The sequence below is a fragment of the Melospiza melodia genome, chromosome 1 (assembly GCF_035770615.1).
Source record: "Melospiza melodia melodia isolate bMelMel2 chromosome 1, bMelMel2.pri, whole genome shotgun sequence".
NCBI classification, from domain to species: Eukaryota; Metazoa; Chordata; class Aves; order Passeriformes; family Passerellidae; genus Melospiza; species Melospiza melodia.
The window spans coordinates 43,514,524-43,575,995 of NC_086194.1; the positions used below are offsets into that span (position 1 = coordinate 43,514,524).

General features: G+C 37.6%; 3 protein-coding genes and 2 long non-coding RNA genes across 5 annotated transcripts; all 5 read left to right on the forward strand.

The window, feature by feature from the left end:
* Positions 1-16,027: 16,027 nt before the first annotated feature.
* LOC134429665 (uncharacterized) lies at positions 16,028-18,070 on the forward strand. The gene is made up of 3 exons (XR_010030632.1): positions 16,028-16,120; positions 17,460-17,513; positions 17,998-18,070. It is a non-coding gene; the product is annotated as an uncharacterized LOC134429665 (long non-coding RNA).
* Positions 18,071-18,245: 175 nt separating this feature from the next.
* Positions 18,246-34,783, forward strand: LOC134421075 (collagen alpha-4(VI) chain-like). The gene is made up of 15 exons (XM_063161923.1): positions 18,246-18,415; positions 18,543-18,569; positions 20,333-20,396; positions 20,925-20,969; positions 21,200-21,253; positions 21,485-21,547; positions 22,692-22,757; positions 23,811-23,864; positions 24,866-24,901; positions 29,395-29,457; positions 30,237-30,299; positions 31,004-31,066; positions 32,633-32,695; positions 33,140-33,190; positions 34,742-34,783. Exons 1-15 carry the CDS (start codon positions 18,246-18,248, stop codon positions 34,781-34,783), a joined length of 924 nt encoding a protein of 307 aa, XP_063017993.1.
* A 119-nt stretch (positions 34,784-34,902) lies between these two features.
* Positions 34,903-38,539, forward strand: LOC134429658 (uncharacterized). Its single transcript, XR_010030630.1, has 4 exons — positions 34,903-34,967; positions 35,288-35,350; positions 37,576-37,611; positions 38,503-38,539. It is a non-coding gene; the product is annotated as an uncharacterized LOC134429658 (long non-coding RNA).
* Positions 38,540-39,269: 730 nt separating this feature from the next.
* Positions 39,270-39,731, forward strand: LOC134421606 (collagen alpha-4(VI) chain-like). The gene has a single exon (XM_063163201.1). The coding sequence runs from the start codon at positions 39,270-39,272 to the stop codon at positions 39,729-39,731; it is 462 nt and encodes a 153-aa protein (XP_063019271.1).
* A 1,905-nt stretch (positions 39,732-41,636) lies between these two features.
* On the forward strand, positions 41,637-46,675 carry LOC134429651 (collagen alpha-6(VI) chain-like). The gene is made up of 4 exons (XM_063176909.1): positions 41,637-41,691; positions 44,592-45,263; positions 46,088-46,181; positions 46,371-46,675. The coding sequence occupies exons 2-4, from the start codon at positions 44,645-44,647 to the stop codon at positions 46,672-46,674; spliced, it is 1,017 nt and encodes a 338-aa protein (XP_063032979.1). The 5' UTR covers positions 41,637-41,691; positions 44,592-44,644; the 3' UTR covers position 46,675.
* Positions 46,676-61,472: the final 14,797 nt, after the last annotated feature.

Sequence of the window (61,472 nt, forward strand, 5' to 3'; positions counted from 1 at the left end):
CAAATCTGCTTCATGTCAATGAATAAGAAAAGAGCCTTTGGATAAACAAAATTTATTCCAAATGATTCAAAGTAAAATATGCACCTAGTAATAATATCAGGATGCTTCAGAAATGTGTATATCTCTTTGCTTTGTTCATTTTACAAAGATGTTTCATTTGACAAGACAACATGAGCCTCAAACTAATTATGGGTGATATTGTAGTCTTGTGAAGATATTCACAAGCAAAAATCTTGATTCTACCTAGCTTCATGTTTTCCTGCCATCAAAAGTGGTAGATTCTGCTAAAAATGCATAATTTGCAGTACTAGAAATGAGAGGATAATTAGTTGGGCTTTTAAGCAAGTATGTTGGCAGAAGTTTTACTCCTATTGACTATTGCAAGATAAGATTTTTCTAGCATTAAGTTTTCATAAAGCAAGAATCTGCATCTTGCCATCACCAGGAAGCTCCTATTTTTAGAACCCTATCCCAAAGGTACATCCAGCATATGTTAGTGAATAATTGATGGTTTAAAAATTGTGTAACGCTGCATACAAACTGTTGTCCTCAATTTTAAATTCCCCACTTTGTGGTTGTTTAGCATGAGGGGGCTTATACTATTTTTATTCTAAAACAAGAATTGTTATGAAATTAATTCGTTCCAGATGAATTTGAGTACTTACTCCTGTGGATAGGATGCTTTCCCACTCAATATTCCTGGAAGTAGGAGAGTCACATCTGCTGGTTTTCTTAAGAGCTTTTGGCTTTAAGAAGCTGCTTTCATGAATGAAATGTTTGTGTTTAGTTCACTTAATATCCTCTACTCAATGAGTCAGTGAAGCACATGTGGGTAAGGTTTTGCATTTATGCTGTTGACATTTGTCTACTTTTCAGTCAAAGGGACTAGCAAGGACACGAAAAGTTACTTGTATCGTCCTCCAGGTTTAGCTGACCCATTTTACAAGGTCTGGGAAATGATTTTGGTTTCCTGCTTTAATGCTTTTTATTGATCACTTTCATACTCTTTTCTGCATGTAAACAAACTTGATCTGTGGCGCTGCCATGATATTTCTTTGGCACTGACATGCTACTACAACAAAGTAAGTCTAAGGCCAGAACAGATAGAAAAGAGAGAGAGAAACAATAACAAATGTCTAGTTCCATGAGAACTTTCTGATGTGGGAAAACTGCTCATCCATATGAAGGAGCTCTTTTGGCCTCCTTTACCCCTTTTAACAAATCCCTTAGTAGGAGATACATTACCTTGCTGTGAACTATGTATATACAGGTTATTGGTTCCAGTCCCAAATTGTCATATGAGGCTTCTGCACTTCTTTTATTGAGGCCAAAGAACAGAGTGTTTAGGAGTTTGAAAGTGAACTAGTTCTGGGTCAAAATGAGTCATGGCTAAGTAAGAACTCATTTAACTCAAGATGTAAAGACTCTAAAGTTTCACGGCTCCATTTAATGGGTTTGGTTTTAAAATTCTTTCCCCCATCTGGGATGAAAGGTGAAATGTAACCTTCATCTTGACCTCTTTCTAGAGGAAACTAAAACATGAGTGTTTAAAGCCATAGTAATGTGTATAGTTACGTTCATTGCTGACAACTTGGGATAGTCTAGATGAATTCATACATTTAGAGGCAAGCTTTAATTAATTTCAACTGAATATAGTAGTTTAAATTAAGGTGTGATTAGTAAATAGCTAATTGCAGAGTGTTCAATGTGAGGAAGTGAAAGCTTATCAGGCTCTCAGAATAGCTAACTGTGGTCTTAGATGTTGTAAGTATTCTGGTTAGATTCAATTTTCAACTCACGAGGTTTTCAGCCATTTGTTTTATTTTATTCTGTGTTAAAAATAGCTTTATGAGGAAAAACCACAGACTTTTCAGTGAAGATTTCCCGAAAGCAAAGTCCTGGGAGTTGGGGCAAGCAACGTATTTGTTATCTGAGTCTTACTGAGAAAATTTGTTATCTGAGTCTTACAGAGTTTTTACTTCTGACACCTGGCAGGCAGCAAGGACAGCTCTGCCTGTCTCATTATCATGCATTATGGGAGTTGCAGGTTGCTCATGCTGAGCAAAGGAAAGGTGTAAAATAGAGAAAGATTTTTTAGAGGATGCTCAGAACTTCTCAAGGAATTGTCCTGATCCTAAGGGAATATACATATGTACTTGATACATTCAACACATTTAACTTCAGGAGACACTATGGTTATGGTTATATATATGGTATTTGGTATGGTTACTTCAGATATGGAGATGTCAAAAATAGCTGGGCTCTCTGACAGAAAATTTGTTTTTGAGGGATCTTCTGGACTGACGAGAGAAACCGTAATTTTATTTTTAATTTCATGGTAGGTTAAGAACTGTTTGAGACTGCCAGGATGCCAGGGTCTACTTATAAAATTTTGTTAATGTGTGCTTATTGCAATTTGTTCTGTTTAAACCATCAGGAATATAGAAATATGAATGATAAGGAAATTACTTACAGGATCATAACGTGCTAATTACTAGGCTTTACTCAGATATGGAAAAATATGCAATAGGCTTATAAAAGGTGCACCAAATACTGCAATGGAAAATCATTTTGTCTCTTCATTCTTTAAAATGAAATTGGCAAGTAAACATCCATCCCATTTGCTCACAGACAGGCAGACACTGATTTTGATGGTAAATGAAACTGATTTTTAGTGTCAGTCAGTTTTCCTTGTAAGACTGGGTGTAGACTCCTCATGGGCTGGTTGTGTACTTGTCTGTACTTACGTCTGTCTGTGGGGATGTTCCTGTCCTGGTGGCCACGTCCTTTCCAGCTGCGTCTGCATGTCCTTCTAAGCAAAACCACTCCTTGAACCATATTGATCCTCATGTTGTTCACACTGACTTCTTAACTCAGGTAAGTCACCCAGGGGCTCCTTGCTTGAATCAATGCCTGGCCCTGTGATTATACTTGGAATCATTAGGAAACTCCTTTTTCTCTGGGAAACCTGCAATGAGTAAAGCAGCAACTTTCTTCCTGAGACATTTCAGTGCTAACAAAAAGAGAATGTACTTGTAGGAAAAAATATGTGGCTGTAGAGAAGAGATAACTAAAAAAAAAGATTTCTTCCTTTACATAAAGAGCTGGCACCTAGAAAGTATTTTGCATTATGCTTACAGCAACATTTATCTTTCTTCTGGTTCTATGATTTCTCAGCGTTTAAAGTACAATACGTGGATATATGAGGAGAGTTGTAGGGTGGGATGGACTCCTCCTCTTATACTGTTTGGTGAAACCAGGAAATTCTGCAGTTTAAAACCAGGCTTTAAATTAAATTTGCTTTACTGAGAGAAAAGGAGATGGTGGAGGAAAGAAATAACTAAATGGGGCATGTAACTTGAAGCTTTCTCTCCCCTGTATTCCAGGACTTGATCTTATTTCAAAAACTTCAGAAGGAATGAAATCAGCATGTAGAAGTTGAAGTAATCTAACTGGAGTACTTCAGTAGGTAGGAGAAAACTACGTGATCACATTTATTTGCACTGGTAGAGATGGGAGTTTAAGTTAAAAGAAGGAAAATTGTGTTCCTTCTGTTACTGTATATCAACACAAAAAGGAAAATATTCCCAGTCAGGTGTGCAGGGAGAATCCTGTATGCAAGATGCTTATAAATCATATATGAAAAAGAGATGTTGCTTCAAGATCTCCATGCTTTTGACAGTGTGCTTAAGAAGCATATTATCATTTGAGAGTGCATTTGGCTCTGGCAGCAAAAATCTACAGAAATCCTTTTTTACCTGCCTAAAACATTGAAGCAGCTGAAGATAAGAGTGGGACATTAGTTAGTTAAAAAACAAAAATAAAATATATGGGCAAGTAATCTTTGTGAAGTATTTAAAGGAATCAGGAGTACTGTTGATATTTTTCTTCCTTTGAGATTTATATATATATGTGTATATCTGGGAACAAATAGGTAAAAATGCTGGCAGTAAAATGAGCTTTAAAATATGTATTATTTTATACTGTTTTCTAAGGACTATCAATAACTTTCAACTTTAATCTCCTAATGTAGAATTGAAGTGGAAAGATGTCTTAGATTTTGGAGAATTGCTGCCTTAGCATCTTGCATAATTATGCTTAATATATATATTTATATAAGCAACTACAGATGTGCATGTATAAGTACCTTATGCTAAGACCTTGTATATACTAGTTTACATTCAAATACATTTTAGAATTAAGATATTGCCAGTGTAATGCTCTGTAGCACTGCATGTTTCTGAGAGAGTTTATCTAGGTTTGATCCATAGTATCTATGAGCTGTATGATTTGAATTTTCCTTTAAATTACTTCTCATTTTGCATTAGTAAATAATGAAGAATACACACAGAGGGCCTAAAGCACCTCTGTCTGTGCAGTTTGTAGTACGTGGTTGGAATTTTGTACGTGAAGATAAAGCAAAATAAATAGTACAAGTAGGAAAATCAGTCTACACGTTTCTAAATTGCAGTGCTTCTGTATATTTAAAGAAGCTGCCTGATATCAGTAGGGACTAATTAAGGGAAAACCAAATCAAGTGGTAAATAGGTTCCCATCTGCATGCACTGTTCAGGAAGAGTGGGAGAGATTTTTCAGGTCTTGGGTATCTGACCTGAAGAATTGGGAACATTCTAAAGGAACATTCTTGAGTCGTGGGGCTGGAAGAAGCTAAAGGAGGCAGAGACCACAGCTGTGGGGAGGCATGGAAATAGATGCATGGCTAAACAGTCACAGATTATTTTATATATTATGATGGCAAGAGCTAGATTTTGGTATGATATCTGAATATTTGCATATTTGTGGAAAGTCTAGCCCCTTGCTAAAACACCAACTGTATTTTACTCATCTGAGTATGAGCAGCCACATATACTTCAGAAGCTTGCTGCTATTTGGTGCTCTTGAGTTTTTCACATACTCATAGTCATGGAAATTTCTAGAGCAAAACACTAATTGGAGGCTTTGGAAATACTGGCAGCAACTTACTTATCTGCTTTTGAATATGTACATATCTAGCTGGATCTGTAGATCTGTGTGCAATTTATTCAAACGAGAGTTCAAGGTGTTAATGCTGCTCTGGCATAATAACTGTGCTATCAAAGCAGGAACTGTGTAACACTGTAATGCAAATTAGAAATCGTTATTATTTTTTGGCACTACCATTAAAATATTTAGTTGTCTCTCAGTATAAAGTTTTAGCTTATTAACATCCAAAAAATAGGCTCATATAATTAGGTGTAGTAGTGAAAATAGATAACAGGATTAAATCTCTGTCAAAGTGATCAAGGGGAACTCTTAAGAGATTCATTAACTCTCAGGAATGTATGCAGAAAAATTAATTAAATCCAAGATAAAATTTAATTATGGACATAGCATGCATAATGATTACAAAACAGTTTCCTTTATGTTAATAATGCTTATGGAAGAAAATTGTGGTGTGCAGAGGCATGAAGGAGGTTTTCTCAATGCACCAACCCCAGCATTGCTGTCTGTTCTTGTTGAGGACTACATAATACCTAGAACCTCTTTGGTTGCATAGGGACCTCAGTTGCAGCAGGAATTTCTGTGTTACTGCAGTTGTAATAAAAGTGAAAAGTGTAAATGCCTTGAGATATAGGAAATGTGGTGCTTTTCCCCCTAAGGGTTGCAAAGAACTCTTCAAGAACTTCAGTGCAGCTTGGTGTGGCAATACTTGGAAATGAAATTTTGCTCTTGCCTGAGGTTAGAATATAGATTCAATCAGATAATTTCTATTCATTGCCTTTTGTTATTTTCAAGACCCAGGGTAATATTACATGCTGTTACCCTAAGAACCTGGACTGAGGCCCCTGCTGTAATGTTAGACCAGCTGTAATCTTTCTACTAAGTTGTCTTTGCAGATCTAAGGCACAGAATAAACAGTGCAATGAGTTGTTAAAGTCAGAATCAAGTGTGCTTGTGTCCTAGAATAGAAAGCTATTCAGAGCTGTTTTGTTCTCATTTGTTTAGTGTGCTTAAGCTCAGCATGCCTTAATTTTGTAATTTCTGAGATTTTCATTCCCATTATCCACAGCATTGAGTTTTGGCTTTTGGGAGATTTTTATACTGTATTTCCATTTTTTCTATGACAACTGTCTTTATTACTGGCCCACTGGTGTATTTCATTTGTAAATGAGTGCTTGTTCTTATCTATGTGTATCATATATAGATAACACCACCAAGTTTTCCTTTAAATTGATGTGGGGATGGGAAATTTCAAGGCTAGAAGGGAATCTTAAAGGCATAACTCCCATTACTCTTGCACTGTGAATAGCTTGCTTTTAGTTGAATTTTAGATCATGGTAAATATAGCTGTGTGAATCAGAACAAAGCATGATTGTGAGAGCAAAGCATTTAACAGTTCCTTTTGGTTATATGCTGTACATCAGTGTCAAACTCCTACAGCTCTGTGTTCAAAGCCTGTATGTTAAAAACTAAGGGGAAAAATTATGAATTTAAAGTACTGCTTTGAATTGCATACAGCTAGAAAGCCTGCATGTTGAGAATAAAATGCACTTATCCCATTCCTCCAGAATTAAAAGTCTCTTTTTTAGGAAATTATGCTCTGTATTTCTTATATCTTTTGCTTTGATTTTTTTTTTTCCCTAGGAAGGTTTTCAAAATGGATGCCTGGAAACCACTTCTTCTTCTCTACATTTTCACCTTCTCTACAGAGGCAGAGGAGTCTGGTAATACATAAAGAAATTACTCTTCAAGTTAATAGTAATATTCCTTTTCTACATTTGCACCCAATGTCAACGGGAAATGAAGAATTGAAGAACATTTTTTCTAACTATTAATTATAATTAGGGATAATGTGGTCGGTTTTTATGAAACTTATAACTACAATAGGATGGTTTTCCTAAAAATGCAAAATTTAATGGTACAGTTCATTACATTTTGTTTGTACATGCATGCTAAAGTTTCATATTTGCAAAAGTAATATAAATCTCTTACAGTTGTAAGACTGCCAAAAGCAAGATAAGTCACAGTATTTAGCAGTTCCATTTTGGTAGTCAGGTCTTCTGAAAGATCTGTTTGAGAAGAGTTCTGCCCAGTTGCAGGATATTTTCTGCATGACAGTCGATTTGAGGAAATAATGACTGTTCCTTCCATGCTCTGCCAGTGTTATATGCTTCTGGAATTTGTGGAAACACATGAGTTTCACATCTACTACAAAGAAATGTGCTTAGTACTCCTTAAGTTAATGTGAACTTATTTTTTTTTCCCTCAGAAAATAAATATTGATTAGTAATGTATGCATGCAGAATGGAGCTCAAAGTGCATGACTAACTATTCCTTTGCACCCTTGAGAGCAGGCCAACATATTCCAATGGTTGTGTTTCACATACAGGTGTGTTTAATATGCATTAACTGCAGATAAGTTCTGAGCAGACTGTGAATGAAAATCCTGTTGTGGATTTCAGCACCTCTCCTTTTCCCATGAATGGTGTTGCAGAAGGATGTATCTTCTGACCCTCTGTATGATAATCAGGGGAAAAGGAGCTAGTGGGTGACAACAAATTAGCAGAATAGATGGAAAGGTTTTTCTGCAAAAGGCCAATAAGTCTTGGATTCTGAAAAGCAATTAGGATTCAAAATTACTTTTCTATTAGATTACACAACCTTTAAGGAAAGAGGAAATTTACAACATATTTCTTCAGTCAGCAGGAAAGCTTCCATGACAGACATAATTTTCCTGGTAGATAGATTCTGGAGTACAGGGACAAAGAACTTCATGATCATGCACAATGATCAATGGGAGGACAAAATCTGTGTTGTTACAGATTGGTGTGATTCAGCACAGTGATGTGACATACACTGAATGCTTGTTGAACACTTTTTATAACAAAAATGATTCCTTATAGAAGATACAAAAAATACATTACAAAGAAGAAGGCACCAAAACAGGGCAGAGCCTCCAGTGCTAGAGAATCACTTCATAGCAAGTGCTGGTAGCCAAAAAGAGGCTTGTCCCAAGCCTTTTTCAGTGAGCACTCTGCTTAGAGGGTAGAGGATGCAGCAATGGCTTTAAGGAGCAATGGGATCTATGTCTTTGAAGCTAACATAAGGATGATAAAATCCCCCTTGAGAACTGTTTTTAATAGCTGATTATGCAGGGAGAGTTCACAGTGAAAAATCTTGATGCACTGAGAACCATCATAAATAATGTCAATCAGGTCTGTTAATGCAAACATCTCCCTGGTCAGGGTAAGGAACAAACCTTTTGTTGGGTATATAATGACAAATATCCATACAGTTTTCTGCAGTCCCTGATAAAAGTACCTGAGCTAACTGCACAGCAGTGCAATTGTTTTACCAAAGAGTACTGCCCACATTTAAAATTCGCAGTTAGCGCTTTACTTCAGTCAAGAGCCACCACACTCCTTCCTATGGTAAATAACTTCTGAAGTAAGACAGTGCTTCACATTAAGCCCTCATAGTTCCTCAGTGTCTGAAGGGAGCCAGAGCAGATACCCCCAGCAGGTATCTTAATAAACAAGAGGGAAACAGGCAATTCAGTGATACTTTAAAAAGAACCTCCTAGAAACTGCTTTGCCATCTCCAGCTGACCATACTGCTTCAGTGGGATTGTCAGCAGCCACTGTCTGTCAACAAAACTGAAGTCTCACAGAGCCACTGTGCAGTGAGTGTGTCAGAAAATCCATCCATGGATTTGTAGGAGGTATTGGCAAGATATGAATAAGAAACCCATGCTAACAGTGAAGTGCTACTCAAAAGTTTTTCCTAGATGAGAAAGAGAAAGTGGTATCTCTTACTACATCTTTTAGATGACAACAGTGGATTGGATGCCACACAGCCTGAGAGGCTGCCAACCCCAGAGAAAATAAAGATTCAGTGATGCCTCAGTTAACATAACTTTTATCAAATATCACACACTGGTTTTGGGTCTGAGTTTGTTCTAACTTGGTGCTGCATTACCAGTTGCCTTATCATGTGGGAAGACTGCAGCACAGAACAAACACAGTTGCTCTTTAACATTACATATTCATGCCAGCTATGTAGCTTGATAATTTGATAATAATTGATAATACTGTAGATGTGTTTCTTACGTTGCAAAAAAGGAAAATGCAGCGCATGACAAATCAAAAAACTGATCTCTTCTGACTGGTGCATGACATTGGTTGAGTATGGCAAGATAAGACAGTTCTGGAGCATTTCTTCTCTCTTTGCTTATCCTTATAGGACTGTGACTGTCCTTTCAAGCTCCTTGTTGTTTTCCTGTGTGTTATGTTCACATAGATGTGATATTTTGCATGTTTGTTCTCCTTGTTATGCCATAAAATTGATCCAACCCAGTTCTCCAGGTTTTGTTCCCTTTGTAATCGGAAACTTACTGAGAAAGGAATACTGGGATGACCACACTGCTTGTCCAAGGTGTTTTGTAACAACAGCTGAACATCCCAGGCTAGTGAGACCTTGAACGCCCCAAAACTGGCTGGTGTTTGCCAGGGTGTTGGGGGCCAAAATGAAGAGCTGAACTTTTCTTCCTAAAGGCAGAAGCAACCTTGTGTGAATTATATCTGCTCAGGTAGTTTGCAGAGAGGACAGCCGGGTCTGATTCAGTATGAGCTCTGTACTTCCACCCACTCTTTATCCCATCAAGAGCTGAGCAGACTCCCAGGTGAAAAAGCATTCCCTGGCTCCTGCAAGCAGAGAGAGAAGGCTGCTGAGGAAGGGGAGTGCGCTGCCATGGAACAGTATGACTGTAGCTGACACAGTAGCACCTCCTGGTGTTTCATGGCAGGGAACAGGGAGATTTAATGGGAGATACAGCAGTAAACTTTATATATATACACACAGGTACATGCTTGTTTAGAGAGAGAGAAGTTAAGGAAAGCATATTGGGTTTCATGTCAGTGATGCACATATTTATTGCTAAGATCTGCATAAATTTGTCTCATAAAATGAAGATCAGCTTTCTGTGAAGCCTGTTTTATCTTGTCCTGTCATCTGTTTTAATATATTCACTGACCTTCTTTCCTGTAATAAATGTATTAATTCCCTTGTCTCCAGTCACCTTCTCTTAAACTGACAGATTTTTCAATTTAAAGAATTGCATTTCAGGGACAGCATGTTGGCAGCAGAAAAAAAGATATCTTTACAGCAGTAAGATAGAATATTTAACAATGTGGATGTATGTAGGAGAACAGGTGGTGAGAAAAAGAGTTTGGCTACACAGAGAGGTTTATTCCTGAAAATAGATGAAGATTATCAACAAGGTATAGGATACCCACCAGTAGATGTTTTACACATTCCCATGCACAACATAGTAACACAAAAAGTGAACTATTTACTGCTGTTTTGTTGTTCTTGCTGGTGCAATGAGGACTTGACAGAGAACATTTAAAGAGCTGAGCAGTGTGGATGACCAATTGTCAGGGCAAAACTGTTGAGTTCATGCTTCCCCTTCACACTACCTCCAAACTGTGTGGCTAAAAAGACCCAGGTCTTAGAAGAATCTCATTGTGAACACACACTCCGTGTCCTGTACAACGACACATACTGGAAGACATATCCATTAGATTTGTGTTCACATGTATGTGTAGACTTGTATGCATGTATAGATATATTTAACTGATTGTTTTGTTGTGAGCTGAAAAGATAAGAGACATAGATTTTTGGTGTTGCTCTGAGGTCTGAATGTTAGATTTTTTTAGCCATAAAATCTTGTTCAATGGGACCTTTTACACTCAAAGATTTTCACACTGCTTTCTGGCAGATCGCACCCTCTAGGGGGCAGTTTGTACCACAAGTGAACATATTGAAACATAATGTTGGACCCTCTGAGATGAAATTATTTCTAGAAGTATTTAGTTAAAGAACTGAACACATTTATCTCTTCCATGAGAGAGAGAAAACCCAGAAAAATTATGTGGAATAATAGGAACAAGCCCAAACTAGTGAACACAGAAAGCAATCTTGTGATTGCTAAGGGTTTCAGAGTCAATGAATGAAAAGAGAATAAAATTAAGTAGAGTGCTGTTATAAAGCTAAAATTGCATGCCTCTGACTTCCTTGCAGAGGTACAACAATGAATAATAATGCATCTAGGATCACAGAATAAAATTCAACATGAGAAATTAATAATCAAGATAGAGAAGAAAAAAACCATGTGGTTTAGCTGAGGTTTTAATGAGGGCAAGATGATTGGGACAGGGGGAAGAATTAACCACGTCACACTATTAGCTGTTATTACAAGGAAAAATGCAAGCAATTCTGTAGCTGAGGTAGCCATCACCTTACAGCAGCTGTTTATCACAATGGTTATGACATTTCATGTAGGCAATGCTGCCTCTCTCTCTCATGTTTGTTTCTATGGTCTGTTCTATGTTTGCATGTAACACCTGGTCTTGTGACAAAGTGACAAAGCACAGTCAGTCATTTAGGTTCCCTTCACAAATGGAATTTGTGTGGTACATTCCCAGTTGGTAGCAAAACTCATAGAGACATTTTCAAGATTAATCCCTTTGAGGGCACTGGGCAGCTGGAGAACAGACATGTTTTGAAGTTTGGGAATGTGCAGGTGTCGAGTAGTTTAGTATTTGCAAGTTCATATGGCCACCTGTGGGCTGATGACATTTTACGTGTATGGAAAATCTATCTTACCAATTCTTCTGGCTTTAAATCTACTATATTGAATTTTGTTCCATGATTCTGACAGAAAAGAAGATCACAAAGCATGTATGTTTATAGTCTCCTGTTTCCTTTTTTTTTTCAGACTGCAATATAGATCTTTCTATAGCAATTGATATTTCAAGAAACGTGCAGCCAGCAGCCACAATGCTTCTGAAACAGAGACTGCAAGCATTCCTCCCCAGACTTCTCCTCCAGATGAAGTCACTGCCAAATACCAGCTGTGATGCTCCAGTCGAAATTGGGTTCAAGTTCCAAGTATTGGCACAGAACAAACAATTAATCTTTGACTCTGGTTTTGATGACTATAATGAAGAGATCATCCAGAAGTTCTTAGGTGCACAGACCACTGTGGACACCTACATGAATGCAGACTTTTTGCAGGCACTTGAGGAGAACTTCTTTAACGTGACTTCTGCTAAAGTTAAGGTAACTTAATGGTATGAACATATATCTTGGAAAAATTAGGCAGTGTAATATTTACAGACTCTGATGCTGAGTACTCCAGGAAGACAAAAAGAAGTTCAGGAATAGATGATGCTAATAAACAGAATCACAGAAAGGTAGAGATTAGAAGGAATCCCTGGAAGTCACCTTCTTCAATCCCTCTGCTGAAGTAAGGTCAACTAAAGCAGGCTGTCCAGGGCCATATCCTGATGGCTTTTGTGTATCTCCAAGAATGGAGACTCCTCAATGTCTCCAGACAGCCAATGCTAGTGCTCAGTCGCCCTTGTCTTTTCTTAAGTTTATACAGAACCTCTCATTATTTTGTTGACCTGATATAACCTGATATATTAATTCCAGTTCCCTAGGCACTCCTGTAGTGAGATGGTACCCAGAACTTTTAGCTTAATACATGTGATGAGTATTCCTACAGATAACCTTCTTATATCTACCGTGGAATTATTGTACTTTGGGGAGTGGAAAGTAGTTTTCTTTCAGGAACTCTTATACCTAAAAGGAAACTACTTTCTTATTCCTGATTCTGTATCTTTCTCCAGAATAGTGACAGATCGAAACAGAAGTCACAGAAAAAGGTCATCTGAGAAATTTGCTTACAGAAATTTATTCATGTCATTAACTTGTCAAATAATTTCAAAACACAAAGCTGAGTTCTACTTACAGATAACTGATAATCAGGAAATTCTGCCTAGATGCAGAATTTATCCATCTTGAAGTGAAGTGAAGGGAGAAGCATAAAGCTTCATCTAATCTCTCCTGAAATGAATGGGGATTCTTTCAACTTGAGTTCAAGCAATTCAGATCTCATTGGAGTGTTTCAGGGTCAATGCCTTTACAGTTTATTCTTGATAAGGCACTGACTGTGTAAAGCACTGAGTATGTCCTGTAGTTGCTGCTTGAATATCAGCACTTACTAAGGTCTCCATGAAGGGAGACCTTCCTACTAAAGAAGGACTGGTTAGCTCTTGCTACATACATAAGGGGTTTCCTCTTCCAACTTTATTTTTGCTTTTATGAAATGCCAATTTTAATCTGGCATGGAGTGAGGAAGCCATATTACAAACTCCTCTGCTTTCAGATGAAAGTTGGCATTCTATTTTTTACAGCATTTGCATAGGTGTGTTTGATTTACCAATTTAAGTTGCACCAATATAGTGCACATTTAATGAGTTTTTTTCCAAAGATTTCTTAAAATGTCTGAACAGGGAACATGACCACATAAGGTTTTGCTTGTTTTGAGTCTCAAAGAAAGAACTTGTTTGACATAAAAGTAAAAGCAGTGCCTTTTTTCCTCCTAATTGCCAGTTCTGGAGATCAGCATCAAGAAAGGCTTCTTTCTGCTTAGGCATTATTATTATTATAAATAAATATGCTGCATATCTCAGCACTTTACCAGTGGATTAATATTCTTCTCTGACACTGTTTATGTACGAATTGAAAGTACAAGACTTTAGAATGTACATGAAATCACAATTTAATCTTCCTAGGATCCTGAGCAATAACATGCTTGTTCTGTAAAGATTATTAGTTCTAAAACTCACCAGGGACCATGATTATCTGTTGGTTGAATTTCTTCTTTTCTTTGTTATATGTTTGCTTAGCAGCAAAAAAGTTGGACCTAATTCCAGCATTTTCAACAACGGATATGTTCCAACAAGAGCTTGATATAAACAAATGCTTCGTAAACATAATAACATATCTTTACATATATTTACATATAACACCCACAGTAACACCCCACATTCCCTGTTCCCCATGTTTTTAAAATGTAAAGAACATAGAAAAAACAGCCAAATCCAGGCCTACAGCGTTGTCTCTAACAATCTGTGATGAGTTTACCCATCTATGGTCCAGCTCTCCACTGTATCACACAGTGTTTGAGCAAGCATAGAATTTGTACCAATGCCTCCATATTGTATTTTTGGTAACTTACCAGTTAATTCCAGCTTAAATTCTTGTCTCCTAACTGCTTTAGTACAGAAGTGGGATGTTGGGTGTGGCAGTCACTTCATTTGCTTTTGTCACATGTGGAAAAATTTACCTTAACCAAAGTGACAGGTTTTGCACTGATCGAAGCTGTGCCTTGCATAGGGAATGTAAAATAGGGGTGGGAGGGAAAAAGCTCTAATTGTCTTTGTGTACTTGCTGGTCAGAGAGTTTCGGAGGAGTTTAAGTCATTGCCATTGGTGATAGGACACAATTTACTTGTGAAGCTTCTTTCTGGGCAAACTAATCCACTCTGTGAGTGGGACCTGAGAAGTCCTCTGTTGGTTTGAAGAGAAAATAGGAGGAGAGAAATGGGAAGAGACTGGCAGCTTGAAGGGGAACTAAGAAACTGTACTTTTCCTCCATACTGGATGAAACTTAACTGTAACACTTTGGCCTGAAAAGATGGAAAGGTATCCAATACAAATCCAAATTATTAGCATCCAGAAGTGAGCTAAACCTTATGTTATGAGAAACAAACATAGGGCAGAGAACAGAGAAGGGTGATGACCTGCCTATGTGGAAGGACAAAAGGACATAAATATCTGCCTGGGGGGAGGATTAGACCCAGAGAGGATGCACTTCCTGGTGTGGCTCAGTTGACAGCCAACAGGAGCTGCTCTTGCAGAAATGGGAGAATTTGCTCTTCATTCTTCTCCACATTCATGTATAAGAGAACTCTTCAGACACCAGAGAAAGTTTTTCAGTGGGTAAGTTAAAAAAGAATTTGTCTTCTACTTCACATGCTAAGCTGATAGATATAACGGCTATGCTATATTCAGCAAGAAAAATCCCTCAAATGGAAGTGCTATCAGGGAAGAGAGGCTTTTGTGTTCTGTTCTCATTGTTCCTCACTACCATTTTTCAGCACACATTTCAGGTCTACCACAGTGTAGTGCAATTTGACCATCTCATAGCCATTTCTCAGTGTGAGCTGTAATTCTTACAAAGACTGAACTTTCCATTTCTTTGCAATTGACTTTCATTACACCCTTTCCTGCCAGGTTCTGTTAGTATTTTCAGATGGGCTGGATGATTCACTGGAAGACCTGAAGAAAGCAGCAGACTCACTTCGCTTTAAAGGTATGACAGTACCACTTTGATGTTCCTGCCTCCTACTATCGCAGGCCTGGATGTACAGCTCCTCCATTGCAACTTTTCCACTTAACCCTGCCTTTCCATGCTCATGGGGAATTGCTCAGGAGTCCCTGGGAGAGTAATTGCTTCTCCATGTGAAGCAGTGTACATGTTGACTTGTCACTATATGGCAGATGATGCCAGACATGCCTAGGGGTGGAGAGGTTCTATTTTCTGGAGTCCAGCTCCAGCAGCTGGAGCAATTCAGGATGGACCCTTCTCACTGATGAGAACAACACCAGAGGTTAGATACAACTCTGACTTCACTAGGAAAAAGCAGGTTTGAACTCGTGTTTGGGCACCGAGTAACATTCTGGTGTGACAGCTGGGGAGAAAAGTCAATTGGAAAATTACTGCTGTGGATTTTTCTCTTTCACATTTTTCTCAATAGCTTGATTTCTTTTAACATATTGTATTGAAGACATAAAATGTAAGTCTTTCAGGGGATTGCTGTTATTCAAGTTTATATTGTTGGTTAAATTGTATGTTTCAGATATTCACTAATTTAAATTTGTTCTTATGTTGAAGGTCTTGATGCACTTCTGTTAGTTGGCTTGGACAATACACAGAACTTGACTGAATTTTGGGAAATAGAGTTTGGCAGAGGGTTTGGATACAATGAACCTCTGAGTGTTGGGTTTGCAGATATTGCAAACATTTTGCAGAGAAACCTTGTAAGTCCTTCTGTGATATAAATAAAAGGCAGGGGGAAATCAGTCTTTGTTTATGATTAGTATATGTAAATGGAATGTTTCTTGTAATTTTTCAGGATACTGTTGCAGAGAGAAAATGCTGTAAGGTTATTTGTAAGTGTCTTGGAGAAAATGGTGATCATGGTATCCGGGGAAATCCTGGAAGGAAGGTAGGAGGTCTAAGATAGAAATCACACAAGAACTTCTTCATTTTTCAAAGTGTTTCTGGCTTTTTGTAGTATTTCAGAGCATGCATATGTGTTTCCATACCTTTTAATGTTAGGACAGATGAAGGAGAAACATGAAATGTGATCCTTTCTCTGCTGCATTCTCCTGTGCAAAAAATTTTTGTAATGAAAATGATTTGTACATATAAAAATCATTAAGCACTCTACTGCCCCAATTCAGCAGAAAATGGAGAGGGATTAAAAAAAAATAAGCCTGATTAATCAAGAGGCTTATTATCTATTGGGAATGAGAAACTTCCAACTGACAAGCTGAGAGTAGAAAATGATAATTTTTCACTCAATATGTGCCTTATCCTTTTGTGACTGGTTATTCCAAATGTCCTCTTCTGTAAGCCTGTTTTGATCCAGAAGGATTACTTCTTTTACGATTTAAAATTGGATTTTTAAGCCTTTTTGAATGTTACAGATACCACTACTTCTACAGCATACTAGTTGAATTAATTATTAAAGTTTTTAATACATGTAGTCTCCATTTGACTACTATTAATTCTGTTATTTCTACTTATTCCAGCAGCATGTGAGATAATTGATATCTGCAGTTCACACTCTTCAGTTATGTGGTTGCAGTTAAATGAAGTTTTGGTTATCTCTTAAGAAAAGTATAGTCTTCCAATACTTCATAAACCAATTTATTGTTTGTTTCCATTGCTCTTGTTGTTTTTCTTATACCTTTCTGTTTTACTAAAAGACTAGATTAAGGTGCTTAGACAGTTCAGAATGTAAACATAGTTGTTTTGCAACTAGAAATTCCCTGTGTTCCAGTTTCTCTCTGTGCAAATTTTGCCTTAAGGGTAATGATATTTGCATGACTTCCAATATAAAGTTGAAACATTCCTATGTGTTTGCAAGGCATTGCAATAACTTTGTCCTAACAAGTTTCCAGCTCCACATATTTTTCATTTCACCTTAGAATTTCATTACTGTAATGCTTTCTTTTCCAAATCACTAGAAAGATGTTTAATTTGACCAGGTATCCCAATGAGCTTTGTTAAGCCACCACAGAATTTCCTGAAATAACAGCTGAAACTGTGTATTAACCATTGTTCTTTTCTTGGGTTTATATTTGGGGTTTTTTTTCCAGCCATGTCAGATACACAGGACAGTACAGAGTGTCTGTGTAAATGCAGAGAGCCTGCCCTCCTTAGCATAACCAGATCTAATTTTCAGGGAATGTTTTCTATCTCTATGTGCAGGACAATCTGATAGAGATGAACTCAGTGTGCTTGGAGTACAGTGTTACTTTTAAATTCTTCTTTTTCAGGGAAGTACAGGTTACAGAGGATCTCCTGGCCATCCTGGTGAGGAAGGTGGGATTGTAAGTAAACATTTGTCTTCCTGCTATGATGATGTTAGTTGGTGCCTGAGCCTGTCTGCACTTATTCACTGAATACCCATCAATGTTAACCCAAAATGTGTTAGAGGAACAGGTAAATAGACAGATCTGTTTCTCTGTGCCTCTGCACTTCACCATATATAGTTACACAGTTAAAAAAGCCACTCACCAAAAGTGGGTTAGTTATTCAGTTAAAAAAACCAACCCACCTTCAAGTACAGACACTTGAGTTAGAGATTGGTAATGCAGTATAAACATGGCATGACAGTGAGAGCAAAGAACCAGATGCAACTCAAATTAGTAATTGATATTCTCTTATGGCCTGAATTAAATTTTCCAGAGGACTTGCATTTGTGTTCTTAGTGCAGTGAATGGTGCAGTTCTGTCTTGCTTTAGTCTTGTGTGATAAATTAACCAGTAATCATCATTGTATGGATGAGATTGAACATTTTCCTTTGTTTCCTAGGGGGAGAGAGGCCCAGCTGGTTTCAGTGGCACTCAAGGAGACAGGGGATGTCCAGGTGTCAGAGGCCATAAGGCAAGTGTGTAACTTTGAAACATTTCCTAATTTGTTTCCCATAAACCTGTTTTCTGTAGTGGGAACAAATCCCTGTGGTGTCTCTCTGAAGCATGGATGAACATCAAGATCCAGCTGTAGGAATGGTAGACAGTGTTTGCTGTCTAATTTTAAGAAGTATTTTGTGTAACCTGAGCATGGTTGAATGGCTCAGGATTTTGCTGACTAAACAACTTGATGATGACTTTTTCACCATCAACTCCAGACTGACCTTAGTTAAAGCTATAAAGCTTTATGGAGTGGGAATGAAAATTAAGCCTGTTCTGTCTTCCCAGAGGAAAGGAAATCCCATATGTGACAGTAGAAGGTTTTACAGTAGAGACCACCAATACTGAGCTCAACATACCTCTGCACAACAAGCTATTGTGCCCTGCTTTTCAAGCTCAATAAAAACACTTTAACCAAATTTCATCTATATTTATTTTCAATTTCAGGGGGCCAGAGGCTATAGAGGAAGTCAGGTATGTATTTTCATGTGTGATCCATTTTCTTTGAGAACTGAGTTTGGCTCCCTTTCACATTACCTTGTAAATTAATCAACAAGGAAGGCAAATAGTGTAAAAATTTATTGTAAAAATAGCGTAACAACTTAGTGTGAAAATAGTGTGAAAACAGCATTCAATTTACTTTTGCTATGGTTCTATAAGGATGGATTTATGGTACCTAGCACATTAATCAAAATCAACAGTCGTAATTGTATTTTTATATGATTGCAGTCTATTAGTCTAACTGACAGGAAAAGGATTTATTTACTGACTAGTCTGATAATCTGTTAAGGTGGTAATTCTGGTTATCTGAATCTCACTCTAATTGTGAGGAGAAGCAGAGGGAAAAAGAGGTTGTAACTAATACTTGTTGGGGATTTGGACATCATTTTCCCTAGATCATTATTGACATGTTTTCAATATCCAAACTTCTTTTCAAGCTGTGTTTGTCATCTCATCTGTTGATATTTCAAGTCTGCTTGTTTAACCTTTCAAACATGAAGAAGATATGGTCACTAATTCGATAATAAAAAGTGAAGCCTGGAAGACAATGATCTATAGAAGTAATAGCTTCCAAGCTACAGTGATTAAAATGAAATTAACTTGTATTGAATTCTTTGATACAAAACCACTTCTAAAAATGAATTATGAGCCTCAAAGATTCAGAAGATGTTTGGCTCCATTATTAAGCTGCTTGGAGAAAGTTCAGAGAGTTTCTGAAACCTCAGCTCTATTTAAAGTACTACTCTGTAGTAACTTTTTAATCTTCTCATGTGTTTCTCTTTTCCTTTTTTTTTCTCCATTCTCTGAAGTAATTTGTCCTTCTTCCAATGTTCAAAATGTCTGATTATAGAAGAGGGAGAGTACTTGCTGATGATTTCAATTTGTCAAAGTTAAATAGTGCAGTAGGTCTTACCAGTTGCACACACCCTACTGAAATCCAGTGAATACATGAATATCTTCATTATGTTGTGTCATTATATCCACAAATTTTTTTTAAATAAAAATATGAAACTTTCAGGACATAAAAAAGAAAATGCTGAATGTTTAATAGTATGAAGTTTGGCTCGGGTTTTCTGAGGTAGGAAATGGCTGATAGAAAAAAAAACACTTCAATAAAAGTCATGATTACTTATTTAGTGCTCAAAATTTTTCTGGAATGCTTATTCAAGAAATTCTTGTTTGTGACGTATTGATCTAATCAAAATGTACAGCCAGCTGTTTTTTACTTGTAGTAGGCACAGAACTGTTTTAAATGAAAGAAGTTCTTTCTCAGGAATTTTAACTAGGAGGTTTTGCAAACTCAATTTAGCATCAAAACCTACAAAGCAATTATATCTGTGGTCTCTATCAGAGTAAGACTGCTCATGGTTTTATCTTGTGCCACTTTCAGTGTTTGTTGAATATCATTTCAGCTTCCTGGTTACTTGTCTCTGCTAAATTAATTTTTCACTACAAATTAAGCCAGCACAGTTAATTCCTTCATTTTTATCCTAGTAAAGAAAGATGGAAGAAGTTTCAAAATATCCTGTAAAAACTGAGTTTGTTATTTGGCTGAGTCTGAAACATTGTGGAGCATACATAAATGAAATAAGAGTCTCACAGTCATAACTTTATTTAGATGCCTCACACAAGTAAACACTGCAAACTCCTTAAGTCTGGGATGAGTATTTTGTAGGAAAATGACTTCCATACGTGTTTGTATACACTTCCATAAATGGGGTGTATAATTTTTGCAGGCAAAGGAAAGAGAAAAACAATGTGAATTCGAAAGTGAAGGTGACTGATATTCATGTAGCTCTGGTATTTATCTACTCTTGCTGAAAGAGTTATGAAGTTTCTTTAAAAAATCCTAATGTCTAAGATCAGTCTTCTGTAATTATTTTTTAATCATGGCAATTCTTTCTGGTTTTTAAATCCACTGTTCATGTTATAAAATGATGTAAAAAAGCAAAAAAGCACAGTACAAACACATATGATGGCTGAAATCAAGATGACAAGGTTATCAGCATGATAGATCAAATACTAGTAATTTATTTTGGAATATATTTGGATTTTGAAGGTGCTGGGAAAAGATTTGAAAGCTAAAACAAGGAGAAGCAGAATTTAAATCCTGATGGAAATCTAAAATTTAGATAGCTGTTTTTTTATTTAGCGTCCTTAACAGTTACTTGTTTTAGACAGTGTTATAGAAATTAAAATTTATTATTCTTGGTAACCATTAAAACCACAGGTCTTATTCAAGTTTTCAAATGCAGGGTGAACTTTCTTTGCTCAAACAGACAAGTGGATTAATGCTAACTGGCTTTTTTTTTTTCCTTATTCCTACAGGGTGAACATGGTGAGAGTGGATTTGATGGCACTGATGGAGAGCAGGTAAACACTACTTTAAATGTGCAGAGCTACTAAAGACACCAACCTCAGGGTTCAAAGGTACAGATTTTGTGCTTTGAATGGGCTCTAATGCTGAGCAGTAGTTCTGTTGTTGGGAGTCTAGAATTGTATATCTGAATGAAGTTGGATTCTGCCAGAAAAACTTGAGAACCTGATTTAGCAGAAAGAGCAAATATAAATTTTTATTCTTTTTCTCCCCTTTCTGAGTCTAGGGAGAACGTGGATTTCCTGGACCTTCTGGAGAGAAAGGCAGCAGAGGGAAATGGGTGATGTACCCCTTACATTAATGTTTAGATTTTATGGAAACATCTTTCCAAAGTGTAATGCTGTCTGTAATCACTGTGAGTTGTTTTTAATAGCTCCCTGTTCTCTAATATGCTGTCACTACTGCTCTAAATCAGTGTAGCTCCACTGACTTCAACAGATCTGGCCCTCTGCTGCCACAGATACTATTTATAATTGTACCTGAATTGTTTGTGCTCTTCTTATGAATTTAGGGCAGAAAAGGCCCCAGAGGAGAACCAGGTGAACGAGGAGAATCTGGTCTAAGAGGAGATCATGTAAGTGCATTCCTGTTTTACTATATTTCACTGATTTGCTCCTCAATTTTGTGATGGAGAGGTCTGAAATATTTGAGGATTTGAAGAGCTTTTCACAGTCCTAGAAAATGCAGTACCCTGCAAGAAGGATGGCATATTCTAGGAGTCCTGAACTCTTTAGATGTAGATGGACTGATGTGTTTTGATGTGTTGCTTGGAAGCAGATGTTTAAGCCTCAGGACTCCTGCTTGTTTATGATTTTGTTTGTTTGTTTGTTTTCAGTGTAGGCAACATAACTCCTTTTGGAGCTGCTTATCATAGAATTTTAGAATGGCTTGGGCTGAAAGGAACCTTAAAGATCAACTAGTTAGTTCCACCCCCCCTGCCATGGGCAGGGACACCTCACACTAGACCAGACAGTCTGATGAAAAGAAAAGGACTAGGTCAGTCTTCCCTGTTTCTTCCCACCCTACAGAGGAATTCTGGATCACTTGAAAGCCCTATGCAATGACTCTTGGTTAGCAATTTTTAATGATGCAAAGGCAAGTTACTTCTTTATATTCACATTTTTTCTTTGCATGTTTCAGAGATCTACATAAATGCATTCCCTGGACTAAAATTCCAGTGCAGATACCACAATTCTTGTCCTGAAAAGACACAGCTTTGTCTTTTCACATATATTTCAAATACTTTGTTCCAAACAGTCATATATTGTGCTGACTCCTGTCTTTAAAGTTTATATTGAAAAAAAAAAAGAGTTTCAGTGACATGGTAATTTGCCTCTTTGAGAGATCAGCATTTCACCTGATCTAGCATTAAGTGGCTAAATGGAACTCCATTCTAGTGTAAGCCCCAAATGAAAGTCATGACTTATGATCGTAACTCAATTAACTATACCAAATCAACCAGAACAGTTTCACATTTTCAGTTTAATTTGTTGTCCTTTAGTAATTTTGCTTTTAATCCCTGTGGAAAAGAACTTGGTGGACTTTGCAGAACTTCCTATATTGAGCTCTTACAAGCATCATCATTTAAAATAGGCTTTTTATTCCTTACTCTCTGCAATTACAAATCTAATTAATTCTATTTCTATATCCCTCTGCCGTAGTCAAAGTAATAAAGGTATGGTAACAGAAAATGCTGAGCTTCCCATTGATCTTTTCAGGGAGATCCTGGGGCTAACAATAATGTTACTGGCCCTAAGGGTGAAAAAGGAAACCTAGCATCACAGGTAAGCAAGCTGTTCTATTTTGTGGAGAGAGAATTTGCATAATGACTAATTTCTACTGGCTGTCCAGTCACCAAGGAGGTTTTTGTTTGTCTGCAACACAGAAAGCTTTAGGAACTGCTTGATACAAGAAAAAAAGAAAAAAAAAATTAAACACGTTTACAAAGACTATGGAAATGTTCTCACAACGTAGAGATAATGGAAAACATGGATTTAGTATAAATATGTTATTCTTCCACAAATCTACATCAGTAGCCTGAAAGGCTTCCAGTAATGGGTTGTAAGGATACTGTTAAAAATTGTGCTGGGAAAAATTCATGGAGTACCAACAGGCTACACTCATTTTGTTATGGAGCTGCTATTGCCTCAGGGTGGTGGGTAAACTCCATTTTGATCTGTAAATAGAATATAAGAGCTGGGATATGTGCTTATATAGTGATATTTGAGTTTTTAACAGGTGTTTTAGCAAAACTGCGAGGAAAGAAGCGTAACAGAAAAGCATGGCTTGCATTACCATTACAATTTGTTTGGAAAGAGTAAACAAAGCTGATAAGTAGTTGGACAGTAGCAAAAAATGATGGTGAATGAAAGCTTAAGAGGATGGCAAACATGTGGGGAAAATCCACTGCTTCAGAAGTCTCTCTCTGAACAAGTTGGATTGTATGCATACATGTATGTCTATGCAGAATGTGCTGAAAGCAGTAGAAAAATTCAGAGGTTTACTTTTGGAAGAATAATTGGATTTTGATGATGCTTTGGAAGCAAATCTCATCTTAAGTAGTCCAATTGAAAGGCTGAAGTCAACAGAAATGATTTTACAGAAGCCTTGACTTATTATAGGCTGTTAGTGACAGGAAATCCAAAACAGACATGATCTATCTGGTTTATAATTTTTGAGTATAAATGATTTGTACAAAGCAAGAATCAACCTTAGTATGACACTACTGATTGCAATGAAAATACTTAGAAGAAGAAACAAAGGAGTGTATAAAAAATAATGTGCATGTACAAGAAAAAGGAGTGTTAAAAGATCTTGGTCATTACTTTGCTTTGCAGGGAGACCCAGGCCCACAAGGACCCCAAGGAGAGCAGGGTGATGCTGGCCTAGATGTAAGAATAACAATCAATATGGGGTGGAAATAACTGATAAAAACACACAGTGGGGCTCCCACCAAGAAAACCCATTTTTGCCTTCTTCCTTTTAAACTACCCTTCAAACTCCTGCAAGGAGAGAGAAGAAAAATCTTCTAAAGTTTTCAAAGAGAAACACATTTGGCTTCAATCCTGGTAGCTTATATATATTGCAATGTGTTTTCTTTTCTTTAAAATCAGGAATTTGCATTCCTGTTAATTCCAGGTCTGATTCATGTGAAAGTAACAAACCTTAAACTCAATTTCTTTTTCAATGAGCCTTATATGCTTCAAGATTCCACCCTAGATTAATCTATGTCTTCTTTCTGCCCAAGACTACAAGTTTTCTATGTCTGTTCCTGCATATAGATAAGCTCACTGGCAGCTGAGCTGCTCCTTTTTAGTTCACTGGAGATTGGAAATTGTGAAGGCCCCTCTTCTAGTGTCAGCATTGTGTCTAATGCCAAAGTCTGGCATGATCACTGCTCAATCAGGCTGCAAAAACATCCTAAAGACCTCCTTAAGTTTGTGAGGTTTAGCAGTAACATTCACTAGAGCTGCTGAGCAGTGTGCAGCAGGAAGTGGTGCAAACCTCTGGGCTCACAGGGGGAAAAGGGGGCTTTTGTTCTCTTTATTTTAGCCAAAGGGCAATTGACTGGGAGGATGTTTTCCAGAATTTTGTTGAAATGTCTTCTCTCTGCACTCATTAAGAATCTAAAATATTTTTTCTTTTTGAAAAGACTTACTTGTGTAAGAATTTCTGTCCCAAATCCACCTTTTTCTCATTTTTTTAACCTTAAGTCTTTCTCAAATCCACCTTTTTCTCATTTTTTTAACCTTAAGTCTTTCTGTGGAAATATTCTCTGCTTTCTTTAAGCTGTATTTGGTTTTATTGTATGCATAATGTGTTTTATGGTAAACAGCTGTTTCACATATTGATCAGTATTCTGGATGTAATCTCTCCTGCCACTCCTTCCTAGGGTGCAGCAGGTCGAAGAGGCCCTCCAGGTATAAAGGTGAGTGTTTGACACTGCTGCTACCTATTTGTATGCAGCTACATGTCCAGCCTGAGTGTTTGCTCCTCTTAAGGGAAAAATTTCATTGTGAGGCAAGACACAGGTGTTTAACAGTCAAAACTCTATTTCAAGCCGAGGCAGCTTTTGAATCTGAGGTGGATGTAGTGGAGACCCTCCTGACTTGAAGGATTTAGAACTGGAAGAGATGAAAGGACAGTAAAAATAAAAGGACAGTTACTTTTACTATTAGGGCAAGTATGGGAATGTAGCTAGAGAAAAGACTGTCATTAAAGATGACAGGCATGAGAAGTCAGGCTGCAAAGTCTGACAGTTTATTCCTCCTTTGCTGCATGCGCAGAGATAAGTGTGATACACACATGCAGCACAGATAGAATTAGGGCAAGTTCTACACAATGCTTTGCTCAGAATAGTGTTAACTGCAGCTCTGACAATTGGCTCAAACATACAACATAATCAAGAGTTTGGAAATAATTTCCCAAGTCAATATCTAGAAGAATATAAGATGTACAGAATAGGTCAAACTCACTACATGCTGACTGATCTTTCCAGGAAGATCCTCTGGTAGAAAAATCTCTCATGTAATTGAGAGATGACAAAATCTCTCTCATTGTTAGATGGTAACCCTGGTTTTCCTAAATTTATACCCCACAGAGTCAAAATGAAAGAAAACTTTCCTGAGATGTACTTAGTAAAGACATCACTGCAATTCTCTTGAATGATGATCCAGATAATGTTCTTGGAAAAGAAAACTTGTTTGTTCCAGGGTATGAATTACAAAATACAATTATCAAAGCAAATATAAACTCAGCTATATTCAAGGGTGGGTTAGTGCAAGTAAAAATTAAATTCTAAGTATTCTCAAGTATAGTTTACATGATTGTTCCAGAAAACCTTGCTTTAGCACAAGTGGTTCCCATTTGACCCAATCTCTTTGCCAAGTTGCTAACACAGATAAGGAAGATGGTATATGCCATGATACAGCATTTCCCTCTTTATCTTAGTGCATATAAATCCAAGGAAGCATTGCAATTTTGTGTACAGTACCAACAGGATGGAACATACCTTGAAGCCTTGAAGTTCTTATGTGTGTTTGAGTCTGGGGAATGGGTAGAGTTGCAGCTTCTGAGTGAAAGTGTCAACCAGTATTTTGAGTAGGTCAGGTGTAAAATGTTAATAAATAATAGCAAGAATAACCATAGTTATTGCAATATAGAACATAAATTGCAATATAGAACATAAATTTCAGTGAAAAAAAAAGTACTGTCTTTTATGGCAATAATATTTCTTCAGCAGCACAGTATTTGATTTGTCTCTGGGCTTCCTGTCCCTCTCCTGTTGAGAGGTTTTTGCTATTCCTTTATTACATTTTTCCTCTGTGTGGTAGCCAGATAATGCAGATTTTTTTACATTTAGAATGATTCAGAATAATATTTCACTGGGAAATGTCAGTCAGAAGGGAGAGTCCTACAAGTTCCCTAAACTACAGTCTGGTCACTTCCCAGGTTTTTGCAATACACATGTATGCTACGTGCCAAAACCCTTTTCCCCACCTGGTTTCTGAAAGCCCCAATTTGGATTTCACTTTGAGAATCCAGAATTTTCACTGAGGCATTGCAGACAGGAATAGACTGGAAGATTTTGATTCTATCTGCCAGCAGGAAGAAAGCACCATGCTTTGGCTATTGCCAGGATCAGCATAACTAGAAAGAATATAAGCATTTTGCAGTTGTTTCCTATTTCTATCTCAGAAATTCTTTACAGGGTTTATGAAGACATTTTAGATTAAAATATTGAAGAATATTCATCAAGTCTGCCTCTTAATTATTCCAATCCTTGCTTGATCACTCAGAAATCCATTTCTAGGGTAATTAGGAAATTTGGTGCTTTTTTTTTTCTTTTCCCTGTTGGATTGCAGCTGATATCTCATGAATGTTTGCATTATTCTGTCACCTACCAACAAAAAGAAGTAGTCCAACTAAGCTATGGGTTGGTAACAGGACCAAAACTGAAGTCAGTAGGAATGGATCTTTACTACATCTTGGTTGTACTAATAAGCACAAGAACCTTATGTGGTTAAAAAAAAGAGAATGTTCAACTTGTTTAGTAAATTCACAGAGTACAGAGTTAGTTGAACCTTTTCAACTAATTGAATCCTAGTTGAGACAACCCTCTTCATCTCCAGGGAAGCCCCCTTAGCCAGTCATGCAGCCACGCTTTTCTAAAATGGCAGGGAGCAAGAGAAATGACTGAAACTCACAGCAACAGAGAGCTTTCAAACTGTTTTCATTCAAGTACTTGATGATCAGCTTTGACTTCTAAAAGCATGTAAAAAACATTTGTCTGGATCAGTTGAGCATTGAAAGGTAGGTACAATCAATGATCAAATGCAGGTAATGTAGATATCACTGAAAAGCTGTAAAAAGTAAATGGCAAAGAGAATTGCACACTTCTATCTTCCACATCCCTGGAGAAGCAAGATGGAACAGTAAACCCTGCAATACAACACTGGCATCCATCTTTGGGTGAGATTGTGGGTGTTGTGTCCATCCACTGAGATGTCTTTCATGGCAGGATGTTACAAAGCTGCCACAGGGCATAGCTCTATCAGCAGAAGTTATGAGAGCTTCACTGTGAAGCTCTCCTGGTGTCCCTGGGCCAGGAAGCAGATCCATTTAGTCTTGATATTTGTGGGGTTTTCAAGGGCCCTTCTGTGGAGCACAGTATTCTGCTTTGTAGGGAAATTAGATAGGGCCAGTCCCTCTGGAGGAGGAAGGTTTTGTGCTGAAATGGGATAAAAAAGAATCCCTCTTTCATGTAGATAAGATAGATCGAAAGATATAGATAGATAGATAGATAGATAGATAGATAGATAGATAGATAGATAGATAGATAGATAGATAGATAGATAGATAGATAGATAGATAGATCAGGTAGATATTGGTGGTGACATAGTCAGAGACAAATAATCAAGTTAGAGACAGTGAGCCAGAATTCACGCACCTAACACAAAAGGACTTGTTTTAGGTTCAGCTGTTAATAAAAAGCACTGAAATAACACCTTCATCAACAAAGTAATTAACTTCTCTTGCAGTCAGCATGAACACACTGTTGTTCACCATATACTAAAAAGGACTCCTCCCAGGACTGGCAGTTCCAATTGTCAGTGCCTTTCTGTGATAAAAGGAGGCTAATTTTTTCAAATAGTTAAAATAACTTAAAGAAGCACAGATAGCCATTCTTAACAGTCAGAAGTACTCAGCAGGCAGAAGGAATAGAAGGTGTGATGTGGTATCAGAGAGGTGTTGGTCACAGACAAGAACAGCACTGCAATCTGTGTGATGGAAATAAAACAAAATAGTGAAGAGAAAAAGGAGATTAACTTAGAGAAAGGCAAGAGAGAGAGGAAAAGGCAGGGGAGAAAAAAAGGACAGCAATTTTTCTGGGTTTTGATTCAAAGTAAATTTAAGTAGCTGAAAACTTTAAATTGGTTTTGAATTTTAGTAGAATGTGCCTAAGATATGTATCCTTTTTTATTATAGTCAAAATTATTTTTGTGGAAATCTATTTCGACTTTAGATCTGTCAATATCATATACTTGCTGTTGTTCTATTTTACAGTGTTCTTACTCTGGCTATAAATTAACATTCTTTTTTGCTTTCAGCTTTTTTTTTCCTGTTGTTATCTTTTGCTTCATTCATATGGTGCAGCATGAAATTTCAGCCTTTAAAATTCATTTTTCCTCAGAAGATTCTTTCCAGAACCATCTGTTTCCCAAGAATCTTCAGGCATATGTTTATGATTTCTCCAGTGAAAGGGGATCTACAAGGCCTGTAATATCTTGGTGCTAATTGTCACCATTTTACTCAATCCAGAAGTCAGTGAGTATTTCTTATGGACATCAGCTAAACTGACTCATCCTCAGATGGCAGCTTTATGGAGATGGGAGCAGGAAATTATTTTTTCCATCATCAAGGCAGATTTTATTTACCTCACTGAATAACCAGAGTGAAAGATGAGGAGTAAAAAGGGGTCTAATTCTAGTGTGATTGTTAAGTCATGATTCCCCCCAGAGCCATTTCCAATGGATTAGGGGAAAGAGGATCTGGCCTTGTGGCCTGGCTTTATGACTTCTGGTCTCCACAGTGGACAAAGGTAATGCACAAATATTGCTGAGACATGGTGTAAATGTATTCAGCAAAATAAAACTGACCTCTTCTGCTGCAGCTTTTATATTCATCACACCCTCCAAAAAACCAAAGAAAAGCTACTCCTCTGCTTTTTATTTGAGTTTTCTTCAATAGGAATTTGAAGATGTTTGAAAATTGTTTGAGAGCATTGAGAAGCATTCTATCAACTGTTACTCTGTACAGTTATACAGGTCTACAGGTATAGATTATTATCTTTTGATGTACAAATGAGATATACTAATTTGTCTGTGTTCACTGTTGTTTTCTTGGGTTTTGTTCTGGCAGGGTGAGCAAGGAGATTTGGGAGAAACAGGTTACCCAGGAGAAACTGGTCTTCCAGGCCCCCAGGTAACTAATAGAACTTCTGAGTTGTTTTTTGTTAGTTATGGAGAAAATAAATTTTCTGCCTTGATGTTTTGTTTGTGTTTTGGAAAGCTTTGCTAACTTCAACTAATGAATGTTATGAGTAAGGCTTCTTCTTGGCAAATCTTTTCTGTAAGCCTAAGGAATTAAACGTGACAAGTTACACAGCTGCAACTTCTAGTGAAATTAAAAGAGGAGCATGAGCAGCAAAAAAAAGTAATTTAGCCAACACGTCTCCAACTTACATGATATTATCAAGCAGAAATTGTCAAAATGAATTTATTAGAAATTGCCAACAATAAATACATAAAACCTATTCCATTGACAAAACCAGTGAGAAAAGCCTTGTATTAAAAAAATTTGCTAGGTGGAGTAATTTTGAACAGAATTATTGTGATTGATTTCTTATAGTAGCTTTGAGTTTAAAGATGCTCTTAGATGCTTCTAACTTTCAAAGATGTTTAAGTTTAAAGATGCTTTTAACTTGCATTTTAGGATGGAGAAAGCATGCCTGGTTGATAGAAGGCTGCTAATGGCTCCCTTGGTATCCTTAGACACCTCAGTGGGTCTCTGAATCAGACTGTCAGGCCATCTCAGGTGCTTCAAACGGGCAAATCCTTATAACAAAACAGCACGAAGTTTCACCTGTAAAATAAAGCCTGTGAAACAGGCACTGGGGTTCTGGTCATTGCAGCAATATGATAGTCATTGAAGGGCTGTTAGCATTGAACTGACTTTTTCTTTCAATGTCTTCTTTACATCAGGGCCCAAGAGGACCACAAGGGATCAGAGGACCTCCTGGACCACAAGGCATGCCAGGCCCTCTGGTTAGTTTTAAATAATATATTCCACTTGTACCCTTTTTTTCATTATCAGTGATGGGTTGTTCTTATAAAGAGTTTTCAAAAAGCTTATTAAAAGTAGAAACAGGGATTTTTGGTGTAATACTTAAGGAAACTGATTTGGAGTCTCATATGGTAAAATAACAGCCTTGAAAATAAATTTAGGTGTGTGAATAGCAAGTGCTAGGTTGTGATGAAGTTGCAACTATTGAGCTGCTGAACTGTCTGCTGAACTTCTCACTTTTGTGATGCTGTTGATTTTGGGGATTCTTGTTCTGGAATTACACCATTGTAACTCAGGACTGAATGTCCTAGGCTGTCAGCCTTGATCATCTGTTTCAGTCAACTAATGATGCTCATGCTTACATAACCAATTATATATGTACATTAATATTTTTTACACATATGCCTGTATTCGCTAGCTATCTATATATGTAGATGGAAAATAACATTTATGTCATACTTGATGAAATTTTGAGAATTTTATGGCAGTTTTACAGATGACAGGAAATAAGTAGAATGATGGTTTGACCAGTAACTCTTACTTGTGGTCCTCAAAAGCCCAATATTTTTACTGTTTCTATAGTAATTTGAAGTGGCAATGAATCCTTGAGTGAGTGAGTGCAATGAAAAAATCAAATCCTTGATTTTTTCATTGCACAACTTTTAACTGATGCTTCTTATTACAGGGTAGTCTGGGCATGCCTGGTTCACCTGGATCTGTTGGAAAGTTAGGTGTAAGAGGAGCAAAGGTAAAGATTTTCAAAGTATCTAATTGCAGCAATCTAATGGTGTCATTCATTCAAGACAGACCAAAGAAGCATGGACTAACAAAGAGTTAGTTCAGTGCTGTGAAACATGTGTAAAATGTTACATTTTAAAGATATTTTTCACTTGCATGGCAAGACAAGTGATGTGCTTAGGGTAATCTTACACATATCAGAACTACACTAAGAAGTTTTTAGCGTTGCCATGATCACTGTCATTAATTGCTCTTGTGGTAATGGTTCTGAATGGGACCTGCCTTCTCACAAAATGGAGCAGAAATAAGGCAGGGCAGACCCTTGTGGTTTTTTGATGATTCCTAGAGTCTGTCCAATCCATTGAAAATAATCACCAGTGAATCATGGAATATCTTATCTTGGAAGAGATCCATGAGGATCAAGTCCAACTCCTTGCTTCTAAAACTAAACCATAAATAGGATCATTCAGATGCTGCTTGAAGTCTGACAGGCCCTGTGCCATGACCACTTTTCTGGGGAGCCTGTTCCAGTGACCAACACTGGATCAGTGACTTCACCCGTAGGTGAAGAACTTTTTCCTAATGTCCAATCTGACCTTCTCAGTTCAAAGAACCATAGATGCTTATTTTAATCTTGTTTTTCTAAAGATTCCAAACCAGTCCAAGGAACTTTTGCTGTTATGGTATCTATTTTGAAGGAATGCACATGTTGAGAAGAACTGAATAAACATGAAGGCAAACAGAAAGGCTTATGATAACAGGTTGTTGACACTGGAGTTCCCTTACTTATAATAAATGTTATCCTTACTTACCTTTCATTTATGTTTGTTGATATATGAGATTTTATTTAATAGAAATAACTAAATTTGGGTGCTGTTGTATATTTGAATCTAAAAATCACAAATAACACCAGCCAGCTAAGTCTTACCATTTCTTTCAAGGGTTGGAACCTTTAGCGACAGAGAGCTGTCAGAAGGTCAAAGTGCTGCCATGAAAAGAATCACTGTGTGAAAACATAATTAAAACAGTGACTAACATTGGGAAGATATATGGGAATTTCCATCATACATTCCATTTTTTCAGTCTGGTTTTGTGCTATTTAATATTAGGGCCTTTGTTAGAAAAATGTTCAGTTAGCAAGTGAAAACTAAAGTGGAACTGAAGAAAAGAAACCCTGCAAGAGGGCTAAGAGCACAGTCCAGACAGCCTGCCTGAGAAATATAATTTGCTATCAATAGGTGCTTCAGACTGGTAGAATTCCAGAATATGTCCTGCTACCATTAATATAATTTTTTCCAAACCCCACTTTGTAATTCTGTATTACAATGGGAGTTTTATTGAACTTTGGGGTTAGCTGCATGAATGCTCAGCATATTCTGATTTGCCAAGTCCTTTCCAGTTCTACCACCAGGAACAGTCCATGAAACATGGTCTGCAATAGAATACTTTTGCCCAGCATCAAGTAGTCTATAAAATGTATAGGCACACTTCAGTTTAACAGGCAGGTTTGCATTTCAGAAAGAAGAATTCTCTTGAATGAGGCAAACTAATGTCTTTTGTGTTTCAATTATAACAGGGTGACCCTGGTGACCCTGGAGAGAAGGGCTTAGCTGGACCCCCTGGACAGAGAGGCATTCCTGTGAGTTTTCTGCCCTAATTCAGGACCCCTGTATTTTAATAGCTATCCATCTAAATCAGTAATGTCAATTCCCTTCTATTTTCTCTATTTGATACAATTAAAATTATTTCACTTTTGGTTCTCAGTTTCCTTATAGACACCAAATTTCTTGTGGACTAGAGACAGTATCCTCTTTCCCCTCAAATTCTTTAGAAGAGAGAAAGTATGTAAAAGGAAGGACACACCATGGAAAGAAACTATGACCACTATCCTTGTTTTTCCTCTACAGTTTTTGCCATTGTTTGCTAGTGTTTTTAGATTGTGTTTTGATAGCTTGTCCAACTTCATGAAGCTTAGTAGTTTGGGCAAGTCATTGTAATGGGACAATCTTAGTTCCAAAATGAAACTGGATATAAACCTAATCCTTGATTAAAAGCTAACTCATAGCATATTTAACCTACACAGGGCATGGATGGCAGAGATGTCTATGGTCCTGAAGGAAGCAAAGGAGCAAAGGTATGTGCTTCAAGTCAGAGAGCCTCTCAGTCTCCATTCTACTGTGTTACCAAACATGATCATCCATATTTGATTAAAAAGAAAAATGCAAGACATGCAAAGTGCATTCCTAAGGTTCGGTGAGAGGCTCAAGATTACCACAGTCCTTGTGAGACATACTTCCATAGGATATTCTTCTGAGGACCACTCACTCTTACTCTTTCCCTGATGTGTGTATGTATATATGTGGAGGATTGTACTTGCAGTGCACAGTGCTTTCTTCCCACTTCAGCCTGCCTGACTGAACATTGCTATTAACAAGTGTTGGTGGGGTGGACACTATGGGCTCTTTTAATTTTTCTTGTTTCAGAGGAGGGATTCCCTAACTACCAAGGTGGGGGTGATACTCTCCAAACATCCTCACTGTTTTCATGTGAATTTTTTTCCTTGTGTTCCTACTGTCAGCAGTAAGATCTGAGGATTAACCTCTGGATTGTTAAGAAATTCTTATAATTCCCTTCACAGTGCTGAAAAAAAAAGTAATGAAATGCCTTCTTTTCTAAAATTGTACAAGAATTCAGCTAAAATAAAAAGTATACAGAAAGTATGAAGTCAAAATCATGGTTCCAGTGGATCAGTCCATGAGCAAAGTGGTCAGGATATTGGAAACAGCTGCAGATCTCCTTTCAAAGAGTTTGTGCAATATTACAACACTAGTCCCTTCTTGTTGCTTGTGAAACAGAAAGAGTCCAGTGAATCTCACTGGTAGGCCCATCTGTTTCACTCTCCCTTTCTGTGACAGAATCAGAGTGCTGCAGAAAGCTGCAGAAAAGATATGAAAGGCTTTCTAGGAGCCTCTCCAATAGATGAACTCCTTTTTCTTAAATGGCTCTTTGGTAAAGTGGCTCTTGATACTTATTTTCCAATCTCTTTTCTTACCTTCTTAGCTCTAACAGTTTTCTTTGATGGCAGGGTTTTATAGGTTATATAACATGAGTTATGTACAAGAGGACAAGGAAATATATAAGTAGTGTGAATTCCAATGTTTAGAAAAGATACACTTCACTTCTGATTGGTTTTGGTGAGAGTTTCCCTATTTCTCACGGGTGAACAAAGAACACACTAGAAACTGAATTAACTGAAAACAGTTGATGAATTGACTTCTAGTAAGCCAAGGGAATATTATGGTATCATTGTTTAGTCTGGGTAGTATAAAATTTTGAAGCTACATTCAGACACTGAGTTCTGAATCTGAATTCGCATGCTACATGGGAATTCCTCTGCATGTTATTAGGAGGCATGAATAAGTTATGATAAAACACTTACTTGAGAAATGGAATATTTGTGAAAAATTTAGAAACTGATAGAAATTCTTAAAATACCCTTCCTGTAGATGAACAAGGTATTAATCTAAAATTATGTCATTCGAGACCAGAGTAGCAGCCACTGTTGCTTGGACAAGTTGTAAAGCTGAGAATAATTTTGAAAATGTTTTTTGTTTAAAGGCATCAAACTCTAACCAGATCACAAAGTTCTAGACTCTTATGAAGTCTTTGTCCTTTCTTTTCATAGGGAGAATCTGGATTCATAGGATATCCTGGTCCAGAGGTATGACTAAATGGGCGTGTTTCATTTATTTTTGTCTTGTTTTACATTATTCTTCTTTATAAAAGGTTGCCTGTGTTTCTGTTTGTCTTCTCCTTTCCAATAAATTCTGGATTTAATCTATTTTCAGGGAAAAGAAGGAGATCGGGGCATTCCAGGAGCTGAAGGACCCAAAGGAATTAGGGGTAGAAGAGTAAGAATGATAAATCTGCTAACTCTGTGAGAGTTCTTAAAGTAAAACCCTTACACAAAAAGTGTTTTTTATCAAAAGTTTTAAATTTGTTACCACTCTAATCTTTTATTGCCATGATTTAAGCAGGAAGTCTTGAGAAAATGCTGGTCAAAATCTTCAGAAGTGTTAGTTGCTAATAATTGTTAGGAGTGGTAGACTATCTTTATGAAAATGCAGGATTGAATTCAAAGTATCATTACAGAGGTTTTTTCTTCCCTTGATGAAGTTTGGTACCTGTGCATGCAATTATAAAGAATAATATAATTTATTTCTATTTTTAGGGTAATTCTGGCACACCAGGTTCCCTGGGAGATCCAGGTGACCAAGGGCCATCAGGACCTATGGTAATTTTTTTAAAATAAATTTTTTATTTTTAAAAAAATCACCCTTAAATTGCTCTTAAAATTACTATTAGATTAGTGGAATATCTAATAGTGTTTCACATGGTAAACTATGTTTAATCAGCGTGGCAGTTGCACAGAGTTATGCCTTGCCTGTGGATGTGTGTGCACAGGAGCACCTGCTGCTGGAAATGAAATTGCAGCAATACACTGCTGGCCAGAATTTCTTCCACAGTATTTGGTGTTTTTTTCAGGCTGTGTGCATATCTAATTGAAAGAACAGAGAATACTGAAATGTAGAACTGAATAGGTCAGCTGAATGCCAATGCTCTTTTTTTTTTTTTTTTTTAAAGAAAAGCCAGGTAAAATGAAACTTGCAGTTGCAGGCACTTGTTTAAATCTTAATTTGACTATAACCTGTTTATCCATAATACAACCAGATGTCTTGATGTACTTTCCAGTGTCTATGTTCTGCATTTTAAGCAACAAAATGTTTTATTCTCTGTCTAAGCAGGTGAAAGGATTAAGGATTTCAATAGGATTTAGGACTAACCCTTTAAGTAGTTAGGAAAATCCCTGTATGTGTCTATCTTTATCCTGCGGCAATTCTGAAAATTAGCTCCCTAGTGACCAGGAACAATCCCTACTGTTAATGATTTTCTTGTTAAACTTTCTTAAGCTTACTCTTTCCATTTATATGTGGAACATTGTTGGTAATACTGTCTTTACCTGAATACCATGGATCACAGGATGTACATATCTTAGTAAACATTTTTTTCCCTTCTCATTACACTGTATTGGTTAATGAATGTACCTGTCCCAATTTATTCTATGATGCTGGGCACAAGAATGGTTAAGAGTGCTAGCTGGAGCTCATTACCCTCTCTGCTGCTTGGCCACTCACAAAATTTACAGATAGATCTTGTGAGTTGATGAGCCACAGCTGTGGGCTTTGCCAGTCCACGATCCAAGAAATCTTCAGAGGTATTTCAAGTTCAAGATCTCCTCTTCAGGTGAGAATAGAGCTTGGGCTGTGTGGGCTTGGTGGGGTTATTGCTATAGCAGTGCATCAGTGAAATGAGAAAGTGGGAACCCTGTAAGAGGTGGAAGAGGTAGGAAAGCAGGTAGAGGTACAGGTAGTAGACAGAGCCAGCCGAAACAGGCTTGTTTCACCCATCCTTGGTGGTTTGATTATCCATATGTGTCAAGTCTGCACAGTTCAGTCACCACCACTGACTTTCTATCAGTAGCATTCTTTAGGACCCAGACAATTCACAGTTAACTCTTGCTGAACAGTACCAAAGAACATGAACCTGCTGGGAAACATAAGAAGAAAAAAGCATGGAATGGCAGTGATGATGCTAGCAGCAAGACAGCAGAGGAGGTGAGGAAGGCAGCTCAGGCAGACGGAGGAATGAAAGGTTAACTAAAAGGGGAAAGAACAAATATGGGGACAGGGCTGTAATTTGGAGATGTAAGGAAGTATACCATTTTGGTAAACTGTAGTGTTATGGTAGAGAGAGGGTGAGGAAAAGAAGTTGGATGGGGAGTTCAAATTTTCCTGCTGTATCTCAGTGCAGCTCCATGGGAGTAAGGCAAATTTTTCAGTAGTCTTCTTATGCATCTGAAATGCACACATGATGAGTACTCAAGCTCCCTTGAAAATTAGTTATTCTACCTATATTTCATTCCTGTTATGAAGATTAAACAATACTTTTATTTCGAAAAAAAAATATGCTTGGAGTGCTGTTGTTTTTCCACAGCTCCCAAGGAGAAAGTTGCAGAGTAGGCAAAGGTGTCATGATATGTGTATGGTCTGCAGGATTTTTCAAGGTAGAACTGTGGGGATTGTAATGTGCAAGAGGAGAGAGAAAGCTTGTCACACACCAGATGTTGGAAAATATGTGAAGTGCAAATAACAGAACCATAGCACAGAAACTGCTGTTTATAAGGGAACCCAATTCTGAATTATACTGCTCCCCAAGAGCAACAAGTATTGAACATTTAAAAACCATTAAGGAAAATGGACTGAGAAATAAATCTGACAAGTAGCCTGCAGTTCTGGGCAGGTCAACGGAAATCTGTGCAGGGAACTGCTGTCTCCTCTCAAATTCATAAATGATTGCTGGGAAACACTGTTTGCCTGCATTTTCTTTGGGCTACAGAGTAATACATGGGAATACATCAGCAGGGTCTGATTTTTTTGGCTTATGTTTAATTTTTTTCAGGGTGCCAAGGGACCAGTGGGCACCATTTTAATGGAAGTAAGTAATCACCTTACAGCTAACTATACTGCATGGAATTATCTGGTTTAGTTTCTATTGATAATCACTGACAGCAATGAGCACAGTTAGCTGTTATAAAATAGTATCTTTTCTATGTGCTTGTCAGAGTGCGCAGTGGGTTCCTCCATTCTGCAAGCAACCAAGGAATGAGAAACATTTATGCATGTGGATTAACACCATGCCCAAACTTTTACAAACTATTGGACAATTAATATTCATTTATCTGTTTCTTCACTCATATCAGTTTACACAATAGCTCATATTAGGGTTACTATTTCTCTTCTTGTAAGGGGAGGCATTTCTTCAGCTACAGTTATTTTCACTGGGAATTACAGTGCAGGATTTCTTCAGAACTCTAATCCCATGTAAAAGGAACACTTCTGATTAAAGGCTTCATTAATCCTTGCATGGATGACTACCTGCAGGCAGTACTACTGCAGGTGTGTTCTGTGTTCAGAGGACATCTCTCCTCCTTCATGGGCTTCTCACTTCCTATGCGAGTCGCTATTGGAATGCCCATTGTTTATGGAAGTGCCATTGACGGATGAGATCTTAGATCAGTTTACTACAAAATAAAGAATGGATGGCACTCATTCATAAAGAATTTAATGATTGTTTTAATGCTTCAGAACATCATTAAATGTCAACAGAGCATGTCTAAAAAAATGTGCCTAGTTTCTGCAGCAAGGGGAGAGAGTCCCTGTACTATCTGTTAAAAAGGGTCTGGACTCTGTGATTCTGGATTATTTGTAATGAAAGTTATTTTAGGAGCTAGGATACAACCTTCAGCTCAAAACAACAGTAAGATTCCCAGTCTGGGGTGGTCTGGGATTTGCCATTAATTCCTTTTTTTAAATTTTGAACCTGCAGCCTTGTGAACTTGTGAATTTTTCCCGAAAAAACTGCCGTAAGTGGGGAACATCTTCTTTTACCTCTGATTTCACCTAGTCACTCTTCCTGAATGGAACAGCCTTCATTGGAAACCCTATAAACTGGTAGTTTTTATCTGGGTTCAGTTTGACTGATAGTTGTTAATTGTAAGGGGGTTCAGCAGGTGTATGAAGCAGACTTATGCCTTTTGCTTATTTTTCCTATCAATTTATTACAAAAATTCTAAAAAATATCTCTTCCTCATTAAAGATTAAACAAATCTTGGGCATTGTGCCAAAACCCTTTGGGGTGCTCTCTGAGAAAAGACAGTATTTGTGTATCAGCTGTCCCCCACATTAGGTGTGTTCATTCTCAGATATGTGTGCTCAGCAGAACCCAGGATAATTTTTTAAATTCTTATCCAGTAAAACCGGACTATTTTGACTATTTGATTGTAAAAGAGGAATGTGGTCTTGCACTGACAGACTGTCAGTTGTCTGAACTTTGGCCAGGCTCTTCATTGAAAGCTAGTGAATAAGTCACTATTTTAATGCATATTAGTCCTAAATAATTTAATTGCTCTCCCTCTCTTCCTTCCAGCATGCTCATCAGGTAAGCCTGTCTGGTCTCTGAATATCCATTATTTTATAGAGTTGAAGAAGAAACTAACAATGTTTGAGTTGTGGAAAGGTTCTCATGTGACTTTTCTGCTCTGATATACAGACACATGCCCAGCTTATCCAACTGAAGTGGTTTTTGCCTTGGATATGTCTGATGATGTTACACCAGCTGCATTTGAAAGAATGAGGAACATTGTTATGTTATTGCTGAAGACCATTAAGATCAGTGAAAGCAATTGCCCAACAGGCGCTCGTGTCTCTGTTGTTTCTTTCAATACCAACATGCACTACCTCATCCGATTCTCTGAATTCCAAAAGAACAACTTGCTGCTACAAGCCATCCAGAGCATCCCACTAGAGAGATCCAGTGGAAAACGAAATATTGGGGCAGCCATGAGATTTGTTGCAAGAAATGTCTTCAAACGTGTTCGTCAGGGCATCCTCACAAGAAAAGTTGCCCTGTTTTTTGCCAATGGTCCATCACAGGATGATGTTGCCATCAGCACAGCTGTGCTTGAGTTGAGTGCCTTGGATATCACTCCAGTGGTTATTGCCTTCAGTGAGGTGCCAAATGTCAGACGTGCCTTCTCTGTAAGTAGAGCCTGTTGAAAACTGAGTCACTCACCCACTTGCTGAGTATCTGCTAGGGTTTGAGTGAATCTTGTTCTCCAGCCTAAGTCCAATCCCTTACTAGAAAGGGGTACATTAAAGGTTATAATTTTAACAAAGCAGCAGTGATTCACTCGACCATAGTGATCACCATCTGACCTTTTTCTGAACATGAATTTTTAATGTCTTGTACTTTTAGAGAAAATCAGAAAATTTCCATAATATTCTGTTAATTTTATTTATTTGCCTATGCCTTTATATTTCTGAAGTTGTATCAAGTAATAAAAATTTAACTAACAAACTCTGTCCCTAGTTTCTAGAAAAATTAGTAGAAGGCTTCAAGCATGCCTTCTGTTTTTTCAAAAGAAAATTAAATTAGCAAAGCCCCTCTTGATATCTTTATTGCCATTTGTACCGGAGAAAATTATGAAATTTTGTTTTTAAATATGATTCATCTAAAAGATAGTAAAAAAAATTAACAGTCCATTTTAAAAAGTACAAAAGGAAAGCAATTCTATATTTATTTAAAGTTTCATAATATAGATTGCATGTTCTCTATATTTTGAATTTGTTTTAATATCATCTGTGCTCAGTTTTAACTTTTTCAAAGTAAAATTCATTCCAGCTGCTGTTTCCTCAAAATTGTCCTTCTAAAAGGAAATATGTTTACTTTTACATGATAAAAAGTGCAAAAGTTAGAGTGTAAATTCTGATCTAGCAACATCTAAGTCAGTCCTTTATTATTTATGCTATATTTATTCTCATGCAGCCTCGTATTTATTAGTTGATTAATGTATTTTTCTGACTAAATGATAATTTAGCAGAATGAAAAATTTCTGCTGCCACATGAGAAGGAAACTTATGGTTTATTGCCTGGGTTGTTCCACAGGATAAACAAGAGCAAGAATCAGTATTTTCTTTACTTAGTATAAGCAGATTACAAATCTGAATGCATGTGATGACATCTGGTGACTTTACATAAATCTGTCTTCAGAGCAGAAGAGTTTAAAAGAGCTGCTTAGCAGGGGAAAGGCAAAAAATTCACTTCCTAGCAGTCCTTTAAGTTTACAGTGCTGGCAAGGCAACCAACCTCACCACCACCCCCAAGTAAATACAACTCCCCTTTTCCTTTCAGATGGACTTCTGCCCTTGCAGTTGAGAGGTGGTCTAATCTCTATGATCCTACAAGTCTGTAGCCACAGATACTTACTGGCTTTACTTTGCTTCAGGAGCTTCAGTTTAGAGACCACATGCAGCCATTGCTAATTCTAATTCCCTTGAAGGGTTCTATCTGTAACATTCTTTACAGATGTTAATTAATCAGAAATTAATTGTGTGGTGTATAACACACAAAGCCAAAGTTTAATGCAAAGAAGTAATTATTTCTTTGCTTACCATTATAACTTATTCATATATGTTCATTTCCTGTGATATTGTGATATTTTAGAGCCATTTTTATTTTAGTCCACAAGGAAATGCTTTTCCATTGGATCACATCTGGATGGGGTTGGATGGTGGTCAGTGAAACTGTAGAATGTTGGAGCATCTTCAGGGCTCCTCAAGCATTTCTGTGGTCAAATCTTCCACTGTGAAAGATTGTCATTCTTCAGGTGATCCCAAGAAACACATAGGTCGCTCTCATATTAGTACTTTCCAATGCTAGAATTTTCCCTCCAAGAAATCATCTTCACTCTTTGTCCCAGAAAAAGCTGAGATATTCTGCCCTTTTCTCTGTAGAAAAATAGCACACTATTAAAAGAAAAAAGAAAAAAGTGATAATCCTCCCCAGGAGAAAAAAAAAAGAAAAAAGAGAGTCTTCATATATTTTATCTTTCTTCTTAATGTTGCTTTTGTGTCTGCTTTAAAACACAGATTGATGACACAAGATTTCAGTTATTTGTTTGGGAAAGACAACAAGATGAAAATTTGGAGGGCATCACATATTGTACACTGTGCTTTGGTAAGACATTTTGCAAATTGCATCTGTTGTATTGTCTATTTACCATTTCAATAACAAATTCTATAGCTTTTTTTGGTTTTTTTGCAATATGGTGGTGGGAATTTTTCTGGTACACCTTAAACACACCTGTGCTTAAATATGAAAGAAAAATATTAATGAAGTGTGCACTGGTCAGAATCTGACTGCCATAAATGGTCCTACAAGGAGTTTGCAGAGATGTATTAAGAACAGTGTGCTTGGTTGCATGGAGCAACTCAGCTCAGCTCTGCAGTCCAGGGATGTCTGAGTGTTCCCATTCTAGGATGGCTACAACACAGTGCTGTGCCTGTTTCTTATAATTTCCAAGAGAAACTTCACTCCTTTTAAGAGGAACTTTATTCCTTTTTCTGTCTCAACATTCCAGCCAGTTGAACCCTTCTGCAACTGATCTTACCCTTTGTGACAGATCATTTTGTGGTTACAGAATACTACTGATGAGGAGTTAAAATTTTAACTTCCTCTTCAGTGGATGTTAAGAAATAGAATCTCAAAATCACAAAAGCTGTTTAATTAATTTCTGTCTCAGCCATGTGAAATGAATTTTTGTGTTTAGCATTTCCTTTTTAACAGAAATGCACTTAAAATAGCAATATGATTTTTGGAAGGCAGGCTCATTTGCTGTAAATTCTATGCTGTGAGAGGGGGAGAAGCTACCAAATGATAATATGTCAAAATGCTGAACAATGATCTGAGATGAAAAAAAAGAGTTTGATTCTGTGTCCTTTAAAATGTTCAGATTTCAACAGAAGAAAATTTCTCCAGGGACATGTTATCTATGAAATTTTTCCTTATGAATGTTTTTGTGCTCTCATGCATGAATAATTTCCCCTGGTACCTCAAAACCTTCTTCATCTGTTGTTCCTTACTAGAACAAAAAATATTTCAAGCTCATGTAACAAATGGAAGTAGGGGTTTAGAAAAGTCCTTGCCTTTTGTCCAGACCTCTGGCAGCAGGCAGTAGCCTTATTGAGGCGGCCAGAGCCCCAAAATCCACTCTCATTCACAAGTTCTTTAATAATGGCTGATTTGGTCTATTATAAAATTAATTATTTAAGTAATAGACAGAAAACTAAGAGTTATAAGACTTAAACCAAACTAATACGACACAGGAATGAGGACAAAAAGAGAAACTACTAGTAGATGTATGCAGCGTGAAGTTAAAGGTACCGATTCATGGCAGCATTTGATGAGTCTTCTCTCTGTCCTTATCTCCTTATCCCCTGCCCAGCTGTGGAGGGATTGTCTGGCATCCAGACAGGGTCAACCCACTACAAAAGCTTTTTTTATTTTTCCTAAACTTTGATCTAAAAAAATCAAAACAAACAAAAAAAAAACCCCAACAAACCAACAAAAACAAACAAACAAACAAACAAAACAAATGAAAAAACCTCTAATCAATTTGGGAGCTGCAGCAGGATTTCTACACCCCCTCCTCTCTACCATAGAGAGTTGGTCCATAAAGAGATAACCTAGAGGCTGATTGGCCCAGCAAGGTGTTATCTCTGGTTCCAAAAGGGCTCAGGCCTCAGCTAAGAATCATCAACTTTGTCTGGAGAACAGATGTGGGAAGAGATGCAGGAAATATTCTTGACTGGAAGACACTGTTTAACAAACTGTAAAAGACACAGAGTTATCACAGAGGCAGAAGCCTTCTACACACACACACTGAAACTCTGGGAGACCTCTCCCCAGGGCCTGGATGCAGGTTCTGTGGTTACTTCCCTGGGGATTGAGGGAAAGGGTCTCGATGTGTAGGTGCCCCACCAGCGATTGGATGGTAAGATACATTGAACCCATTGAAGTTATATTACTTCTTTATTAGCTGTAACAAACTTGAATTACAAATATTAATTGAATTTATTACTAACAAAATAAGAGCAGGCTAACAAAAAGTAAAATTAGACCTTAAAACCACCTTCCTCCCCACTCCCGCCTTCTCAGCTCTACTGTCTCCCTACCAGCAGCACAGGGAGATGGAGAATGGGGCTTATGGTCAGTTCATCACACATTGTTTCTGCCAGTGCTCAGGGAGAGCAAGGGGTGCCTCCTATGGGAGATAGTTCTTCATGAACTTCTTCAACAGGAGTCCATCCCAGGAGTAACAGTTCTCTGCAAACTGGTGCAATGTGAGTTCATCCCATGGGCAACAGTCCTCTCCAAACTGCTGCAGCAGGGGTCACTCTTCCATGGGGTGCAGTCCTTCAGGCACAGGGTCACAAGTCTTGCCAGAAAACCTGCTCCAGCCTGGGCTCCTCTCTCCATGGGTCTGCGGGTCCCTGCCAGAAGCCTACTCCAGCATGGGCCTCCCACAGGTTCACAGCCTCCTCTCAGGCATCCACCTGCTCTAGTGTGGGGTTCATCCACAGGCTGCAATTGCATCTCTGCATCCCCATGGATCTCCATGGGCTGCAGGGGCACAGCTCACCATGGTCTTCACCAGGGGCTGCAGAGGAATCTCTGCTCCAGTACTTGGAGCACCTCCTCCCCTCCTTCTCCACTAACCTTAGTGTCTGCATAGTTGTTTCTCTCATATATTTTCACTTTGCTTTTGTCTGCCCACACCTAAATCTGCACAATAGCATTTTTTGTCTTCTTCTTAAATGTTATCACAGAAGCATGTCCACCATTTCTAATTGGCTTGACCAGCACGTCTCTCTTGGAGCTAGCTCGCATTGGCTCTGCTGGACATGGAGGAAGCTTCCATCAGCTTTTTACAGAAGCCACCCCTGTAATGCCCCCCACTACCAAAACCTGGCCATACAAACCTAATACAGATCTATAGGACTGTGTGAAATTTTTATAAATCATTGCTTTTGTTGTATTGTTAAATAGTTCACTGCCTATTGGGTCTTCCTCTTTAGATAAATGCAATCCAAGAACCAACTGTGAGGTGCCTTTTTCTCCCCTGGTTCAGATGGATATGGATATAACTTACATCATGGACAGCTCTCGCAGCATTAGCAGTGAAGACTTTCAGAGAGCCAAAGACTTTGTGAGCAACATGGTGGATCAGTTTGTCATTTCCTCACAGCCAAATGAATCATATGGAGGCATCAGAGTGGCACTGGTGCAGCAGGCTCCCAGGGGCTTCCTGCCTGACAGAAACCAGACACCTGTGGCCTTGGAGTTTGACCTAGTCACATACAGCAATAAAGATTTGATGAAGAAACACATCCAAGAGTCTGTTCACCAGCTGGAAGGGCCATCAGCCATTGCTTCTGCTCTACAGTGGACAGTTGAAAATGTATTCTTTAAAGCCCCCAGACAAAGAAAGCACAGGGTCATATTTACAATAGTCGGAAGCAAAACAAGCACATGGGACAGAGAAAGGCTGAGAGAGATTTCACTTGGAGCCAAGTGCCAAGGGTTCACCTTATTCACTCTTGCACTTGGCAGTGATGTGAGTGACAGTCAGCTGATGGAGCTGTCCAGCTCCCCCACAGATCAGCATTCACTGACACTGGGTAGGTTTGCCACCCCAGAGATGGCCTATGCTCAGAGGTTTAGCCGGGCATTCCTAAATCTTCTACAACGTAAGTATCACGCATCAGCATTTGCTTCACTTGTGGAAAAAAAGACAAATGTTGTGTAGAAAAAGGTAGTCAGTGTATATGTGCTATCATTCACTTCCTGGTCATAACTTTGCTGCTAATCATTCATTATTAGTTTACCTCAGATGCTGGACATTAATAAAAGTGCCAGTTATGACAGAGTAGCATTCCATTCTAAAGTAGTCTATTTCCTTAAGTTTTTATTTAATGTGTGGCTTTGTGTACTCCACTTTCACTAAAGACAGACCATTCTTCAGGTAAGAGAACACTGTCATGCTCCTGATTTAGGCCCACATTTCTCCTCAGACCATTGACAAGTCCAGATCTACTGAGCTGTTTATACCTATTTAGGCTTTGGGGCAGGTACAAGATAAATATTTTGTACATTTGACCTTAACCTCTCTACAGAGCAGAGACAGGACTTACTTTTCAAGACACATTCATGAAGATGCTTAGTCTTAGATACTTTACATGGAAACAAGAGAATAGCCAAAAGGAAATTGCCATTTATTTAAAATTCTCATCATAAGCATATGATTAGAGATGTCAAAGTTTCTATAGAAGGATAAATAGTGTATTAAAGAGTAAGACAAAATATAAAAGGTTGGTTCAGGAATCATTCTCATCTATCTGATCTCTATAATATTTTTCATTTTTCTGGGCACAGTGTCAGTCACTCTGAATATAGTGTGTTACTTATTGAAAGATGCAAACTCCAGTTCACAAAAACAGCCATGTAGTGGTTTTTATTAATCCTACTTTCGAGGACTTTAAAACTCACTCCTGCCACCTGTGCTTTCTCACAGAAGAAATGAACAGTTATCCTTCACCTGAACTTCAAGAAGAGTGTGAAAATTTAGATCGGGGAGACATACAACAGGAAGCATCCGTGACTGAAAGGTTGGAAATTCCTATTTAACTTCTTGAGTGCATACCTCTGAATGTAAGATTTATCCCTTTGGGTTAGCTGTTACATTCAAAGTAGTTTTAACAGAAATGGGATTGGGGTCAAAAGCTTTTTTCATGTTTTTCAGAAGGAATGAAAGGTCATATTGGTGCTAAAATTTTTCCCCCCTCTCTCCTTGGAAGGATACCTTTTCCTGGAATGGCTGAAAGTGGTTCCAGTCAAGTTTTAGAAGACATGAAAAAAAATGAAAGTAGAGTCATGAAGAGTATGAAAGAGAACACCAAAGAACCTGTATACACAGTACCAGAAATGAGAGATGATTATGAGGAGAATGTGTATTTCACAGAGGAAAATACTAAAAGGGAAAAGCCTCAAGAGTGTGGAAAAGCTCAGGAGAAGAACAAGAAAAACTTAGAGACCACAGCAGAAACTAGAAGTGGCTGTAATGATTATGGTATGATTCTAGAATATGAAAATCTTTTTTAATTCAGTAAAAAGACTAAACTGTGAAGGACTCAATTGAATATTTTTACAAGATGAAGAATTTCCAGCTACATTTTTCCAAAGGTTTTAGTCATCACATGTTAGTATTTAGTCCAAACCTATATAGTAGTTAAAGACTGAACTACAGGTGTCATTATAACTTCAGTTTTGATTTATAAGTTTTGCAACAATATCATATAAAGTTCTAATCCCCCTTACTAAAATAGCCGATAATTTTAAAATCCCCAAGTTTCTCTGTAATTAGTAACTCCTGCTGCTAATTTAGCTCAACATGAACTAATTATATTTCTGCTACAGTCTGTTCCTGTAGGAAGAACAGGATCCATCAGCAGAGGTATCAAAATATATATTCTTCATGTTTTTAACTGTACTTTGTAATGATACATTTTTCATTACAGATTTGCCATTAGATATAGGCATGAGAAGCTGATGGTGAGATTATTTGGCACCAATGTTCTTGTAACACTATTGAGTGAATTTATTGTTTAAACTACAATTAGAGATAATTTATGTGAAAATAAATGAAAAGGTGTCTGCATAGATTTGGGTGTGGTTGTTCATTTATATGGATGTTATCCCTTCATTTTTCATCCCTCTCCACTCAAGAATAGTTCTGGAATTGTAGCCTCATTCAGGATGAGAGAGGATCAGTAACAGGAAGATATGTTACTGTTTATACTTTACTAATAAAATATTTCCTTTGATGAAGTAGTCACGGTCACTGCACTTAAGTAAGAAACTTCCTAAGCCACTTATGAGAGCTGTATGAACTGCCTTCCCCAATCCTGTATTGTAATTAGTGACCCAAAAGTTTACTTCTAAAACCATGTAGCCCAGTTCCAGAACTTGCCTTTTGAGACATGTGCTTTGTGCTCATCTCTTGCTTGAGATTTTTGCTTTTCAGTTGCTTAGGAGAATGTTATGTAATTTTAAATCTTTAAGTTGTGTCATTATATTTCTTTATTTCTCAGTTCTTCCTCTTTAATATTGTACTGACACCAAAGTCTAGAGCTGCCTTTCTGTCTTCTTTTGAGTAACTCTGAATTTACATTGATGAAACATCATTAGAGCTGTTCTCCCTGAATACCAGATTGCTACTAAGTATGCTTCTCTCACCTACTTTGCTAATTTATGCAATTTAAATCTGTAATACTTTTGGATTTGGCTAAGAGACTACCATGGATAGTTTAACAACCTATGTATACTAATTTATGAAATTTTATTGATGGATACCAGTATAAGAATTCGGAATAAGGAAGAGGGGAATTATTAAAAAGTTTATTCCCCTATTTTCTATGCACCAGGTATAGTTATTTTACAATCATTAAAAACCTTTTTGTTAGAAAACTAAACACCTTTTAGCAGTCCTTCTCTTATGGCAATGAAAAATCTAGTTTTGGACATTCTTTCTGGGCAAAACAATCATAAAAAGAGGGTTTTCACACAGGCACTGTGGAGTTATAGATGAATACTTAGTGAATCAGTGTAAGACCTTGAACACTGGCTATTCCTTTTGTCTGACAGTTTGCACTGAACGTTATTTTCCCCTGAATTTACAATGCTGAGAAGGGCAGATTTTTCTTTCATTAAATCTGTCTCTTATTTCCCTTTTCCAGATGCATGTGACCTTGTTCAAGATAGTGGAGAATGTCAGAATTACATTTTGAAGTGGTACTATGACAAAGAGCAGAAAATGTGTGGTCAGTTCTGGTATGGGGGCTGTGGAGGCAATAAAAATAGATTTGAAACACAAGAAGAATGTGGATTCTTGTGTATAGAATCCACCTAGTGCAGAGACGCTTAAATTAATTCTTCAGTTAAACACTATCAGGTTGATGTGGAAAAGGCATTCAAAGAGGAAGCTTTACATACCCACTCAGCTCCCATGTTTCAGCTGAAAGAAATACTTGATTATAAAATTATTATCTGATGATGAAATTGTGAAAATAAAACTTAGGCTGTTTCTCCATTGATCTAACATGTTGAGTATTGAGAAACTCTAGTTAGCCAACAGTGCACTATTTAGAAGGCATAAAAGTATTGAAACCTGACTTTCTTCCACAAATACCAAAATGTGCACTTTCTGAATATACTGCATAAAACAAAGCAGTGCCTCAGAGATTTACATGAAATAATATCAGATGCAAGACACTGACATCAAAATGTTTTGATGTGTTTGCTTACATTTATCCTGCTTGTAGAAAATACCAGAAAGCATTTAGATCTCAAATGACAGAATTCGTAGAACTTAATTCTCTTAAAGGATTTAAAAGATCTATTACCATAGCAGCATTCTTGGTTTCTTTTTCTTTTTTACTTTTTTTTTAATGAACAATCCAACATGTGAATAAAATCAATCATTCTCAAATGATGTACTTCTGCTGTTAGTTCTTAAAGCGGGTGTAAGTGTACTCTCCTGGTGTGGCTTCCTATTGGTAAATAAGCATTGGTCCCCTGTCCTTGTTACCAGATGTTAGACAAGTGCTTTTATTTTAGAACATTTGATTTTCATGGCTGCTCTTGAGTGAAAGAAAAAATCCTGAGGACATCTGATTGAGAATAGTAAATGCAGTGTCCTGCAGAAGGGTAGGACTTAGCTGAGCTTTCATACTCTGATGATCATACTCTGATGACTTACCTAAATCCTGTTGTTGCCCATTTTATGGCTGTAGAAGTCATGGTGCATTTAACTTTGTCACCACAAGCCATTCTGCAGAGGTGGCTGTACTTACCTGGCATTTTGTTCTTCTGTGGATTCACTTACAAGATACAAGAATTGATCTAGCAGCATCTTTCTAAATGCTCCCTTGAAAAAAAAAAGAAAAAAGATTAAACTGGAAGAAAAGCTGTAAAAATTATGCAGAAATTTTTTCTTACTGAAAAAAAAGGGAAATAATGACATATATTCAATATATGAAGATAGATGCCACTGGATATAAACAATGTGTGCCAGCTTTCCTTAAATAAATTTATAATTTCCCTTTGAAAATATAGGCTTTGCTGGTTCAGAGGAATCACATACACAACAGCGTGCAAAATGGAAGGGCTGGTTATAATGCTGACTCCATGGAAGGAAGGTCTTGTCCACTTGTAGAAGAAATCAGCAGGGAATCTTATGAATGAAGTCATTCTGGTGCCACTGCTCAGTGCCACTGGACCAAACATGCTGAACTTCCACATGAACTGCAAAGGCAGCCAAGTGCTGTGCGACAGGTGCCACTGCCAATGCCTTTTCTCAGCCTCTTTGGTGGCAGAGTGCAAGGCACATTTGGCTTCCACTTGGAGGGATCATTGTACCCCTGAAATCAACTGCCCCAGAGGTGAGAACAAACCCTACTGCCATGGACTGATCCAGACTCACTGGAACAGGGTGAAGCTCCAGAACACCTGCAGTACATCAATGATACCATTGTGTAGGGCAATACAGCAAAAAAAGTTTTTGAGAAAGGGAAGAAAGTAGTCCAAATCCTTTTGAAAGCCAGTTTTGCCATAAAACAAAATAGAGTGAAGGGACCTGCACAGGAGATCCATATTTTTAGGTGCTTCTCCTGGCATCCTGATTACCCATGTTGGATTGGATGTTCCTCTGCACATCATGCAGCTAATGCTACATAGAGTAACTGGGTCACACTGATCACATAATGAGTTCAAATAGGAAACCCCAGTCATTCAGAAATCTTAGAAGTGATCATGAGCTGGCCAGAAGACAAAGATTTTGGAATGTCACCTGAGGAGGAGGTAGCACATGGTGATAATGCCCCACTATATAATCAATCAGCAGAATGTGAGAAGCAATGTGCCTTGTTTACAGCTGGATCTTGCCATTAGGTGGGAAAGCATCAGATATGGAAAGCCACTGTTTGGAGTCCCCTTCTACAAGCCACAGAAACTACTAAAGGAGAAGGTGAATCGAGTCAATTTGCAGAAGTCAAAGCCATCCAGCTGTCTTTAGATGCTGTTGAATAGGAAAAGTAGTCAACACTTTATAATGATTTCTGGGTGCTAGCAAGTGCCCTGTTGGCCTGCCTGCAGCAATGGAAGCAGGATAACTGGCAGCATGGGGCTAAGCCCACCAGGGCTGCCGCATTGTGGTAAAATATTGCTACCTCTGTGGAGAATCTGATTGTGCAGGGGTATCATGTAGAAGCTCATGTTACACAAGAGTCAGGCCACTGAAGTACATAAGAATAACCAGCAGCTGCCAAGACTGAAGTGGCTCAGGTGGATTTGGATTGGCAATGTAAGCATGAGTTATTACTATCTCAGTGAGTCCATGACACCTCAGGACACCAAGGAAGAAATGCAGCATATAGGTGGGCTCATGACTGAGGAGAGGACTTAGACACAGGCATTATCCATGGATGTGAAAAATGCACTGCAATTAAGCAAGCCAGGCTGTTGAAACCTCTTTGGTACAGAGGACAGTGACTGAAATGTAAGCATGAGGATGCGTGGCGTTTTGACTGTATCACACTCCTGCAAACCTGCGATGGCAAGAGCCACGTGCTTAAAATGGTGGCAGCAACCACCAGATGGCTGGAAACATACCCTGTGCTCCAATACCTGTGCTCCACCAGATGGCTGGATACCCTGTGCTCCATGCCACTGCCCATCCTGGGCCTTGAAAAGCAACTCTTATGGGACAGAGAACTCCAGAAAGAAATGAATTATTGGAATTCATTTCCTAAACATAGGAAATGAAGACATAGACACTTGGGCCAAAAAACATGGCATTTAAGTGGGTGTATCACATTCCTGATCATGCTTCTGGAAAAATCAAACAGTGTAATGGACTGTTAAAGACGACACTGAGAGCAGTGAGTGGTAAGATCTTCAAATACTGGAATTTGGCATTTAGTGAAGGCCACCTGGTTAGTGAACACTAGGCAACCAGACTAGCCTTGACCAGTCAAAAATTTATGTACTGTAGAAGGGGATAGAATTCCTTTAGTGCAAATAAAAATGTGCTGAGGAAAACTGTCTGGCTTATTCCTACCTCAGGCAAAGACAAACCCATTGTACACTACTCCCAGCAGCTAGAAGGATTGCCGTGGTTTAATCCCAGCCAGCAACTGGGCCCCATGCAGCCAAGGATGAGACTTGGGAATGTACAAGGGAATGTCCCAACTCAAGGGTTGGGACAAAGGAAATTTAATAGTTAAAGCAAAAGCCATTCATGCAAGGAAAGCGAAACAAGGGATTCATTCACCACTTCCCATGGGCAGACAGTTCAGCCATCCTTAGGAAGCAGAGCTACCACATGTGCAATGGTTACTTGGGAAGAAAAATGGCATCACTCTGAACACCTCCCATTTTGATCTTCCCCAGCTTTAGATGCTGAGCATGTTGCCATGTGGTATAGAACATCCCTTGGATCAGTGGAGGTCAGCTGTTCAGCTGTATCTCCTCCCAACTTGTGCCTCTCTTTTGTGATGGCACAGCGGAGAGAGGCCTTGATTCTGTGCAAGCACTGCTCTGTAATAACCAGAACATCCCTGAATTATCAACACTGTTTTCATCACAAACACAAAGCAGACCTCCATACCAGCTGTTGTGAAGAAAATCAGCTTTACCCCAGCCAACAAACACCAGAAAATTCTCCACACCTACAGGTGGTGGGTTTACCATGTCTGGATACCAGGTGACCAGCAAGCCACTCCTCATACTCTTTCCCTGTCCAGTGTGGGATTCCTCCCACACAGTGCAGTCCTTTGGGGAGGAGGCTGCTCCAGCATGGGACCCCGACAGAGTCACCAGTACTGCCAGCAAATCTGCTCCAAATGGACTCTTCTCTCCAAGGGACCAACTTTCTTGATGTTCAGATTTTTTGGTCTACTTCTAGACCAAATAGATTCTCTGTGCCCTTTTGAAAGCCCTACATAAAGCTGCAGTTCTGTAGATGGATTATGTTACAGTCATCATCAGCCATTCTTACCTGTCTCACCTCTTCCCCTCAGCTAGGACAAATCTCTGAGCAAATCTTGAGTTACTGTGGAAATCTGGTAGCAGTCTTTGATAGAGTTTTGTAAAGGCTGATAATTTCATGCCTGGATAGTCATAGTCCAGATCTCTGTCAGGCCTGTCAGGTGAAGGAAGTGTCCAAGTGCCTGAAGCTGTGTTTAATGTTGTATCAGGCTGTCCATCAATGACAAATCCAAGAGTTTTGAGGAGCTGAGAAACTGGTTTGACAGAGTAATATTGCTCTGGGGTCCTTGGTCAAAGGAGGTTTCTCTGCAGGTACGAGATCATCTAGGTGACACCTTCTGCTCACTGGTATCACCTTTACTTTGTCAAGGTCAATGTTCCCTGACTGTTTTACCTTCAGAGAGTGCTCTATGTGCTCTTTCCTGCATGGTATATCTTCTGTTCTTGGGACCTGACCTTGCTCAGGAGATGAAAGAAGGGAGAAGAAAGTGTCCAAACAGTCTCTGAACCTCTGGGGCAAGTTTTTTGGCCGCCTCATGGCAGTGCTGCTCTCCAACAATTGCGCAGGACAGCCTGTTTGCAGGTGTACATCACTGTGTCTCTCATAGGAAGCAAACAAAGAGATCCCAGTGACTTCAGAGACAGCTGGCATAGTCCAACTCACATCAAACCTGAATGCTCCTTCTGGACAACAGACACCTTTGCATGTACATCCACTATTTCCTCAGTCAAGTAGTGTAGTGAAGCGTTTTGTATGACCCTTTTCTGCCAAGATTGATTTCTTTCTGGATGAGTGCATGTTTCATGTTCCAGGAATGTCTGTCAGCAGTTTTTAAGATCTTAGGGAAAATCTTTTTACTTCCAAATCTCATTCTTGCTTTCTGAAAAAAAAAAAAAAAAAAAAAAAAAAAGAAAAGAAAATAAAATAAATAAGGAAAAAGAAAAGCCTTAGCTCTTCAGTGTGTCTAATGGAAGATCATACAAGTTTCATCTGAGAAATATGGTATTTGATTGTGAAAACCAGACACTGCTTGATGTCTTCTTCAATTAAAACGCTTCTTTGAAGAAGGCTCTGTATTACACCTTTCCAGACATTTTTTGCTAACCTGTAGAAAAGCTGACAACACAGGAAAAGCCAATTAACTGCAATCTACAGCAAGGGAGGTCAAGGGTTTACTGTAATAGAGACATGAAGGACAATGTTCTGTGGCGGGATCTTAGGGGGGAATACCATATAATTCCTCTTCTTTAATTAGTTTTCTCATCTAGTTTAATCCACAGCTTTAAGTTCTGAGATTCTCTTATCTTTTTGCTTTCTTTGGCAAGAAATCTCTGAGCTGCCACAGAATTCCCAAGGCCAGGCAGTGCTAGCAGCCACAGCCCCAAGAAAGGGCATGTCTGAAGGGCCATCAAGAGCCAACTCTATAACTACTAAAATTGAAGTTGAAAGTCAGAACTGCCAGCTCTTGCAAAAAAGATGTTCTCGTAGTTGAAGACCATGTTGCAATTATCTTATTCCTGTTCTTGTTCTGCCTCTCTATTCTCAGCTGTGCCTAGATTGCCCCCAGTATCTATAATGGAGTGGTGGAGACTCATCCAGAGTCCTTGGATCAGCAGAGCCTGAGCTCATGAGGAAGTTAGGTTCTTGGCTGTAGCCTTGCTGAGGTTTTAAAAGAGTTACCAGCTCTATGTTCAGAAATATTCCATTGCAGTAGTTTGCACTGACAATTTTTTCCTAATGACTTGAATGCACATATATGTGTTTTTATGCATATATCTTTAGTAAATAGTATACTAATAATCCTGCAAAATAAATGTTTCTTGCAGCAAGTGTTCTGTCATCAGTAAACTCACAGGAATGGATTCTTCTCAACTAAAATAAGTTCACATAAATCAAATATTAGAGGACAGACTTGCTCCCACTAAAATTTGTGGAACTGAAGTGACCACTCAATACTCTGTAAAAAGATTTTCATCACATATTACTTTAAAAAGAAGATGAAAACCTTTTTTGAAAAATAGTGGTATACCAATATAAGGTACCCAGCCTTCCTGAAATCACAAACATGCCCATTTATTAAGGGCATTTGTTAATAACTTCAAAACACATTTTTAAAAATAGTTACTGTTTGATTAATAGGTGGCTAGTTGTGTTTTCCACTTTCCTTCAAATTAGAGAAAAAAAATCAGAGTGCATCTGGACTTCAATAGAGCTGGCTCTTCCTGGTACACATGCATGGTTAGAGCAGCTTCTTCAGCTTTCTGACTGTGGCCATTCTTTTCACCCCCCTCAGAGAGGATGCTCAGAGAGAACCACCAGGACCAAAGGGAAGACAAGGTAACAGGGGATATCCAGGTAAAAGAGGTCTAAAGATTTAACAAAAATTCTGAAAATCCTGTGTAATTGCAATTTAGAATAATTCTTCAATATTTTTATTACATATTTTTCTAACTTTTGCCATCATTTTTCTTTTAATGGATGCAAGGATTTGTTGGGGAAGTGTACAGTATTACTCTAGACAACCTGAATCTGTGAATGCAGTATTCTTTAGGGTTCTTTCTTGCAATAATTGAAGATTTTGAGAGTTTTGCAGAGATGCCAGTATTTCATCAATGTTACTTTTTTTTGTGTGCAGATACCTGCTGCAGTGCTCTCTTTGTGGTTTCGCCTAGGAAACACATGGGAAATCTAAATGCAAGCATTAATTCCTGTGTTTAGGTGTTTTGTATTCTTTTATTTTTTTCTGTTTGGTGGTTGTTTGTGTAAAAAATTCATGCACATGTTTATTATTTAGGGAACAATGGCGAAGATGGGGGTGATGGAATTAGAGGAGAAGAAATACATTATTTCCTTATTTTTGCCTTGACTTCAAAGTTGCTGAGTGGTAAAAACGAAATAATATATCATATTTTGCCTCCAAGAGGTCTCTTGGGGTTCCTGGAAAGAAAGGGTGGCTTTGGATATCAGTAACACTTAGTCATCTTTTATTGGTCAGGGTTTGGATTTAAGGACAATAGTATGGCTATTTCATGAAACTGTCCCTGTGAGAAATGTCTTTAATAAACTCTCAAGCACAAGGCACAACTTTGTACCTAAAAGTTATTTGCACTTCTTTTTGTTAGAATTTCTATCAGAAGAGATATTATAGGACATAAAATACTTTTTGCTCTTCTGAAAAAGAACAAACTACTGATGAATAGCCAATGGGTAGTTTTGAAAATGGGGTATACATTCAGAAGAAGAGGCCAGTGTAGGACAGGGGAAAAAAACCAGATAAGATTGTTGTAGTAGTCTTTATCAGGAGGTGGTTTGTAACACATGTGCAATGCTCTAAACAAACTGCTTGGTAACTCACTTCCAGATAAAACTTTCCTACCCTTTCTGTCCTTACAGAAGTTCTGAAGGATACACATAGCTATATATGTTCCAAATATTGCACAGATAAAACTGCAAGTTTTAGGTATTTATAGCTTGCATGTAATTATTGTTAGATATATAAAATTTCTTTTTTCATTTATTTGTGTCAGCTTCCACCACCAGGCCTAGTGCTTAGCAAGTTATTTCTGGTGACTACAGTATGAAATGATTTTTTAATGTCCATACACAAGATTTTATTTCAAGAGTACTACCACTGTATAATTTCAGGATTACTGACTTTGAATTGTTTTTGCTGTTTGGATTGCTAGTTCTTTCTGTGTCTGCAGTGTTCAATGCTGAAATCAGATGGAATAGATGGACCTTCTGGAATCTTCATTGATATCTGTAAATACAAGGAAGTATGTTACACATAGGAGGAAGATGTAAAGAAAAAGTTAAACCTTTTTGATGCAATGGATCCCAACATATTACTGTCTGTCAGGTCACACAAAAAAGCCTTAACAAGAAAAAGATTTGTTGTCATTTAGAAACAGATCAATTGTGAACAGCCTGGTTACAGTGGCTTGCAATGAAAATAGGGATACAAAGGACCTCAGGTAAACATTTTTAATATTCACAAGTGGAAAAAACCCTCACATTAATGATTTGTGTGTGTTAACTGAACTTTTTTATACATGTTGATTTTTAGGGTCAAAAAGGACAGAAAAACCAGGAACTAAGTGTCTTCCAGTAATGAATATACTGAAAGCATGCTATGTTGTTTAATTATAAGGTACTGGATGTGTAACCAGCTGAGGATTGAAGTCTGAATGTTTTTCATAAAAATAATTTTTCTTCCAGTAAGCTAAGACAGAAAACAAGATGAAAGGTCACAGATTTGGTCATGAAGAAACTATCAAGTATGAATTGATGCTATTAATCTAATAATTATCATAATTTTAGTTCCAAGGAATTCTAGTTATTTCATTAGTGAAATGAAATACCTTTGCTCCTTGGTCTCCTTTCTGTTTGTGTCTCTTGTTCCAAGTGCAGTGGCGCAGGGACTTTTGTAAGGACATGCTTTCAAGAGCAGTTGGAATTTTTGTAGGTGTCTATTTACCTTTTTGTTGTTCATGCTCACACTTCCTGCAGCCTTCATGGTATTCTCAAATATTCTGTATAATTGTGGTTTAGTATTTAATTTAAAAACAGAGTAGCCAAACAAAAGACTGATTTTTTTTTTCAGGTTGAATGTGAAGTATGAGACTCCTCATTTTCATTCTCAAAGCAATGAAAATTGCATAAATAGGACTGATCTGTGAAATTGGTGCTACACTTTAGGCTTCAAACAATAAGGCCTCTTAACATCTGTACTCTCTGCAGAGAGCAGAGAGCTATCACCACAGAAAAAGCTGGTTCTCTCTGCTGAACACCATGGTTTGGTGACACTGTGGGCAGACCTCTGACCCAAAACTTTCTGGTAAGTTGTCATTTGTATATGGGATAAAGAAGAATAGGAAGTATTTCATGTTTCCACAGTTTTCTGACTGATATGCATTCCCCCATAGATACAGAAAATCTTCCAGATGCTTGTTCTTGTTGATATCACTGGACATTTTCAATGTTCTGTTCACAGAAATTGCCTGTTAATATCTTCTCCAAGATTTGTGCTTACACAGCAATTAGGGAGCAATTAGAAGTTTTGTTAAATAAATTGAACTGACAGCTCTTCACTGTTCTCATGGGAAATCAGTGTGTGCTTCAGTAAACAAGTAGATAAATCACACTTTTGAAGCAGCCTACTTCTGCCACAGACAGTATTACTTGGAGGAAACACAGCAGTCAACAGGATAGTCGTGGCAGATTAAAAGGAGGAGTACTTTCAGTTCTGTGAAACAAGATGTTGCAAGTCTTTTGTTATCTTATGATGCTGCAGTAAACTAACAGCTGCGTCTCATTTTCCTTTTCTCCAGTAAAATTTATTGACTAGTCAATTATTTTACTGTGCAAAATTGGTTTGAGTTTTTTACACAAATCTATGACTAATTTTTTTATTCCATATCCTTGTGTTTCAGAGGGAAAATGCTGTCATCATTTCTTGAGAAGCTTGGTTTTTTTATCAGAAGAACTTCTTGTCAGATTTTAATTGCATTTTTTCCAACTAACTAGGGTAAAACTGGGGACAAGGGACTTGCAGGAGAACATGGACTAAAAATATATAGAGGCAAGAATGACAAGAATGACAAGTACATCATCATTGATACTCTTTAATGGGTTTTTTTAATAGATTCCTCTTTTACATTTGCTGATTTCACACTTGTATTGATTTTTAAATGTTATGTCTCTCATTTGCAAAAGCTGTTAATACTCTGTCCCTGTGTAAGTCACACTAAACAGAAGCAATGACCATCTCTGAATATCCTATATGTGTTCCAATTCATCTTCCTTTCTTGTCTTTTAGGTAAAAAACTGCTGTAGAAGAAATAAGCTGGTTTAAGAGCAGTGAGATGATCACTTTTATTTCCCCTCAACTTTTTTGTCCTGGTTTTTTGTGGCTTCTTATGTGTTTCTTTCTCCCTTTTCTTCACAAGCTTTTGCACGGCTGAATAGTAACTTCAGATGTTCTCTGCTATGACAGGGACTGACAAGGGCTGGCTGCTCCCTGCTGAAGTATGTGCTAATTTTATTTTAAGGACTGTATTTTTAAATGGACTTTGAATATATTGGATGAATAACTCAGTTAACAAAAATGAGCTGAACTAATAGAAGAAAATTGGTGCTTTGATGTTGTCCATCCAGGTTGTTCATCTCTTATGAGTGAAAATGGTGTCAGACCTCATATTCTTCTTTCTTATTTCTCATTTGCTATTAATTCAGCATGTAGCAAATAAGGGAAGAAGGAAATAAATCTGGTAATCTACAATACAAAAGAAAAAATTTATATTGCCCCTATATCTTATTTGAATAGCACATATGTAAAGTGATACTATTCATAGAACTATTCCAGGACCTCCTGGTCTGGAAGGCAGTTGAAGTGACAGGGGATCTCCAGGATGCGGGGTAAGACCTAGACACCAAATATTTTGCCATTACTGGAAACTATGTTTGTTCTTTTTCATTTTTAAGGGAAAATAAGGAGTGAAACAGAATATTTTCTTCCTGTTGTGGTGGTCTGGAGTAGTTATTTGTGCAGTGTCCTGATAACTTCCAATGATGTATTGCCCATATATTGTAAATTGCATGACTATATTACTTTGTTACAATATTTTATTAAATAAAAGAGACAGGGAATCCATCTGTATGCAAGCACAAATCAGGTACTTCTGAATGCAGGTGGCTAATTGTATACTTATAAATGTAACTTTCAGAGGTCACCATCTAAATGCATGATTTGTGCACGTTTCAAAAGTGTACCTGACTCATACTTTGAGTCTCTCCTTTTAACTAATACAAAAGAGAATGATTACTGTAATTTTTGCTTGTCAGTAGCACCATAAATTTTGCAATTATGTGTTTCTAACAAACTCTTTACAAGTGCCATTGTGGGAATTCAACAGTATGTATCTTTAGTCTCAAATGAAAGAGGCTCACTTTAGAAATATTTATTTCCTCTTTGACTTTCAGCTTTGCAAGTTCAACACAGTATAAATGACAGATTGGGTTCATTTTCCACTCACTAATTGTTACCATGGCTAAGAAGTCTGCAGCTTTTGCTAAGGTGGTATTTTCCTTGTACTTATTTGTAGAGATGATATACTGTGAATTTCTTACAACTTCAAAATAGGATTAAAGGTGAAATGAATTGCAACAGTCATGTTCAAAAATTCTTCTAAGTACTAGAGGTCAGTCCTTGCAAACAAAGGTTTCTTCCATTTAGGCTGAGATGTTTTCTCAGCCTAATTGGAAAAAACATTATATATCTATATGTATATGCACATATATGAGTATATGTGTGTGTATATACTTATATATAAAAATATATAATTAAAATAACAGAAAACAGGTAGTAAAACCTTCAGTTCTATTGTGGAATTTCAATATCCCCAAATCATAGTAAACATGAAATAAAACACATAAAAATGTGTAATGCAAATAATTGTTGGCTTTGATTGTTTTTCCCCCATGATTAGCAAAATATCTGAGCAATTAACTGAGATGAAGAGAACATAACTTGAAATTTTTTCTTTTATTTTTTTAGGGGAGTAAATGACTGCATGGACAAGCCTGATTTTCTGTAGATATCTCAAGCAAAGTCTGTGTTACAAACAAACACACAAAACACACAAACACACAAACACACAAAATACACCACCTCACTAGGTACTCCTGCTCATGTATGACTTTTTGTTCTTCTCTACAGCCATGTGAACTCGTTACCTACATCCACAAAGACAGCTATGAACATTCAATTGTGTTTTGATATTGTAAAGCTGAGTAATCCCTTTCTTCCCTGATTTATTAATACCACATTGGTTCTGTGTTCAGCACTCCTGTGAATGTATGATCTTAAGAGGCAGGTGCTTGAAAAATGATGTTAGGTCTGAGGATGCAAAAGTATTTTTTTGGTTGTTTCGATTACTTTATTTTACTGAAGTTACTGTAGCATAATTTATGAGAAATGTTAGGTGTCTTGGTATCCAGCGGTTCCAGTTACCATGAGGTAAGTTTTCATTAATTTTTCCAGTCTGTCTATCCTATTTCCTTAGGAGGTGGCTGTGCCAAACAGTGTGAGTTTCTACAACAAGAAGTATGCTTACATTTGTAAAATCTGAGAAACCTCTCAATGAAAATGTTTGGTGTGGAGCAGGCCCAGGTCCTGCTTGTTCTTTTACTCAATTCTCCAATAAAACTAAAAGGGGTTTAGCAAGCACACATAGAAGTGGAAGGCAGTAATGCATTTAAGTCACTGAAAGATTTAAAATCCATAGAACTATGGAAAATAAATTCAGTGTGTTTTCCAACAGTGCTTTCAGCTTTTGTTTCAAAAACTCTTTAGATGTAACTAAACTTTCTTTTTCTCTTTCTTTAGCTTTCTGGGATGGTGAGTACATCTTACTTCTGTGTTACTGATACTAATGGTACTGTTTATTTGTCAAATTCTCCTATCAGAGATCTGATATGCTGTGAACTACTTTGCTTATGTAATGGTAGGCTCCCTTCAACCAAACATTCTGAGCTGTATATTTTTTTCACAGGGGTTAAATCCTTCACAGAGCCAGGTGTTTACTGATCTGCAGCTTCAGCTTGCTCATCCATTTGTACGCAAGAGAAAATGAACTGAAAAACAACATTTAAAACTGGATGTAGTTTCTTCAAATCTTTTATATATCATAAATTTCTGTTTACAATAAAGGTTATGGGTCTTCTTAGAGGCTTGTATCCTTTTGTTTCAGTGATGTTTTATTTAACACTACTAGTAAGGGTATTGCTGGGAATAACAAAGTAGTATGAGTTCCTGCTTTGTCATTTCCCCATATTCTCTATGTTTCTATGCTTA

Coding starts and splice junctions, on each gene's coding strand:
- LOC134429651 (XM_063176909.1), top strand. CDS start 44,645: ATGGATATGGATATAACTTACATCATGGACAGCTCTCGCAGCATTAGC. Junction 45,264..46,087: donor ATTCCTAAATCTTCTACAAC/GTAAGTATCACG, acceptor GCTTTCTCACAG/AAGAAATGAACAGTTATCCT. Junction 46,182..46,370: donor GAAGCATCCGTGACTGAAAG/GTTGGAAATTCC, acceptor TCTCCTTGGAAG/GATACCTTTTCCTGGAATGG.
- LOC134421075 (XM_063161923.1), top strand. CDS start 18,246: ATGGTTGAATGGCTCAGGATTTTGCTGACTAAACAACTTGATGATGAC. Junction 20,970..21,199: donor ATGGCACTGATGGAGAGCAG/GTAAACACTACT, acceptor TTCTGAGTCTAG/GGAGAACGTGGATTTCCTGG. Junction 22,758..23,810: donor AAGGAAACCTAGCATCACAG/GTAAGCAAGCTG, acceptor TTTGCTTTGCAG/GGAGACCCAGGCCCACAAGG.
- LOC134421606 (XM_063163201.1), top strand. CDS start 39,270: ATGTCTGATGATGTTACACCAGCTGCATTTGAAAGAATGAGGAACATT.